Here is a 69,255-nt window from a genome sequence, read left to right as displayed (position 1 = left end):
AGTCACCCTGTGAGCTGAGTGTTATTTTTTTTATTATTATTTTTTAGTTTTAAGTAATTTCTTTATTGATTAAGGTATCACATATTTGTCCCCAACCCCCCATTCCAATCCCCCCACTCATGCTCCCACCTCCCTATTGTCCTTGACCACTGGTTAGGCTCATATGTGTGCACATAAGTCCTTTGGTTGATCTCTCCCTTTTATCCCCACCCTCCCTCTGAGGTCCATCAGTCTGACCCATGGCTCCTTGTCTCTGGGTCTGTTCTTGTTCCTCAGTCTATGTTGTCCCCCATCCCCCCAGATGAGTGAGATCATGTCCTACTGGAAATAAGCTTACGAGTGTTATTATTGCCTGAATTTCGCAAACGGGGCCCGAGGATCAAAGGGGATGAAATATTACATCTGACGCCCGATGGCGACCCGAGGTGGAGCCAGGATGCAGATTCACTCCAGAGCTACTCCCAGGGGAGGAGGGTGTGAGGAAGCAACTGCAAACGCCCTGACAATTGGTAACGAAATGGGGAGGAGCAGGAGAGAGGGGATAGGGAAATGGATGGACCACTGACTTCCCGACACCTAACGGACATACAAGGCAGCTGACAGACGGGCTGGGAGAGAGCCTGGCTCAAGCTAGCTCACGGGTTCGAGCGTGGGAGGCCCTCAGAAAGGGGGCATCGTAAGGAAAAGCAAGAACATAGGCTTGGGGAATAAAAACAAGCCCGGCTGGTGTGGCTCAGTGGTTGAGCGAGGACCTGTGAACCAGGAGGTCGTGGTTCGATTCCCGCACAGGGCACATACATGCCCGGGCTGCAGGCTTGATTTCCAGAGCGGGGTGTGCAAGAGGCAGCCAATCAATGTCCCTCTCTCATCATTGATGTTCCTATCTCTTTCTCTTCCCCTTCCTCTCTGAAATCAATAAAAATTTATTTTAAAAAAACAAAACATAGGAGGCAAAGTAAGTTAAAGGGATTCAAAATATGTTTAATTGGACATGTGGATGGCATTGTCACATACGTAGACCTATCTTGCTTTTGTTTTTACCTGGGAAAATCCTCTTATTCCTTGCACCCCGTTCCCCATTTATAATTTCTCATTTGTAAAATTACTTTAACATTTTCCTGGGGTGACATAGGCATCCTATAAAGTTGACCTTTTAACCCTGTTGAAGAGTCTGGCGGTTTTTCAACGAGCCTAAAGCCGACTCCTGGTTTCCCTTCCAGCGTCTGCGAGGAGCTTGTCCGCCATCACCGGATTCTCACCACAAGTCCAGAGCCAAACACCCTTCCCAGATTCGGCAGAAGAGGGCAGGTCACGGGCGACGTGCCGCCCTGGACGGGGGAGAGCAGACGCGCAGACACAGGCACAGCTTCCTGGAGCAGACACTCCTGCAGAGACCTCCGCAGACCCCGCCGCGCGGGAGGGAGACCTGGACACTGAGGGGCCGGCTGCTGGGCTCGGTGGTCAGGTGTCTGAGTTCCGGGGCTCAGCCGTCAGGTGTCTGAGTTCCAGGGGGTCCCCACGCTCCTCCTGAGCTGTGGCTCCCGAAGCTCTCACCTCCGTGCTCACCCAGATCATGCCTGCGGGCTGCCAGCAGGGGGAGGCGGGAGTGGCAGGTGAGGTATGCCAGAGCCTCTGCTCTTGGCCAGGCCTGTGTTCCTAAGCTGTCTCCCCAGAGCCTAACCTGGTGGGGTTTAGCGGAGCTCCGTCCACCTGGGGAAGGGGAATAGCCCACGGCAGTCCTTTCTAGCCATCCTTTCCCACTGAAGGAGAGAAATCGGAGAAGCGCTGGTGGAGGTCACAGCCCAGGGACACAGCCTCGCTGGAGGACGGAGCCCTGGCCGTAGGCCCGTGGGAGACTTCCCTCCCCCGACACCTCCCCACCACACCAGCACGGCCCCCTCACCAGGGCTCCTTTCCCAGGCCTGGCTTTCGCCAACAGTCACAAACACTTGCAGGGCACACCAAAGGCCAAAGTTAACGGTTTGAAGAGACAGAACAGGCGTGAGAACCAGACTCATGGTTGGCAGGGAATGTCGGGATTCTCAGACCAGGAATCTAAAACAACTGTGGTTAATATGCTAAGGGTGCTAACGGATAAAGTAGATAACATGCGAGAACAGATGGGAAATGTAAACAAAGACATGGAGAGTCTCAGAAGGGATTTTTTAAATGCTGCAGGTTAAGTGCACAGGAACGAGAGCAAGGCACGCTCTTGGTGGCTTTGTTCGTAGATTGGACGTGGCTGAGGAAAGACCTCTGAGATGGAGACTGTGTCACTAGAAACTTCCAACATTAAAAATCAAAGAGAAAGAAAGACTGGGGGAGGGGTGGGGGAGAGAACAGAATTCCCAAGAACTGTGGGACATCCTTAAAAGCGCCACATTTGCCTAATGTATGGAATACCGAATGAAGAAAGAGAGAAAAGAACAGAAGAAATATTTGAAGCAGTCATGACTGAGAACTTCCCCCGAATCAATGTCAGATGCCAAATCAAACCACTGATCCAGAAAGCTCAGGGAACACCGAGGAAGGTAAATGCCCCCAAACCCACACCTGAGCATATTGTATTCAAACTGCATACAAATCAAAGATGCAAAAAATCTTGCAAGAAGCCAGAGGGGGGGGGGGGGGGCGGGAAACAACCCTGTCTATAGAGGTCTAAAGGTAGGAATTAATTTGACTACTCAGAAACCATGCAAGCAAGAAGACAGTGGAGTGAAATATTTGAAGTGTTGAGAGAAAAACCCACCTTGAGTTCTGTACCTTGTGAAATGATCCTTCAAAAGTAAAGAAGAAAAAAAGACTTTCTCAGACAAAAATTGAGGATATCTGTTGCAGGTAGAATTGACTTGCAAGAAATGTTAAAAGAAGTTCTTCAGAGAGAAGTCAACTCTACATTTTAAAAAAGGCAGAGCATTGGAGAAGGAATAAGTAAAGGTAAAATGAAAACCTAATGGATCTAGCAGATAACAGTTTGTTCAAAAATAATAGCAATAATGTAATTGATTATGTATAAATATGTAATACATATACCTATAATATATATATATACACACACACATACACTGAGTGGCCAGATTATTATGATCTCTGAACACAATAATCTGGCCACTCTGTGTGTGTGTGTGTGTGTGTGTGAGAGAGAGAGAGAGAGGGAGAGAGAGAGAGAGAGACCTGGTGCATATATAACATATATGTTAGAGGCCCTGCGCATGAATTTGTGCATGGGTGGGGTCTGGCCAGCCTGTCCAGGGGGAGGGGACATGGGTGGTTGTCCAGCCTACCTGCTGGTCAAACTCCTGGTTGAGGGAACAATTTGCATATTAGCCTTCTGTTATATAGGATATACACTGAGTGGCCAGATTATTACGCATTCAGAGATCACAATAATCTGGACACTCAGTGTATATGTTTAGGTATGAGTGAAATGAATGACAGTAAAACTACGACAAACAAGAGGGAGAAATTGGGATATTTTGTTATGATCAGATACTTCCACTCCTTCTGCAGTGTATAGCGTTATGTGAAAGTGGACTTGGATTAGTTGTAAATGTGTATTGCAAATTCTAGGGCAACCACTATGAAAAGTTAAAAAAAAAAAAAAGTATAATTGCTATGCTAAGAAAGGAGAAAAGTGGAATATTATAAAACACTCCATTAAAATCACAGCAGCCAGCCCTGGCCAGTGTGACTCAGTCAGTAGGAGCGTTGTCCCATACACCAGAAGGTCCCAGGCCATCATTTGCCTCCTGCACTCCCCCTACAGGGGATCAAACCCAAAACTAGGGTTTGTCCTGACTGGGAATTGAGCCATCAACCATTTGATGCACCAGAGACGATGTGAGTCACACTGGCCAGGGCCGAGCTCTTTATATATATATTCCTGATACAAACCCTTTGTCGGACATGTGATTTGCAAATGTCTATAGCTTATCTTTCCATTCCTCATGTTTCCTTTACAGCAAAAGTTTTTAACTTTGATGAAGTACAATGTGCCCATATTTATCTTTCATGGATCATGTTTTTTTGGCCAAGTCTTAGAGCTCTTTGCCTAACCCAGATCATTAAGCTTATCTTCTATATTTTTCTCTAAAAGTCTTTCAGTTTTATGGTTTTTAAAATATCTTTTTAATTGATTTCAGAGAGGGAGAAGAGAGATAGAAACATCAATGATGAGAGAGAATCATTGATCGGCTGCCTCCTGCATGACTCCTACTAGGGATTGAGCCCACAACCTGGTCATGTGCCCTGACCGGGAATCAAACAGTGACCTGTGACCTCCTGGTTCATAGGTGGATGCTCAACCACAGTCTGTGTATTATCTACTAAAAATCTATTAAAGTTTTTATTTGAATTGAGTTCAATTTTTATCAATTTGTAGAGAAGCCTGCCTCCCCTCTATTGAGCCATGTAATCCATGAACATGGTATGTCTCTCCTTTTATTTACGAGTGTTCTCTCATCAGTGCTTTGTAGTTTTCATTTCTTCCATCAATGTTTTGTACTTTTCAACATAGAGTTTCTATGTATGTTTGAGGAGATTTATACCTAAATCTTCGTTTTTAAAGCTAATGTAAAGGATGTCTTTTTTTTTTTTAAATTCTGGTTTCCGATTTTTATTGCTAGTATATAGAAATATGACACATTTTTATGTGTTGGCCTTACATTCTGCCATCTTACTAAACTCACTTATTAGTTATAGGTGATATGTATGTGTGTGTGTGTGTGTGTGTGTGTGTGTGTATAAATGAATTGTTTGGGCTTCTCTGGGAATAGGGACAGTTTTATTTCCTCCTTTCGAATTCACATGCCTTTTTGTCTTGTATTATTTTTAAAATCATCGATGGCCCTGGCCAGGGTGGCTCAGTGGGTTGGGTGTTGTCTCATGCACCAAGAAGACGCCTTTTGATTTGTTTATGCTTCGTTCCGGAATCTAACATGCAGGCAGTGGTCATGTTCAGTGCAGCGATAACCAACTTCTGTAATGTCGCTATCTTATTGCCAATGATCAAAACGAGTCTTCCCCGTTGGCACACTCCCCGTGATTGCTGCAATCAATGTTGACGCTTCCCTGCAGCTGCCACCAACTCTATCTCTTTCTTCTTCTGTTTTGCAGCCACACCTAGAACCAGACAAAAATCTACCCACCCGCCGAGCTAGGGCATCTGTGCACTTCGGAACCATGTCCATGTCTAGGGGCTTCTCTGCCTCCCTCGCCTCTGCCTCCCTCACCTCCAGAAAGCGTCTCTGCCTCCCTCGCCTCCAGAAAGCCGTGAAGACAGGAGTCCCCCCAAATCTGTGGTTCCACTCTCTGTGGTTTCAGTTGGCTGCCGTCCACTGTGGTCCAAAAGCATTAAGGAAAATTCCAGGAAGTAAGTTTTACACGGCGTGCTGTTCCGAGTAACTGATGAAATCCCCTGCCCTCGGGCTCGGTCCTGCCGGCCATGATTCATCCCTCTGCGGGCAGTCACTCCGGAGCCGTCCCCACGGTCAGACCGACGGTCACAGTGTCCCCGTCTTGTTCCCGGTCACCCTTCCCTCCCTTCATAATGGCCCCGAAGGGGAAGAGTAGTGGTGCTTGCCCTAGCTGGTTTGGCTCAACGGATAGAGCATCAGCCTGCGGACCGAAGGGTCCCAGGTTCAATTCCAGCCAAGGGCACATGTCAGGGTTGTGGGCTTGATCCCCAGTAGGGAGCGTGCAGGAGGCAGCCAATCGGAGATTCTCCCTCTCTCCCTCTCCCTTCCTCTCTAAAATCAATACAATATATATATATATATATATATATATATATATATATATATATATTTAAAAAGAGTAGTGTTGCTGGCTCTGAATATGCCAAATTAAAGTAGAATTGGGCCCTCGCCAGTTTGGCTCAGTGGATAGAGCGGTGGCCTGCAGACCAAAGGTATTTTATTTTATTTTTTAAAACATATTTTATTGATTTTTTTACAGAGAGAAAGGGGGAGGGATAGAGAGTTAGAAACATCCATGAGAGAGAGAACATTGATCAGCTGCCTCCTGCACACTCCCTACTGGGGATGTGCCGGCAACCAAGGTACATGCCCTTGACTGGATTCAAACCATGGACCCTTCAGTCCGCAGGCCGACGCTCTGTCCACTGAGCCACACCGGCCGGGGCCTCAGATCTTGTCTCTGTCTGAATGGACTGCTCCATGTTTGGGAGAAGACTGGCTGGTGCTGCGAGGAAGAGCTGCCTTTTCAGCGGGTGAAGGGACGTCATCATGGCCATCCATCGCCCCGTCGCCATGCCGACCAGGCCTGTGCTCCGTGTTTGGGGCCTCCCCTCGCGCGGGAAGCGGACCAGGGGGCTCGCTCACCTCTGCTGGAGGTGGCAGGACAGCCCGATGGCGGAGCCAGCCAGATCTGGTTTTCTGGGCCGTGAATCCTTCAGGAAAGAATGTGAAGTATTTTCCCCACATCCTCCCAGAGGGGCGGCCAGAGCTGGGGCCCTGGGGGACTCAGAGGGGGGAGCTGGCTCTCCGAGGGGCTGCGGGGGGCAGCTCACCTGTGGGGCGTGGCTCCCGGGACCGCAGAAGAGGGGGGCTGCATGCATTGCAGAAGCGGAGGTCCCACTGGAATGCAAGCATCCGCCCACATCCCAGGTCCCAGGACGCCAGAGCCTGGCGGGGAGATGGCTGTGAGGAGAGGAAAAGCACCCCCCGGTGGCCAGTGCGGGGCGGGCCTGGAGGAGCGGTGCCCACACACAGGCAGGACCAGCATCTGCCCCGTGGCACAGGAGCAGCCATATCCCTGGCCACCTCCACCTCCCACAAGACCCCGCCCTCTGTGTGCTTCTCTGGGGACTTCTGGGCTTTGTTTTGTTTTTAAATATATATATCTGTATTGATTTCAGAGAGGAAGGGAGAGGGCAAGAGAGAGAGACACATGCATGAGGAGAGAGAATCGTGGATCGGCTGCCTCCCGCACAGTCCCTACTGGGGATCGAACCTGCAACCCGGGCCTGTGCCCTGACCGGGAATCGAACCGTGACCTCCTGGTTCCTAGGTTGATGCTCAACCCCTGAGCCACGCAGGTCAGGCTCTGGGGGTTTGGTTTGTTCGTGAAATTCAGTGAGCCGAAGGAGGAAGCTCTAATGATAGGAGCCTTCTCACCAGCTTGGAAAATGAGAGAATCCTGGCGTCTCTTCCCACAGAGCGCCACAGAGCTGTTCCTTCCTCAGACGCAGCCCCTCGGGGACCATGCGTGCGGCTCCGTGTCCCCCTCCTGGGCCGCTGTCTTCTGTGCCCTTCGGGCGGCAGGTTCCGCCGATCCGCCAGCTCCGTGGACCAGGGGCCTGACCCGGGCCAGGCAGAGAGGGCGGAGCCCGGGTTCTGGCCCTGAGTCCCGGCACCACGCATGCCCCGTGTGGCTCCCAGCGGGGGTCCTCCTCTCTCCGTGCCCCCTGTCCGGTCTGTCCGGCCTGGGGCCCTGCAGGCCTTTGCCCAGACAAAGCCACGGGCACGTTCAGGGACATGCCCACGGACACACCGAGGAGGCCAGCATCTCCCCGGGGGCACCCTCGGACCAGGCTGCCGGCGGCGTTCCCGAACCTGCCCGCCCCTCCACGGTTTTGCTCTCGCCGTTCCCCTCCACTGAGTGCCCCTCGATGCTGCCTCTTGACATCCTGATGGTCCTAAAGCTTCAGCAATCACCACCGTCCTCACAGCGGCCGCCCCTCCCCGGGGGCCGGCTCTCTCTCTTCTCCCACGGGAGGGAGGGAGGGCGGGTGGGCGGCACATGCCTTTGATGGAGGCAGCGATGAGGGGACACTTTTAAAAAATATATATGTATTTTATTGATTTTTTTACCGAGAGGAAGGGAGAGGAATAGAGAGTTAGAAACATCGATGAGAGAGAAACATCAATCAGCTGCCTCCTTCCTGCACACCCCCTACTGGGGATGTGCCTGCAACCAAGGTACATGCCCTTGACCGGAATCGAACCCAGGACCCTCCAGTCCGCAGGCCGACGCTCTATCCACCGAGCCAAACTGGTCAGGGCGATCAGGGGACACTTTGCAAGCTCCCTGGAGGCACCGCTGGGCCTCAGTCATCTCTGTGTCCCCCACGGGACCCAGCCCAGGATTCTGCAAGTTCACGTGCAGCCGAACTCGTGTTGCTGAAAGTGGGCCCTGGGCCTGGGCTGGGGTGGAGTCTCCTCAGACCCTGCAGCCTGTGGGGGTGGGAGGTGCGGGGAGTGCTGGGCCTGCGACCTCAGTGACGGGACTCTCTACCCTCCTCCTCCCCCTCTCCTTCCCTCCCTCCTCCTCCCTTCGGCCAGCCCCTCCAGGAGCAGGAGACACTGTGTCCTTGGGACTCTCTTCCATCAGACTTGGGCCCCTTAGGACCCTAGCCCCACCCACTCCGGTCCTGGTCCCTCCAAAGAGGGCAGAGGCCCAAGTGAAGGGTCAGAGGGGCCGTGGGGCGGGGCCAGCACCCCGGCTCCTGGTCTCTGGCTTGGCCCCCAGACTCCCACCTCCCTTCGCACTTGCTCTGGGTCTAAACCACAGGGCTGCCCTTGGCCGGGCTGTTGGGAGCGTGGACGGGGCGTGGGCTGCTGCTGAGGCTGAGCTGCCCTCACACTTCGGGCCGGGACAGCGCGGAGGGTGGGGACGAGGGAGCTTAACTCTTCCAGGGAGGCGGCCAGGCTGGGGCGGGGTCGGGCGCTGGGAGGCCTCAGCCCCCGCAGCTGCCAGGGCAGAAGCAGAAGGGCGGCCCCCAGGCCGGACTGGCAGGCAGCGGCCCGGCCTCCGGACCCCGGGGTGGCCACGGGGAGGCCGGGGAGGGTGAAATGGTTAACGGCTTGTTGAAAAACAAGGAGAGGCCCTCCTCCAGGGGCCCAGCTGGCTGCAGAGCCAGGAGCGGAGGCTCCAGGGGTGATGCAATGGACCCGCCCTGCACACCAGAGAGGGCGAGAGGCGCCCAGCCCGGCCGCCGCCGCACAGCCCCCGGCCGGCCACTGGCCTCCAGCCCCCACCCAGGCACAGGGCAGGCCTTCGGGGCAAAGTTGGCAACAGTCTGGGCACCCCAGACCAGGGAGGGTGCCCCGTCCCACTCCGTGTGGCCCTGGTGGCTTTGCCTCATCAGCGCAGCCAGCCCCTCCTCTGCCAGTTCCCGGACGGGTTCCAGCCGGGCAGGTGGCAGGTGGCAGGCAGGGGCGGAGAGGCTGGGCCTGTGAGAAGCAGACAGGCCTGGCAGCAGCCGATCCCGGCCACCTGGCACCTCCACCGGACCAGCCTTCTCTCCATGGTCTTGGCACAGGGTATCTGCCAGGATCGCAGAATTCCAGACCCTTCCAATGACTCTGGCCGTTCCAAGGATGGGCAGGCTGATCTGAACTCAAGATGGACTGGTGTCCGTGCCTCGGGCCTGGCACCGTCTCAGGGGCAGGGAGAGGGCGTCATGTGTTTCCGAGAAGGGCTTTGCAGGCTGGGACCTGGGGGGTGCGGGGGGAGGAGAGAGCCCTCTCTGAGAAGGCAGGAGGGGGCCCAGGTTTTGTAACCAAGTCCTGCTGCCGACTCCAAGCCCCAGGAGGACAGGCACACGCTCTCTCGCTGACCGCAGGCTCCCTGGCGCCCAGCACGGCTCCTGGCGAGAAGCCGGCGAGGGATAAGTAACGGACCCACAGAGAGCAGGCAGGGGAAGCCTGTCAGTTTTACAATTCCTGCAGCCTGTCACCTCCTCAACACACACTCACACACACACACACACACACAGGCACACACACAGGCGCGCACACACACACAGGCGCGCACACACGCAGACACACACACACTCACACACAGGCACACACTCACATATATACACACACACACTCACAGGCACACACACATATATACACACACAAACACACACACAGGCACACACACACATATACACACTCACACACTCACAGGCACACACACAGGCGCACACACACACAGGCACACACTCACATATATACACACACACACTCACAGGCACACACACATATACACACACAAACACACACACACTCACAGGCACACACACATATATACACACTCACGAACACACACAGGCACACACACACATATATACACACTCACAAACACACACACACTCACAGGCACACACACATATATACACACTCACACACACGCCCTCACACACACTCACACACTCACACTCACAGGCACAGAAAAATACACAAGCAGCACAAAGAATCACCAGAAGAAGGTTGCCTCGAACGTTGTTTACAGTTTCTGGATGCTTCTCAGCCTCCACTTGCCCGGGCTGCAGCGGATACAGGAGGTTTTGGGTGCAAACCAGCTAAAGCATGTGGGATGCTCCGGGGCTGCTGGGCGCCAAGAAGCAGCCAGACGGGGCTCGGCCAGGCTGGCTCACGCACTGGGCACGGCCGCCTCCTTCCCGCAGGGCAGTCCCGGCCTGAGCGAGCCCCCTCCCTCCCGCAGCCTGTCTTGTCCCCAGAGGATCACCCATCTCCTGGAAAGGGCGGGAGTGGCGGGGGCAGACGGGAGGGGCGGGGGTCTGGAAGTGGGGGTCGGGGAGCCGTGGAAGGAGGAGGCAGGCCCACCCAGGGGAGCAGCGCCAGAGCCGCAGGGTGCAGCCGGGAGCATCGCCCTGGGAGCCTGAGGCCGGGGCCAGAAGAGCGAGGCCGAGGGCGCCTCCCGGAGCTGAGCACCGTGGCGGTTCTGGGGCCCCTTGCCTCTCGGGGACCACCGCGGGGCCGGCCTGCAGGAGGGGCGGCCTGCGGAGAGAGCCTGGCCCCGCTCTGGGGTGCCAGCCTGCAGGGAGCGGGCGTGAACGGCGCCAACCGAGGCTCCCCTGGGGCCTGGGAACAGGGCCCTTCACAGACAGACATCCCCCGGGCGTCTCCGCAGACTCCTTATCTCCGCAGACTCCTTATCTCAGCGCCCTCACCCGGCCCTGCTCCCTCCCCTGCTCCCGTCCTAGCGGCTGGCACCACCACTCACCACTCACAGGCTTACCAGGCAGGGCCCTGGCTCCGCTCTCACTCTGCCCGTGCTGCACCCGCACGGAGAGCCACAGTTCCCGGCAGAGGCCACTGCTGCCCTGCTGCCCTGCCTCTTCCCGAGCTCTTCCTTCCGCCCAGAGCCCTCTGCCTGGGCCGGCTGCTCACCTGTCAAGAGTCCGCTTAAGCAGCACCGCCCTCTGCCAACCCTTTCTGCTCATCCCTCCTCCCCTCCCCGCCCCGCCCGCCCTCTGCGCCCAGGCAGACAGACACACCGCCTCACTGATGCCCGCAGCCCACAGCCAGCGCTGCTCCGAACAGCTTCCCCATTGGATGCATATTTCATGAAAAATAAATAATTAAAAAAAAAATGTGGCCCAGCCGGCCTGGCTCAGTGACTGAGCGTCGACCTATGAACCAGGAGGTCACGGTCCAATTCCTGGTCAAGACACACATCTGGGTAGCAGGCTCCATCCCCAGTAGGGGCCTGCAGCAGGCAGCCGATCAGCGATTCTCATCATTGATGTCTCTCTCTCTCTCTCTCTCTCTCTCTCTCTCTCTCTCTCCCTTCCCCTCTGAAATCAATAATAAATACTGTGAAGGGCATTTTTGGGGGAGACAAGGAGTGACTTTGATTAAGGAACCAAGCCCACAGGTGCCACCACATTCCTGGTGACATTTCCCAAGTCACCTCTGCCCTCAGCCTTCTCCTTCCTGGATCCCCTCTGGCCTTGAGGGCCTGCGGAGTGCCCCCACCACACACACACACACACACACACACACACAGGCACAAACGCACACACACATACACATACACACACGCACATGCGCGCACACGCACACATGCACACACAGACACACACGCACACATGCACACACAGACACACACACACAGGCACACACACACCACAGGCACACCGACCCTCTGACCCCGGGTCTCTGGTCCGTGTGCAGCCCCTTGGCGGGCCTTGCGGGGTCACCCGGGGCCGTGGCGGTGGCATGACCTGCTGCTCACGGTGTTATGTCATCCCGCCCTCGGGCTGGCCGAGCCCTTTGATCTCCGGCCGCTCATGGCAGCGGGGGCAGCCACCCATGTCCTCCGCACAGGCTGGTGTCCAGGAATGCCCTTGGCCCTGGCCTGTGCCCCGCCCGCCTTCCAGCGAGCGCACACCCCGTGCCCTCCGTCAGCGCCCAGCCGCCCCGTCTCTCCCCCAGCCAGGCACTCAGGAAAGTGGGGTCAAACCTGTTGGTCACCGTCTGAGCCAAGAAGGCGCTGCTTCCGCCAGGCTGGCCCTGTCTGGCTGTGGGCCTGGGGGTGGGGAAACCTGGGATTGGAGTTCAGGGGTAAAAGAGAGGCTGGATCTTGCTGTCCGAATGCTAACCTCTCTGACAATGGGAATTTCAAAAATATTTATCTATATTTTTTTTTACTGATTTCAGAGAGGAAGGGAGAGGGAGAGAGGGAAGAGAAACATCAGTGATGAGAGAGAATCACTCATTGATCTGCCGCCTCCTGCAGGCCCCCCACTGGGGTCTGAGCCCACAAACCCAGGCATGGGCCTTGACAGGGACTCAAACCCTGACCTCCTGGTTCACGGGTCGATGCTCCACCATTGAGCCACGCTGCCCTGGCGACAATGGGAATTTAATTAAAAAAATCAAATCCAAAGGGCAGGCTCACCGGTGCTTGTATTTATTTTTCGAAATAAGCTAACTTAAGCCACGTGCTTTCCTCTTCAGAGGATGTGGAGTTTTGCCTCTATTCCAACTGGCTCTGCCTCTGCTCTCCGGCCTCTGACGACCGTCCGGGCAAACGCACAGAAGGAAAGCTACCGCGGGCCGCACGCCAGCGTCCCGGGCGGGCAGGCGTGGCCGCTGGCCCCGGGGGAGGCGAGGGAAAGGTGCACAGATCTGGCACGCTGGTCCCCCACCCTGCTGTCCCCTCTGCTACGGGACGGCCCTGAGAGGGCCTTCGAGGGGCTCGAAAGAGCGGGCAGAGGGGAGAAGGCTCGCACAGAAGCACGCGCCCTCCCAGGCACGCACTTCCAGGGGCCGGGCCGCTTCAAACGGAGGCCTCCAGGGGCTGGGTGGTGGTGGGAACACGGGCTTCTCTGACTAAGACTTCTGGGGCCCGGAGGCAAGTATTTCACACTCTTCCCAACCTTGGACACGAACTAGTGGGCGAAGGGTCCTTCCCCCCACAACTGCTTTCTTGAATGAGAGACCCAGGGAGGTTCTGGATATAAAGAGGACCTGGGGGGCAGAGAGAGAGAGAGTGTGTGTGTGTGTGTGTCTGGTGCGGGGGATGGCGATTTAGGAAAAAAACAAAACAATGGGAAGACGTGAACTCTCAGCACAGGGGAGAGGAGTCAGGGGTGAGGTGGAGGGTCGGGAGCGTGTGCCGGGGGAAGCCAGGTGGGACTCGGCGGGCCAGGAAGCTTCGTGGCGTGGGGAGCCCAGGGAGAAATCCCAGGTGGCCGGGGAGCCAAAATAACTTTCCCGAACATTTCAGAAATGTGACTTTAAATCGTTTGCTGTGTGATGTCATCTCTCCCCTGTGGCCAACAAATTTTCATTAGAAGTTCTGCTCCATGTTACAGCACTATTTGTGTGGTTGTTTTGGAGTCGGGGTGGGGGCTGGAAGGAACAGGGGCTGCAGCATTCCCCGTGCGAACTGATGGCAGGAGCTGAAGAAACAGCCACGAGGCCGGAATCCTGAGCAAAGCTTCGACGAGGCAGAAAACCAGAACCAGAGGTGACCACAAACTCAGAGTCCCCCTCAGTAACTCGCAGAGATCCTGGGAGGGCATTGGACGTCCACGGACGTGGGAGTTCGAGCCAATGTCATCCGAATCTCAAAGGACACGCTACCTCAGCTGACATCAGGCTGCAAATAGGCTTTGCCTCTCCAGCTGGACTAAGCCTTGCAAAACATAGACTAAGTCTCCAGGGCCTTTGCTATCCAGGGCAAAAGAGTGGGGGCAGCACATAGTAGGGTCCAGTAAAGGCATGTGAATGGTCTGTGGATGCCCTGGGTGCGCCTCACTGGGAACTGGCAGAGTTTAATATTTGGGGGTCAGGGGGAATGGCACTGAAGCAGGAAAGCCATTCAGTCTGGAAACTTCTCCCCCTACCGCCATCATCTGACCCGTTAGCCAGCCCTATCCCCCTTGGCTAGATAACATCAGCTCTGTGGCCTGGAGGCCTGTAAACAGGCAAGGCCCAGGGGACACGGTGGAGGAGGAGGTCACAAAGGTTGTGCAGAAACCACACCGCTCTGCGTCTGCCCACCCTCATAGACCCAGGGAGGTAAACACTGCCCCTTGGTTCGGGGCTTCAGGTCCAAAGGTCCTGGGGCGGGGGCATTGAATGAGTGAGTTGTTTTGGGCTGCAGATGTTTCCTAGGACCAGCTGCAGGATGTGTCGCGTGGGGCTCTGGTCTCTGCATCCCGCTTACGCTGTTTTGAGGCCTTGTGCCTGGAACCCCACATCCCAAAGACCCCCCCCTCCCCCCCCCAAGTTCTGCAGCTTCCCTGCAGGAACCACACGCTGCTCGCAGGGCTGATGGCGCCACCTGGCGGCGCAGAGGGTCCGATGCACCCTGCGAGCTGGGAAGCCAACGGGGGAGTCTGCGGCGGCGGCCCCGCCCAGCGTGGTGACGTCACGGACGAGCGCCTCTCCGCCCCGCCCGGGAGCTGCCAGTACCTGACGTGGCGTCACCGCCCTCTACCCTTACTCTGCGTGCGTGCGTGTGTGCGTGCGGCGGAGGCGGCGGCGCGGGCCAGTCGGAGCTCCGCGCTGCTGCTCTCGGGGCTCCTGTCGCTGCCGCCGTCGCGGTCCCGCTGCCTCGGACGGCCCGGCGGACTCGGCGTCCGCCCAGCTCCTCGGCCGGCCCGGTCGCGGCCCCGCGCGGGCCCGCGGGAGGGTGGGCGAGCGCGTGCCGGAGGGCGCCGCGCGGGCGGGCGGGCGGGCGGGCGCTCGGGCGCGGGCGAGGCGGGGGCGGCGGGGCAGCAGCGGGCCCGGCCGGCCGGGGAATGTCGATGCCTGACGCGATGCCGCTGCCCGGGGTCGGCGAGGAGCGGAAGCAGGCCAAGGAGATCGAGGACGCCGAGAAGTACTCCTTCATGGCCACCGTCACCAAGGCGCCCAAGAAGGTGCGGGGGCTCGGGCGGCGGCGGGGCCCGGACCCGGCGGGGCCTCGCGGGAGGGGCGCGAGCGGGCCCCGCGCTCCAGCCGGCCCGCGGCGCCAGGGCCGAGGTCGGAGGGGGTCGCGGCGGGCCGAGAGGGTGGCGGGGTGGCGGGGGAACCGCCCCGGGCCCGTCCCGAGCTGGCCAGGCCGCCCCTGACCTCCCTTTCCTTTGTCCCTGGGCCCCGGTCCTCCGGGATCTCTCTGAAACGCGTCCCTGGCCTTGCCCGGAGGAAGGGCCTCGGAGACGGGAGCGCGAGGGCGGTGAGCCCCTGGCTGAGCCCCGGGCCCGGCCCCGGGGGGTGGGGGTGCGCAGGAAGCCCCCCGCAGGTGAGGGGTCAGCCAGGTAGCGCCGCGCCGGGAGCTCGGCTGCGTGCTCGCCGGGAGGCCCCAGCTCTGCTGTGCAGGTGAGAGCAGCGGGGGCGGCGCGGGGGGAGAGAACACTGTGATCTTCACTCTTTCGCTGCTCCACTTCCTCCACGCACGTGAGCACTGAGCCCTGGGAGGCGGGTGACAGCGGACGCCGTCTGGGGTACACGTTTGTCGTCGTCGAGTCACGCGAACAGCTGATCCCTGAGGCTTCCCTGGAGCAGGGGGCTGGGTGGGTCTGCCGGGTGGGTGGGTGGGAAGACAGGATGGCTCAGTTTCCTCTGTTGTGCTGCGGGCTGAGCCCAGAGGATGCCCTCCCAGCCCTCTTGCCGGGAAGGTTAACCGGCAGCCTTCGGAAGGGGCGCTCGGTCTCACCAGCTCCGGGAGCCGTGGCACCGGGATCCTGAGCGTTTGCTGCCAACAACATCCTGCCTTTGCACATACCTGGCGCTCGGGTAGCAGGAGACCGGAGAACCTTTGCAGGCCCCGGGGGAAGCCGGATAAACATCCCCCCGCCGGTGTCAACACAGAGTGGCCGAGGCCTGCAGCGTTCCCTGGGGCAGCGCTTGTGTAAGCAGACCGGCCTGGCTGGAAGGCTTGGCAGGAGCAGTTACAGCCCGGAGGCCCCTTCACCTGGACTGGTTACTGCTGTCATTCCTTTTGTTTTATCTTTTCTTTTTTTTGTAAGAAATTAATCTAACACTCCAGAAATCAAATGCAGGGTGGAAAAGACAGTTCATTGTTGTGTGCTTCATTCAGCTCCATTTCCCCCACGAACGTATGGTCTTACGATAGAATGCCTTTTAAAAGGTTGGGGAAGATCTTTTGATTCGAAAGGGCCCCAGGAGCCCTTTTAGTGCTCTGGGTTCGGCCGATTACGTGGCTGGGTCAGTAACCCGTAGTCATCTGTTTAGAGGCAGCCACAGCCGTGCTGGCAGAATGCTTAAGGATAGTACCTTCTAGGAGTGACGGGAAAAGCTGGTACCCTAACTCCCCCACTGCTTTCTCTCCCCGCCAACCTGTCTTGTTCTCCGCATTAGGCGCCTCTATTCCTACTGGCCTTTATGTTACCAAGCCTTTATTCTCGCAAATGCCACTACTAATGAGATAAAGTTTGTATCCTAGATCGAAGATCGTAAACTACAAAAAGGCAGGGACTCTTGTGCGCCATTGAACGCACTGTGCGTGGCTCTGTCCCTAGAGTCTGCAGTAGGTACTCAGTATTAATGGCCCACCTGGCTAGCTGGTACTCCAGATGTCTACATGGCCGCCTACCAGGAAGAGGTGCCCTCTCCCCCTTGCTTCCCTGGAGGAATAACGCTAATGTGTATTATTGTCAGGCCAAGTGCTAATGACTTGAAAGGCTCATTCCATTAGCTGACAGCAGGCCGGGGCCAGGAACGTGGGAAGACCCCGTGTGAATTTCCATTTGCTGGCAAATGTATCCCCGTGTTTCTTATTAATCTTGCTCTCTCTGAGCTTTATTGTGTGGCACTTACGCAGCATGATATTAAAGTGCTTTATGATAACTAATTACCCTCCTGCGAGTGACTATAAAAGGCATTTATTTAGTTCATGGGTTGGTTGCGGACTAGTCAAGGTCATGTAGCAGCAAGTCCCAGGTGATCGTTTTTCCAGAACGGCAGCGGAGTTGGACAGTATGACGTAACGCACTTTTGTGCCTCTGCCATGTGTGGCTACTGTGAGAAAGCATGAGGAAAGTAAAAGAAAAATGCAGTGTGGCGGTACTGAAGGGCCTCTTCACAGGGTGCTGTCCTTCACCTGTGAGGATTCCGACGTGGCTCCGGACCAAGTAATTCTGGATCATTCCGAGCCCCGAGGCCCCTTGGGAACTGAGGACATTTCTGATGCCAGAGGCTGTAGGTCACTTCAGGGTGACCTTGCTGGTCCTCAGCTCAGATTCCAGTGTAACTGGTGAAGTTTTTTCCCCTTATTGAGGAAGAGCGGATGTCCATCAATGGGAAGCATAGGTACTGAGATTCTTCTATAATCATTCAGTTTATATGCCTGGGGGCTCCCACGGTGCTTTGTAGATAATAGACTTGTTGGTTTGATTGTTGACCTGGGTGTCTACCACCTTAAGCAAGTGAGCTTCTGTGCCTCAGTTTCCTTATTGGCCTAGTAGGTGCTTTTTGTTTGCAGCAGGGGAAATAGGCACAGGTTGGAACCAAGCAAAAGTGTTTTTGTGTGTGTGTTTTTTTAAAGAAGTCTATTAGAGGGCAGGAGTGGGGTGGAGGGGGTCAGTGGGGAACAAAGGGGAACATTTGTAATACTTACAACAATAAAGACTTTTAAGACTCCCTCTTTTTTGTGAGCATTTGAGCTGCTTATAATACAGGACTCATACAGTACAGAGAGGAAGTCAAAACTATAGAAACTAGCAAAACTGTTATTAACCCTGAGGGCTCCAATGGTTGGTAAGGCTGATCATCACATGTAACTCGGAGCTTCCTAGGAGCCCGGGGGTAAAGGAATCCCAGAGTTACTTAGTCTTCCTAGCAGACACGGGAAAGAATACATACTGATTCCTGAGGAGGACAACTTGTGCTGACACTTAGTTCCAACGGCGGTTTCTGTAGGACGTGAGCAGCTATCGTATGATTGGGTAGTAAGGCTTGTTCACGGTGGTCACTGGTGATTTCAGATGGTATAACGGAGTTTTGGGTGAGAAAGCAGTCCTTTCCTTGTACTGAATGGTGTGAGGAAAAGGCCTTTTCAGAGGGTGCTGTCCTTAACCCCTGAGGATTCCCTGTGGCTCCGGACCAAGTGATTCGGATCATTCCAAGCCCTGAGGCCCCTGAGGAAATGAGATGTTTCTGGTGCCAGTCAGAGGCTGGAGGTCTCTTCAGGGTGACCTTGCTGGTCCTCAGCTCAGATTCTGGTGTAACCGGTGAAGTTTTAAACACTTTGGGAAAGGGGCTGTCCATCAAAAAGCACAGGTATAGAGATTCTTCAACAATAATCACAACGGTCACAACCAAAGAGGATCCCTGTTTGTGATTGGCGGTTAGGTTATTAGGTTATCAGGCACACGGAACAAGTCAGCTGGCTGCCCATCACCACTGGTGTTTATCCTTCTGTTTCTGCCACTTTGTGTTGAGAGAGAGGTAAGAGCAGTTCTTGGGCTTTTAGAAATGACATTGTATCAAGTCGACTTCCCCCCCATAGGTGAGCCCAAGTCTCCTGCTTGTTGATGGAACTGAAATAGACATGTTTCTCTGAAAGGCCAGCAGGAGCTCGCTCTTCTCTGCACTTCCGGACATTTGGAGGGACTCGGGGTGACACATGAGGCACTTGCCCTAGGAGTTTTGCAGTCAGACTACCAAACAGTGCAAGAGGGGCAAGAAGAGAGAGAGCACAGACGTTACTTTTGCTTGTAGGATATTCTTCTTTTGAATAAAGGAGTCAGCTGAACCTAGGAAACATACCAGCAGAACCCCAGTGAGTACTAGTTACCCATTTCGGTGGAATCTTAGTGTAGTTTTACAGCATTTACACCGGTACTTCGAGTCCCTGAGAAGAGATTTAATAGGCTGACTTCCCTCTTCTTCAAACATCATTAGTGTCTCTTGATTCTCTTTCCTGGCGGTCTCTGATCTGGCCTCAGAGGTGTAAGAAGATCCTATCTTGTGTAGATTTCTCCACAGAAATGGATCACCTCTCTTTCTTACTTGATTCTGTTTAGTTAGTGCAACACTAGTTTCCGTTATCACTTTGTTCTAAGTTCATTAAACTTTTAGCTTGTGGCAAGATTACAAATGTGGGCCATTTGTTTTATCAGGAGGATGTAGCTCGGATCCAATGTGTTATCCAATGTGATCTCTTCTGACGGTGTTTACAAGTTTTTTAATGTATTTTGATACATGCAGTGTAGATCTTTAGTTGCCTGTGACACCGAATAAGTTTACTTTGTTACCTCATGTATCAATAGTTAAGATCGGTAAACAAGTATTTTAGTGCTTTCTTGAACCTGACATATAAAGGAACTGGCCAGTAAAGGAGAATCATTTATACCAATCTGTTTCTCAAATTTGGGAATCTGAATATTAGAATTTTATTAAGAGCCACCCTTATTTTTCTGGGAATAATATTCAGAACATGTCCTAGTGAGGGGGGTCAGAAGCAGCCCCTCATGTATGAAGAACGACATATTTGCACTGACCAGTTTTTTCCCAACCTGAAATCTGAGAACCCAAACTTGAGGACAAATTCTTACCACAAGACTCTTATCAACACTGTGAGTGCCTTGCATATGGTAGCAGTTAAAATTTCACATAGAATTGTGGTCACTTTTTCTCTTCTGATCCCATACTTCCCTTTGACTCATTGAGGAAGTTTTCTTGCTCTCCCACTATTGCTTGCCTGCTACATGAAATGTGTTGAACTTTTCATTTTTGTTCCTAAAACTGAGTAGCAGTGCAATGTAAGTCAAGCACTCTACTTTCAGAGTCAGGTTTACCTTCAGTCTCTGCCATCTAATAGACTTGGAACTTTGGACCAGTGACTTAAGCTGTCTGAGCCTCATTTTCTTTCTGGAAATGACTTTATTTCACTCTCATTCTTGAGAGATAGTTTTGTTAAGTACACAATTTTAGGTTGACATTTATTTTTCTCAACACCTTGAAGATATGATTCCATTACCTCCTGGCCTAAATGATCACTAAATAAAAGTTGTCCTTCTAATTATTTATTTGCAGGGGATCTATCCCCTACATCATCCCTTTTTAAAGCTACTTTTAAGGTGTGTTTTTTACAACTGCATATGACTGTGGTCAAGGGCATGGACTTTGAGCCTCCATTTTTCTATCTGTAAAGTGGGGAATAGTGATAGCACTACAGCATTGTCAAGAGGAATAGCATTTAGTAAATCTCAGTGTATTTACTCTCTTATAACTAGGGTGACCATATATCCTGGTTTGCCTGGGACAGTTCTGGTTTATGCCTCTTATCCCAGCATGTTCTTCAATGAGTACCTTCTTCCATCTAGTTTATTTGAAATTTTCATATATGTATTACACACACACACACACACACACAAATATATATATATATCATTCATAGAAAGCTAAAACAAAGCTGTTTCTATTGGGACATCTTTTAAACAGGAAGAAGATTTTTCCTGACAAAATGTTTTTTTCTGTAGAGCTGACACCTATAGAGCACCAGAGTACTTGTTGATTTCCAGGAGGCGGATAGACAATGGGAGAACTCGGAGCTTGTGATGGAAGTGGGATCCGCGCTACCCAACCACCGCATAGAATGTGGGTGTCTGTCAGGCGATGGGCTAGCTGGGTCCAGGAGTCTGTTTCTTCAGTCTGCAATAGTAACTAGAATCCCAGAATTATGTGAAACCATTGCAAAGACTCCTCTGAGCTATGACTTTATCTTCTTATGTAATCACCTCAGATCGCATCTCTCTGCCTGCGCGGCCCTCCTCCAGGCTCTACTCCAGACGGCCTGCTCCTAACTGTGTGGACCCGAGTTTCTCCTGCAGAAGCGCGTGGCCTTTGCTCCACAGCAATTACAGAGCCAGGGCGGGACACGCTGGCCTTGGGTGACACCCAGACTCGTTTCATTTTTGTTCTTATCTCTGTTCATTTTTTCTGGAGAATTCAGCCCAGGGTCTAAATCTCAGAGTGTATGTAATGATTGGCTCTGGTTAACAGTATACCGTGGGCCTTAGTCACTTACTGCTCAAACAGGACACAAAGGAAAAAGCTCAATGAGCTGGTAAACGGTAGTATTTAGGGTCTGGGGTGGCGTGGAAAGAACCACACATCTAGGACTGTCCAAGCATGTTCCTGCTTTCTTTTTTTTAAAGTATAGGTGACATACAATGTTATATTAGTTTCAGCTGTACAACATAGTGATTTGACATTTATATACCTTTCAAAACGATCCCAAGTCTAGTAACCATCTGTCACTGTACAAAGTTATATTATTGACTGTTTTCTGTGTGCTGTACATGACATCCTTGTGACTTACTTATTTCATAACTGTACCTCTCCATCCCCTTCACCTTTCTTGTCCATCTCCCCCACCCCCGCCCCCTACTCCTACCTCACCCCCCTCTCCACCCCCAGCAACCATTAGTTCGTTCTCTGCATCTATGAATGTTTCTGTTTTTGATTCCATACATAAGGGTATCACACGCTATTTCTCTTTCTTGTCATGAAAGCCCCAGTGCCTTAGCTAATGTGTCTCCATGTTCAATCTGTAGGGCTGAATGGGCTTAGCATGTTCTCCTTGACCAGTTCACTTCTTATAAAATGGGCACCCGGTACTCAGCTGTGTGCTAGACTGAGGCTTCAACGGGAGGGCCTGGGACTGCTCATCCATGCTGCTCATCATATATGTACCGTCGCAGGTTTAGTTCTTGACAATCTGAAGAACCGCCCAGCCAGAGCAAGCCCTGTTGGTACAGTTCCCTTCTGACCCTGTGTGTGCAGTGGCGTGAGCAGGATCCCATGGGGCTGTGCGCTTGGGGCCAAGAGAAGGCCCGTGCTCCGCGTGGCGCACAGCTCTGAGCTGGACGGAGAATTGGAGAGCGGCAGGACCGAGGGGCTACGGCCTGGAGGGGATGAGTGTAACCACGTCTCATGTCGCTGTGCTTGGAGTACTGTCCGGATTTGGAGATGTTTAATAAATGTCTCCACTCTCCTCGTCTTTAATGGGTTGTATTAAGGTGGAACCTCTGGGACACAAGTTTCTGTGGACTTGATGGGAAGGACTTTTCCTCTTCCCACGGCACTGGCTTGACCTCAAGTCAGAGCTTTTGGGCTGTGACCTGTTCCCATTCATGATCTTGGGGTCCTGTACTCAAAAAGGGACCCTCAGGGAAGTTGGAGGACAGAGATTCTGGCTGCCCTCTTTGACCATACCTCACACATACGTGTAGTGTGCAGTGCCTGCACACGTACTGACAGTGCTTGTTTACTGAGGAGAACACTGTGACATGATTGTCCCCAGGAGAAAGTGCTGGACTTACTCGGTGGCTTTGGCTTAGTACTTTCCCCTTCAGTTGGCTGGGTTGTTTTCTTATTTAGACCTCCCACATGGACGATGATGGAGAACCAGGGGCTGCAGATGAGAAACTGATAGGAATTTTCAACATCTCAGTGGGTCCCTAGATCCTGCCAGAACTACTTTCACATGTGAGGTAGGAAAGAAGCTTGAGAATACGAGGCTCCAGCTTCTCAGCTCAGTAGCATGAGAACCACAGGCAGCAGGCCCGAAGCTTAGGGGTGCCCTTAGACACAATAGAAAAAGTAACTTGAAATTTCCATCAAGTGTAAGTCCTTAGCATTAGGGACTCTGCCCAAGTCTGATTTTCAGATGCTCCTGATTAAAGAATAGATGCTTACCCTTAGGGTGTTTGGGGTTTGGGGACCAGTGGCGAGTTGAACAGTTCCACTTTGGAATGTGCGTTGAGTCCTGGAAGTAACAAACCACAGCTCTGCCCGGCCGTGGTGAGCAAACTTCTGATCCTTCTCATTCTGCAGCCCGGCCGCCCTTCCGGGTTGAGCTGAGCGTTCACAGCTGTATGTGCCCTCGTCTTTGAAATACACCTTCCTCAGACCCGCACCCTGGGAGCTGGGCCAGTGCTTGTCCTGACCGGGAACCTAGACTCTAGTTGGCACCGAGGACTGTGCGTGTGACGTTTCCCCGGAGGATGTGGCCTCGGCAGGATTCGGGGGGAAGGGAGACCTTCGGGATTCTGCCGCTTTGGGAATAGAAGCAGGTGCTCCGTGGAGACGCGGTAACTGATTCAATGTCCTGTGGGTGGCCGGGTCTCCACCTTCCAGCCCAGCGCCTGAGTGTTCCGTGCCCAGACTTCTTAGGAGGCAAGACACGAAGGTTCCCAATGTTCCGTTCTTATGGCGAGCAGCCCAGCTGGCTTGTCGAGCTGGATTAGATGAATTGTGAATGCCAATTACACTGATCAATACAGTGGCCTTGGTAACAGACTTGTAGCTGCTCTAGAATCTGTTTACTTCACATTTGTAACAGAAAAGAGACCAGGCTGGCCGGGAACACGATGTTCTGAGAGTAATAAACTGTATTGTGAGCCCAAGGAAAACGCGTGCTGAGGGCACTGACCCTGTCGCTCCCCTTCCCCAGGACTTTCCAGAGGGACGCCCCGCTCTGGGGTGCTTCCGTTCTGATTTGCCAGATGAGGGTGAATTGAGGACAGCCAAGGCTTGGCTTTTAGTGAGATGGGGTTCCGAACCTTAAAGGCTAGAAGGGGAGCATCGGTGTTGGGAGCACCTCGGTTCTCTGCCTGGTTTGGAATTGGGAGTGGTGAGCTGATGAAACTCATCTCACCCCTTGCATTCAGGGGAAGGAGCCCCTCCTATCTGGGGAGTAGAGGTTCAGATTCTGCACATTCCTTTCTGGCTCCACAGGGAGGGGGTTAGCTGCGTGTGGGCATGCGTGGAATGAGAGCACCTTGCCAATTGTTACTGAGTTTGGACGAGGCCATTGTGAAAACAGTGCTCCCTCACACCAGCTCTGTCCTGCCCCTGAGCCTGCGGTCCCTCCAGTAGATGGTTCGTACCTGACAGGCGGAGGTGTTGCTAACGGCGGATTCTCTCCTTCCTTCGGCTTATTTTATCTCTGAGCGACATGTAGCTCCCCCTTTGTTCCCGGCATCCCTTGAGTCACTCTCTCAAGAGCCTGGTAAACTGGGGTGCCGGAGTTTGCTTTTTCAGGTCCTGCTGGGATGGGCCCAGATCAGTGCTTCTTGAGGAGTGGGAAGGAGTGGAAGCTATCAGTCATCTGGGGAACTTTTCCAAAATATGTGTGACCAGGGCCCTAACACAGACTTATCAGGATGGGGAGGGGTGGAGGGTGAGGGGCAGGTAGAGGATGTGTGAGGTATGCACATTTTAACAACTCAAACTTGAGGAGCCCAGATTTAGAACCCCTCTTTTAGATTATCTGACATTGGCAAGGCAGTCTAGCTACCACCTATCTTGGATGACTTTGGCCTTGAGGAAAAGTCTTGTCCCATGTGAGAGGTCCTGGAAATAACCTATATTTAATTGTTGTTCTTTCCAAGGTGTTCAGAGTGAGCTCTGACCAGAAGTCACGCTGCCCGGGTCCCGGCCTGTGACGGGCACTTAGAGTACATCAGTGAGCAGGACACTGATTCATATCCCGTGCGGCTCACCTTCCTCTGAGGTTGTTGTTTGGCTCCGTAAGTCAGTGTAGCGGTTATTCATCATTTGGGGTTTGGAGCTCTATCAGAGCTGTTTGCCTTCCAGAAACACGGACATCTATATGACACTAGAATGCTTGCCTGGGATTGAGAATGTGGTGCTTAGGACTGTTAGCGCCTAGCCAGACCAGCTCTTTTCACCTTACAGCCCAGGCATCTGCAAAGATCCTGGTGGTGTCTCTGGAAGAAGTAAGTAGGAGAATGGCTAGGCCTCCAGTAAACCAGTGGCATTCCTTGAGTCTGTGTCCTCTCTGAAATCCTAAGAATGATCTCTCCTGTCCCCATTCCCTACTTCTAGTTTCTGGTTGGCTAAGCTTTTTGGACTCAGTGGATTAAAAATCAGGTCAGAATATGAGGCTCTCCTTAACATGATGACTTATATTATGAATTCCTAGACTAATAAGGATAGTAAAACTATAAAGCTCAGCAGAGGGCATTTTAATGAAATTCTGGCTTCAAAACAGAAAGTCACAGAAGGAATTGACTGAGGTGCTGAGGAAACAGTCAAAGAGTGAAGATTAGAGAAGGATCGGGAAAAACGGAGGGCAGGGCCCAGGAAGCCAGCTGACTGAGCGGGTGAGACTGGTAGCCAGGAAGCAGGTTCCTTCTGAAACCAAAGTGAGTGGATTTGAGACCCAGGCCAAAAACAATTTTCTTTTTAGTCCCGTCACTGTTGCTTTATCATCAAATAAGGATAAAAAGGGGAGGGCTTTCTAGATGCCAATTTTAATGTCTCTCTTCGAGGAAAGTTTGGTGTTTGACCTGAACGAATGCCCAAACCCCGCGGCAGGGCTCAGACAGTGTGACGTGTGCTACAGAGGCAGGAATGAAATTCGGTTTGGGCGCTGTGAGACAGACCCGGCCAGGGTCGAGGTTGGAGCTCAGCAGGCATGCCGGGTCCGTGTTAGTTCTTCCTCACCTCCCAGGAATCGGACCTTCCCTATAAGGAGGTGGTTGGTCTTGGCAGGGCTCTTCCTGTTTCTCTGCCGCAGGTAAGGCGAGCTTTCCCGCCCCAGGGAGGGAGCCAGCGCAGTATTCACGGTCTTTCCCAGAGGACCAGACCAGGGTCTCCAGGAACTGCTCTCCAGCATCAACATACGGAAAGACGGTTCCACCAGGAAACTCCCAAGCTGCTGCTCCGTCAGGGCGTCCTTTGCTCCGTGGTGCCTTAGAGCCAAGGCTCCCTCATCCACGGGGAAGAAATCACAGCCCGCCATCTTTTCTCCTTTGTTTTTAAAGAAAGAAGCCCTTTAACTTGATCAAGCTTCTGATCAGCTTTAATTTACTGGTCGTTTTTACTTGTTATTTTTATGTCAAGATTTAAGCAAAAATGGTTTGAAGATATATAAATCAGTGCTGTTCCAGCAGTGTTCTTTATTGGTAAAAATTTGCCAGTACAAATTTTGATTTTGACTTTTGGTTTGCCATACAGCCTAAAGCAAGAGATACTTGTCCTTGGGTGTGCGCCCACTTTACTCATTAGGAAAATGGCTGTTCGGAAAGCTCTAGGTGAAGAAATTCATTCCGGGGCAAAAGGTAGCTCTTCTTTTTAAATAGCCTCAGAGTGGCATCAGCAGCTCCTCTCAGCCAGCTTGCTTCCAAGCTATCTAAGATCATGGTTTACTCCTGAGACTTTTTCCTAAAATGAACACGTACATCTCAACTGAGAAAGTCAGGAAAGATGGCAAAGACTGCCTCTCTGGAATGAAAAACACGGTTAGTGTTTGACGTGACTCGTTCTCTGACAGCTTCCTGTTCTTGACGATGTCTGTAGTCTCTCCTTTGGGGCTTTTTTGAGTTTTGTTTCATCTTGCTCCTTGGACTTGAAAACATCCAGAGTTGCTACAGAACGGACTCTGAAAGCTCCGTTCCACTCTCAGGGCCTGTTACTGCGGAGTTCCTATTTCACATTAAGTCTTTAAAGTCCAATGATTCTACTTAGTGTTGGGTTTTGATGGCTTCTTCCTCCCTGGAGCCTCTACTTTATGAGGCTCGGTGGATGCTGACCGAACAGCCATAAGCTTTCCATCTTGTTAACTTTACTGGTGTTAGTCTAGGGCTCAGGAAGCTGACCTGCACGGACTCGGTGACTGCTCGCTGGGAGCGGCCTTAGGCTGTTTGCACGGACTTGCATGTTCCCCTGAGTTAGGCACGGCCTTGCCAGGTGCTGCGCTGACTTGCAGGGGGGATGCCCTCCCTCGGGCAGACATGATGAGGTTTTGAATCTGTAAGACTAGCTGGCTTTCAGTTTCACTTAAGGTAGACCTCCAGGTCAGGAAAGAAGAATTACTCTTGCTCGCCTCTACTCTTGTTTCTCCTGCGGGGGCTAAGGCATCGCACACATGGCATGTACTCAGTCTGTGGCCACCTTCCCGGATGCCAGGGACACTCTGCCTGCCTTCTGGAGCTGTCCACTGTCGCTAGCTTTCGGAAAAGCAAATACATCTTTCCTCAGAAAAATGTATTTGAAGAGTACAGACTGACCCGTTTGTAAGCAGTTGACAAGTTTTCATCTTAAAGAATATGCCAGCATATCTTGCTAGTTGAACTTCCCTGTGAGAGACCAAGATTGTCAACATGAGAAAAGAGATACAAATAGGAAAAGTTAAAGTTAAGAAAAAAATGGTCATGTGAAATTTGAAATGGAAATATCCATACGAACTCAGGAGTAAAACGAGGTGGATTTCTCTCTCCGCGGAAAGAACTGGAAGCACTGACATTTCCGATGGCAATGAGCAACTTCCTACCCAGGTGCCAGCCTCAAAATGCCATTCCCCACCGGAGGAGGTCAGGGCTCCGGGAGAAGTGTCCGATCCACATCTGAAGCAGAGGAAGGACCAGGTAGGCCTGGCGGTCTTATGTCCAAAAGGAAGGAGGTGCTCAAATGGGGTCATGCCAAGAGGTCTGAAGGATCAGCTGGAAGGAGTCCCCCACCGGCCCAATTTGGTACAGTTACCCTGCTTGTGTAATTGAGTGTAACCTTGAATAAATACAAATATGAATGATGAGTTAAAAAGAAAACATGGGGGAGAAGAGAAGCTTTTCTTTACCAAAGAATGCCTGGTAATAATATATTTAGAAGGAATAATAGAAAAAAATATCATGATTCTGTAAGCCACCCGCCTCCCCCAATATAACCCGTTCAGGCAGGGATTATGAACAGATGGTAAAGTCACGAGGGAGCAGGATATTCGCAGGCTGACAAGTCTCATCCACACATGGACCTTGACTTGCAAAGGAGAAGATAGATGCGCCTTTCAAACACGACAGCCTCACTGTAACCAAGGCTTCTGCCGAGTGTCGCACTCAGTGGAACAACCCAATTCTGTGTGCCGAGATGATGCAAAGTGAGTTATACAATATCGTCTGTGAAATACCCCTGCCAACATTTTAACCTTTCTAACCAAACCTCAAAACTGAACTGCCCGATTACAGGAAGGAAACAGTTCAGAGAAAGAAACCTAATGTGGAAAATAGAAAGATTCAATTGAGGTGGAGGGCATATAAGGTTTCATTATACTACTTTTCAAAAAAAAAAATCTGTGTATTGAAAGTTATCATAATAAATTCAGAGAAATAAGTAGAACAACAGTGGTGGTGGTGAGCTGGGGGGAGGCAGGGGTTTATTGCTAAAGTTATAGGTATGTTCCAGGAACCTAGATTTCTTCAGTCACCTGCACAAAAAATGTTTTTAATTTTTGACAGTTCAGTGTCGGGCACAGAGAAGAATGGCTGACATGTTTTCATATAATATTGATGGTGGGTTGAGGATGAGGACAATACGGACAGGTCGCTAGCTGAATTGACATGGAAACCTGGTCCGGATGTGTGTGATGCTGCGTTGTAGGTTGTGGTTTTCAGAAGATTGGGAAGCCCTCCCCTGCCCCACCGTAGCCGGCAGCCTCTTTCTCCGCCTGCTGGCAGCTGGCAGCGCAGATCACTCCTTTCCACCCGATCACGTCGGGAGAGAAAGGAGCAGGGAGCTGTGTTGTCTGCGTGAGGAGATGGAGTGGCTGTGGGGGTGAAGCTGCTCCTTGACACAGGCTTTCAAGCTTTATGTTCTTTCCTCACCGCTGAGTGACTCAGCAGAGTGGGCCCCGTGCTGCCTCTCCCTTTCCTCCCCCGACGCCGATGAAGCATCAAGTTGAACCCCATTTGGAAGGAGTGTTCTTACTGGAACTGGATTCTAGCGGTGTGTGTTATGTCCTGTTCCTGTTGAGACACGGAGGCGGGAGGAGTGGGGGAGAGACATGTGTGCTGTGATTCGCTTGCCCATTCCCTGCTCCCCAGAAACTCAGGCCCCATCTGGGGTGACTGGGAACTTAGGAAACTTGAGACAGGACTGAGGACCTGGCCGCTCGGAGACTGGTTTCTGCTCTGGGAGTAGAAGTGACTGACGGGGCTGCAGATCACTCCGTGGCCTGATTCCCGTGATATGAAGTGTTTTCTAGGGATGTACCTGAACCTTGTCAGGAAGGGGGTGCCCTTTTTGGGGGGTCATTTCTTTTATCTAATTGGAAGTCTGAAAGATGTTTGGACTTCCGTAGTTCTTGTACCCAGAGTGGGTGTTTGTTGATTACTGTTCCTTTGGATCCACTTGAACTGGGAATCAGACCGATCACTGGTAATTCTTCCACCGGTGTAGGCTGGCAGCCATACGCTCTGCCTTCCCTGTGAGGAGAGAACCGGTAGACTCTGGAGAACGGGTAAGTGGGCCAGAGGATGTGAGAGAGGGCTTTCCGAGGATGCGCCGGGAATCGGGAGGAGCCATAGCACACTGCTCAGTAATTGGCCTTTCCAGCTTTCTAGCTTCTGGCAGTCACCTTTTTGCTCAGTTGCTAAGGGTTAGCTAAGAAATATACTGACTATAATTTTTAAACATAAAAATGTGCATGTTCCCAAAGAAGCAGTAAAATGCTGTGACCAACCCATTTGTGTTGTCATTAATCTCACTGTGGTCAGAGCACATCTACAGATTGGAAGGGACCATCTTTCCTTTCATCAGTCTTCCTGGAGTGGCACTGGGTACTTGGCGGGCGCCTACCAAACGTGCTGACAAAGAACATGCTCGGTGAGCATCGTGCTGCTCACCATCCCGTGGCCAGTGAGTCACAGTGGGATTTTGGTAGTTTTTCATTCTCATTCAAGAGCTAAAAGGCAAAATTGGGTGGGGCCTGGGAAGTGAGTATAGCTAAGCTATTGAACATCTGAGTAGCTCCATCCGGTGGTTGTGGAAGTAAACTTCTCAGTTCCTTATTGGCATCAACTGCACGAGTGGTAGCACCATCCGTCTTCTCTGGAGGCCTACAGCTCCTGGGGTGCCTGCGATTCCTTTTTCTGGGTGAGTTCTGCACAGCAGTTCTTACTGCTCACTGGGTATAGCACGTTACACGGCCTGCATGTGATTAGTTCTGAAGGCACAGCCAGTGACGGCTGTAGTTGGAGAATGGGTCAATCGGACCTTCTGTCTGGCCTGCCTCAGATGTGAAGTACTATTGTAGTAGTTCAAGAATGAATGCTGGTGTGCGAGGTGTGGTAAGGCTGTTTTATAGGGTGGTGAAACTGGATAGAAACCAGACACAAAATAGTTCCGTAGCAGGCCTTTCTGATTTTCAGCTACCTAGCTCCTTTTCCTGCACCACCACCACCACCACACACACACACACACACACCCCCCCCCCCCCCCCCCCGGCATTGCCCTCACGTCTGGGTTTGAAGAAACTGCAGGACACCAGTGAAGACTTCATGATCAGAAGAAATCGTGATAGTGAGAAGTAATGTGAGCAGAACAACGTTGCAGTCATCTTTGGCTTCGATGCAGGGAGGCCAACCCAGTTAGGAGCTGTTAGAGATCTGGTCCCAAAGCTGCTTTTGACAACAGTGTTTTTATTTACACTGTGAAGAGGAACAACACTCCGGAGGCACTGCGCCAAGAGAAAGACCGGGCTCCCGGCCGTGCAGCCACAGTTGGGACCCAGGTTCTCTGCAGCCTGGAGGTCTGGGGTGGGAGGGGAGCCGGGTCCTCATGCGTCTTTATAAGCCATGAACAGATCAAAAAGCTGCAAGACGGGACAGCCACCCAGGCCGTGTCGTGACTTGAGTTAGCATTCTCTGCGCTTGAAGGACGGGCCGTGTTTATCATCTAAGGGGTGGGGCTTGCACTGCTTCGCAAGCTGCTGGCCGCACAGTCTGGTCTTTTCAGTGGGAAGATTCGCTCAGCTTTAGGCGACGATGAACTCTAGCAATGCAAGGTGGACTGTGACTGCTCGGGTCCCAGGGCGCTGAAGAAACATCTGTCTTGCCACAGTTGCCCCTCCTTTTTATTAAAAAAAAAAAAAATAGCAAATGTTCCTACAGTTCCCTCCCTGGCCCCTGGTAGGTGGTGTCTGGGAACGTACCCGGAACCTTTTGAAAAAATGCGCACAGGAGAGGAAGCCTTACGTAACAGCCTGGCCGCCAGCAGCTTCCCAGAGAGGCTGTGAGGGAGGAGCAACAAGGCCGAGGGAGGACGGGCTGCCTTCTGGGAGTGTTCAGCACCCTGTGATGGTCTCCTGACTGTTTTTTTCCTGCCACCAGAATCAAGGGTGAAAGTCATTACCTTGGTCCTGGATTAGTTTCTTCAGTAGAACTAGCTCTGCTGACTGCAGTCACGTGACCATGCGATGGGAAATCCTGTGCAGAAAGAAGGCACACGCTGAGCTGTGGCCACTCAGTGAGGGGAGGTTTTGTATGTGTTTTTGTTTTAAGAAAGACAGTTGTGCTTTTGGCACTTAAACTATTGATAGTTAAAGTCCATTTAAATTTAACCGGGAGAGGAGAGCTTACCCTGGGAGAGCTTCCATTTCCAGAGATGTTTGCTGGAGACTTAGCTTAGTGGATTCTCCATGGTTTAGTCAGACTGGGAGGGAAATCCGACGCCTTCTCCTTTCCAGGAGCTGAAGTTCAAAGAAAGTGTTTATCAGGGTATGAATAGGACTTCAGGAGGAAGGTGTAAACCATTTATAGAATAAATTCATTCACTTGAGAAACACCCATTAATTTGCCTATAAATAATGTTAATTGTAAGCTATTTGCAGTTTATTAAAGCCGTTTTTTAAGTATCTTTAAACAGTGACCAAGTTCTGTTTTATTTCATTTAAGGAAGTTTTTAATGCAGCGTTTACCAAGTCATTATTGTCTCCTACCTTCAAATTAGTCCTAATTGGCTGGAATTGACTATGGTGTGTGAGTGTTTTAATTTCTCTCTCGTTAGAATAGTCTGGTATTTTACCAGATATGGAGGTCTGGGGTGTGACCTTGGCTTTGTGGAGGGTAGGTACATGGTTGGCCTCTGACTCCAGTGCTCATCGCCATCAAGCATCTTTGAGGTTCTCTCCAAAGAGAAGACCATGGCTAACTCAGGATAAGAATGTGTTACAAGAGAATATTCTGAGAACAAGAAAAAAAAAAAAGCAGAAGCAATATGAGATTATGCCTGTGTTTGTTTGTTTGTTTGTTTTAATTGAGTTAGGAGGGCAGGGTAAAGGGTTATAAGAGGAAAGAAAACTTCATGGAATACGGGAAGGAAAATTTGTGAAATTGGACAGAAACCAAAAGAAGTTGGGTCTTTAGCCACCCTTACCCCAAAACACAATTTCTGCTGAAGCAATGGGGCAGAGACAGTAATTGACCGTCAGGAAGTGTCAGAAGGCAGCCTCTGCCTGTCCTCACGTCTGGCGGGATGAGGGGAGCTGCTGGCTTGGCGGTGGGAGCCACCTGGTAGCAGCTTTTAGGGAGGACAGTGTGTGGCCTTAAAATGGGACCTCTCACAGAATCCTTCGTCTTCCTCTTATAGCAAATCCAGTTTGCCGATGACATGCAGGAGTTCACCAAGTTCCCCACCAAGACAGGCCGCCGCTCTCTGTCTCGGTCCATCTCTCAGTCCTCCACCGACAGCTACAGCTCAGGTAGGTGAGGCCTCGGGCACTGCTGTCTCCTGTTCCGAGCCGGAAGCAGTTCTCTCCCAGGGCGCTTATCCAGGATCTGCACACACCTCTGTCAGGGCTGCCGTCTCTGCTGGAAGCCGGTCATTAGTGGTTGGGCAATGGGACTGTTCCCAGCCAGCCTTGTCGCTGGGGACGCTTTTGTCATCTTGAGGCTTTCTTCCCAGCCTGTCTCCGTGTGTGGTCTGTGGCTGTGCCTGGCTGGTAGTTCTGGGAGGGTTCCCGCTCCCACGTTCGTCTGTTTACCCGCCCACATTACCCAACGAGAAAATCAATGGTGTTTTGGCTGACAAAACTGGCCTTGAAAAGAGGTGTACTTTGGTAATTTCTGAGCATAATTTCTGATCTTTATATAAAATAGTCCCTGCCTCCAAGAACTGCTTGAATTGTACCAGTAAAGATTAGTCTGTTCCGGCTCCCTTCATTTCCGGTGTTATCCTCTCTGCTAAAGTATCCTCCCCGTTAACCTCTGCAGTGGGGAAGACTATGTGGCTCCAGCTCTGTTTCTTCCTACTTCTTCCCTCCTGACTTAGCCCCATGGAGGTGGTCCTTTTTTAAAAAATATGAGGAAGGGAGAGTGACAAATAGAAACATTGATGAGTGAGTAACATCTGCCGGCTGCCTCCTGCACTCCCCCTTCTGGAGATTGAGCCCAAAACCCAGGCATGTGCCCTGACCAGGAACTGAACCAGTGACTTCTTAGTTCATGGATCAGTTCTCAACCACTGAGCCACACCAGCCAGGCTGTGGTCTTTTGTGCCCTTCTCACCTTTAGAGAGGTACCAGAAGGTTCACTGGGAAAAGATATAGAAGCTGAGGGTTTGTGTGCCGGAGATACACAGCACTGGACGGTGTGAGGGGCTCCTCATTCAGCCCCCTCCATCCCCCCCACCCCCCCTTTGCACAACTTAGTATAAAAGCCCTCGTAAGATTGTCTTTCCACTTTCCTCCATATTTGTGAATCTCAAAGTGTGGCCCTCCGAACAGCAGCAGCAGCAGCACTTGTTAGAAATGTCAGTTTTGGGTTCCGCCTGAGACCTTCTGAAGGGGTTTCTGGTGAACTGTGCTTTAACAAACCTTCCACGAGATTCTGACAGATGCTTTAGGTGCTTAAGTTTGAGACGGTTATCTACGGAAGTAGCATTCCTGTGTGCCCTAGCTTACTCTCCCATTCTGCCATGGCTAGTCCCATGCAGGTGGGAGCCAGGGAGCCGATGCTCTGGGACTCACTAGACCTGTGGCTCCTCGTCGCAGGCACTAAAGACGAGTGTCATTGGGGTGGTGACAGGGCCTCGGCCCTGAAAGGTCACAGCTTAGTGGATTCCCCCGTTTACCAGGCCCAGGGAGCAGGTCTGGGAGTGAGGACCACGTGGTGCAGTGAAGGGTGTTGGCCTAAGTGAAGTGAGAGTCCCTGGGGCCGCACTCGGTGGAGTTGGGGCCACTGAGGTTTCTCTGTTCTCCTTCCTGCTCTAGCGGCGTCCTACACAGACAGCTCTGATGATGAGGTCTCCCCGCGGGATAAGCAGCAAACCAACTCCAAGGGCAGCAGCAATTTCTGCGTGAAGAACATCAAGCAGGCGGAATTTGGACGCCGGGAGATTGAGATCGCAGAGCAAGGTAAAGGAAGGGAGCGGCAGGGACCAGAAGCAGCCACTCTGGTCATCGGACCACACAGCTTGAGGCTTGAGAGCTAACTTGAAAGTCTCGGGGGAAACCCAGCATCCTGGACTTCTGTACAGAGGCATCTCTGTGCGGGGCTTGAGCCTTAGGACTCTCGTCCTTGCCCTCCAGCTTCCTGTTCTCAGCATGTGGTCATAGACGGTAGTTTCTGTTCCCCCGCCCCCCTCTCCGTGGCACCAAGTCCAGAGATATGGCTGCAGCGTCAGCAAGTCTGGGCTCACTGCTGCGAGGTGGTTGGTTCTGCGGGATCTGCCCCAGCCTCGAGCTCTGGGCCCAGATTTCCCAGAAGCAGCACAGTGGGAGGGTTTTGGGCAGGATGTGGGGACCTAGGGCCTCAGTTGCTCTTAGTTCCTGAGCACCCTCTGCTGGAGCAAGAGTGGAAATGACTAACAGTCGGTCAAATCGTGGTTGCTGCGTCCCAGACCCAGGAAGGCCTCCTCACTCTTGTGTTGCTTTCCCCCTGAGCTGTACTGGCCTGGAGAGACTGAGATGGGTTAGACAGCATGGCACGACAGGAGCTCTGCGGGGGGCAGGCTTCTTCCTGGTGCGAGGGGCATATGCAGGAGCCCAGGGCCACTGCCACAACGGCTACCCTCTCTCCCAAGTGCATGGTGACACTCGCCCTCCCTCTGGTCAGTTTTGAGGATTTACTTCATTCTCTGCTCAGCCCTTTGCACAGAAGGCAGGAATGCCAAGTGATTGGATGACAACCCCCCACTGCTGTTTTGAAGTTGCCAGTTATCAGATCAGAACTCTGCTGAGTTTTTCTACCTCGTCTCGCCGCCTCTCGGCAGATCCAGACCCGCCCTCGCCGTCGCCGGGCAGGAGTTGTGAGCCTGCCAGTGCAGACCTAGCTCAAATCCTCTGTTCTTTCACAGACATGTCTGCTCTGATTTCACTCAGGAAACGCGCTCAGGGGGAGAAGCCCTTGGCTGGTGCTAAAATAGTGGGCTGTACACACATCACAGCCCAGACTGCGGTGAGTTGGTTGGGAGAAAACAGAGGGATTTCTGATGAGGGTGAGGGGGAAATAACTACTTTTTTTAAAACTTACTTTTCCTTCCCAACCTATCCAGCCTCCAAATGCTGTACTGTTAAGATGGTTACTGAATACGGGGCTTTCTACTGTGTATGGGTGCAGCCCACTTGTAACAACCTTGAGCTAGGGAGATCTAGTTTTGCAAAAACAGGATTGATATAAGTGTCACTAAGACTTTTAGGAACATAGCTTTTGGGCAGTGGTAGATACCAGTGTGCTGTCTCGCTGGATTTCACCCCGTGGCCCTGTCGCTGTGGAATCGCTGGGTAGGTTCTCTGACACACCCCGCCTGCCCCGTCCTCACCCTCTCCTGTGCGTCTTCGCAGGTGTTGATTGAGACGCTGTGTGCGCTGGGGGCCCAGTGCCGCTGGTCTGCCTGCAACATCTACTCCACGCAGAACGAAGTGGCTGCAGCGCTGGCTGAGGCGGGTAAGTCTCAACTTTTGTTGTTAGTTATTACCAGCTTTGCCTCAAGATAATTTTCCAAACATAACTTTCATGTATCACAATCGTCTCTACAGTGCCATGTCTGTCTCGGGGCTGTAAAATTTGGAGGACAATAAAAATATCAACAGGAAGAAAATGTATATTAAATTAAGGTTCATGTCCATGATGGAATATTACATAGCATTGACAGGGATCTTTGAAAAGACTAACACATGGGGAAGTGCCCGTTCTAATGTTACATGCACGAGGAAGAATGTTAACATGTACGAGCTCAGCGGGTCTCCTTCCACCAGGGTGCACCTCTTTTGGAGCACACGAGCAGTGCCTTCCACCCAATAGCACGTTAGCTGCGTTGGTCTCACTGTTACCGTGGGAATGTGTGACCTCTCAGGAGTTCAATTAACATAAGACCATGGTAATTGTCACATGTTCAAAAGAAAATCACTGCAAAGTTTCCTTAAGGCTCTCGCCTCTCCCTAGGATGCTCAGAAAGCAGCTTTATAAGACTTCCGTTTGTCTTATTTACTTTTCTCTGGTGTTTATCACAAAAAATTGAGGAGGTTCCAGAACAAAATAAAACACCATAATCCTGCTACCCAGAGACAGTTTGACCATTTAAAAAATGATGCCGAAACCGATTTGGCTCAATGGATAGAGCGTCGGCTTGGGGACTGAAAGGTCCCGGGTTCGATTCCGGTCAAGGGCATGTACCTTGGTTGCGGGCATATCCCCAGTAGGGGGTGTGCAAGAGGCAGCTGATCGATGACTCTCTCTCATCGATGTTTCTAACTCTCTCCCTTCCTCTCTGTACAAAATCAATAAAAATATATTTTAAAAAATAAATAAATAATGTTCTATTCACTTTACAGAGGTGACCTAACTCTCAGTATGTGTGCGATTTTATAACCCAACTGACATCATCAGAAGCGGTTCTCCGCGGCCCCGCGAGCTTGGGCAGCGCCGTTTGTCCTGCTCAGCCTCGTGGATGAGTGCTTTCACTTCAGAGGCGCTGCTGTGCCTTCTGCCCTCCCTCAGCTGTTGCCTCCAGCACAGTTTCTGTAGCCCTTCCAGGGAGCGGTGCTGGTAGGACACGCCCTGAGGAGGAAGAACTGACCCGTGTCCGTCTGTGCAGGAGTCGCCGTGTTCGCGTGGAAGGGCGAGTCTGAAGACGACTTCTGGTGGTGCATCGACCGCTGTGTGAACATGGACGGCTGGCAAGCCAACATGGTAATCATGCGCATCCATGCCGCACACGACCAGGCCGTTGTTTCTTTTCCTCCCTCGAAGCATGGTTCCCTGGCTATGTTTTGGAAATTCGGTCTGACGCACTTGCTTCGTTGCCGAAGTGTTTAGCCTGCTACCTGTTCAGAGTGGGTCTGAGCACCGGTCTGAGGACTGACGGAGCAGGTGGGGGCAGGGGAAGCCAGCCCGGCAGAAGGAGACGGCAGGAAGTGATGTGGTCCCTCTGCGGAGTAGAGTCTCCTTCCTTCCTGCCCCGACTCCTTTGGCACTGAAAGGGGCTGTATATTTCAAGACTCAGCTAAAAAGGAGTGTGTGAGTAGCCTAACACTCTTCACTAGAGTCCAGAGCAAAGTCAGGAATCCTTTTACCCATTTGACACCAACAAACTGTGCTGCTCACTGTCCCAGCCCGCTCCGGAGCTCGGAGCAGCGCTCCTCCAAACGCGCAGGGCTCTGTCACTAGCGCAGAAAGAGGCTCGCAGTTCCCCCCAGCTCTAGCAGCCTGAATGCCCATAGAAGTCTTCTGGCTGTTCTGTAGATCCTGGATGATGGGGGAGACTTAACCCACTGGGTTTATAAGAAGTATCCAAACGTGTTTAAGAAGATCCGAGGCATTGTGGAAGAGAGCGTGACTGGTGTGCACAGGTAACAGACGCTGGAGTAGCCGCCCCGTGTCCTTGCTCAGCGAGTTCCTCTGGGCTCTCTCAGGCTGTAGGGCGTGTTTCAGACCTGTAGGTGTTGAGTTGTTACTTTGAAAAACCCAGGAGACCCTAAAAGGAGGTTATTCCAGGTTCTAGCTCACGTTTTTCTCTCCCACTTACTCCACTGTGATTCTCAACCAGTGTTGGGAGGTAGGGAGTATGTCTTGAAAAACTGTATTCAATATTGTATTATAATTTTATACTTGAAATAGAAAAAAATCTATTGTGAAACTGACGTCAGATACGCTATAAAAAAGAAAACTGGGCAAAACATTCTCGGCTTGTCAGAGTACCTAAATGATGCTTGCAAAAGTGTTTCTCAGTTGGGGGCACGTGGCACGTTGCTCTCACGCGCAAGGAACCGAATCAGAATCCTTGATCATCTTTGTTTATGAGAAGTAGGCATGGTAAAGAGTGAGACGATGCTGGCCTAAGGAAACACATCCCCTTTTATGGAAGGGAAGTAAATTTCTTCAATTGAAAGGATATTTTTTTCCTTCCAAATGAAGGGAGGGGGCGGGAGTGACAAGGAAAGTGAGGAGGGATGACGAGGAGATCATCTTGTTTGCTAACATCCTTGGGCATGGCAGGGAGGGAGGGCAGCTGGAGCTTGGAGAGGGTTAGGCAGATGCTGCCACGCGTCCTGCTTAGCTGTTAACTGGTTTTGTTTTTGTGGCTTCTCCCTTTAGGCTGTATCAGCTCTCCAAAGCGGGGAAGCTCTGTGTTCCAGCCATGAACGTCAATGATTCTGTTACCAAACAGAAGTTTGATAACTTGTACTGCTGCCGAGAGTCCATTCTGGATGGGTAGGTTGAAGAGCAGGGGTATCAGGCTTCCGGGCGTGCACGTGGGCGGGTCGCAGTGCTCTGTCAGTCTTTCTCTGGGTCCGTTCTGGGTCCATTCCTTACGGAGCCCAGCCTCTCTGCCCCCTGTTCTCGTGGGCGTGCCCCCACTTTGAGTTCTGTGCGAGGGACTGGGTTGGAGCTAATAATGTGTGAACTGAGCCCTGTCTGTCTCCACAGCCTGAAGAGGACCACAGACGTGATGTTTGGGGGGAAGCAGGTGGTGGTGTGTGGCTACGGTGAGGTAACTAGCTGGGCCGCAGCGCCCATCTCTTCATGGACTTTCCAGAAATGTCACTGGAGGCTGCGCCCCAAGGGTGGCTGCACTGACGCAGGTTTAAAATACTCTCAGATAGTGGATCTCAAAACAAGAGCAAATGTCCTTTATTCAGATGTGAATAAAAACATGGAATGAATCAAGTTCAGGTTTTACCACTTTGTCTTATGAGTTGGGATGTTGGCATCATTTCCCTCTTTTTTATATATATATATATATATATATATTCATATTCTTTGATTTCAGAGAGGAAGGGAGAGGGAGAGAGAGACAGAAACATCAATGATGAGAGAGAACCATTGATCGGCTGCCTCCTGCACACCCCCACTGGGGATCAAGCCCACAATCCGGGCATGTGCCCTTGATCAGAATTGAACCCAGGACCCTTCATTCTGCAGGCTGATGCTCTATCTACTGAGACAAACCAGCTAGGACCATTTCCCTCATTTGTAAGCTTTTTCTGAGACTTAATTCAAGTTACTATGTCGCATTTTAGCCCCACAAGCGCCTGGCAGTGGAGTGAAGGGTGGAATCCAACGGGCACGCAGCTGCCTGTCTCTAGGCGAGGGTGGTGAAGGGATTGCGTTGTCAGCAGCGATGGCCCCACAAGTTCCGGTGCTGCTAGGCGTCCTTGAGTTTAATGCATCTCAATGAGGGTGGCCAGGTCTTTCTGGACTAGGAAACTAGAGTTACAGTTGTTCTTCTCGGCCTTGTTTCCCTACTGGCAGCACTTTTGTTCCCTTGATCTCATGTACTGTCCCAAGCCCCGCCCTGTATGCAATGGGGAATGTCTCACTAAGGCCGCAGCATAGTCTGGACCTGTCTCCGCTCTGCCTGGGCTGGAGCCTTCGTGCCAGGGCTCGTGAGGTGATTGGTGGCTTCAGGGAGTTAGTGCCCGCCTCCCACAGGGCCTCCCTGCCCGGTGCCCAGGCCCTGGCGGACCTGATGCCTGGCTTCTTTCCCGTGCTCTGCAGGTGGGGAAGGGCTGCTGTGCTGCTCTCAAGGCCCTCGGCGCCATCGTCTACATCACGGAGATCGACCCCATCTGTGCTCTGCAGGCCTGGTAAGCACGGCGTTCGTTCACCCCACGTGCTTTGTTTCTGAGAGTCCGTGATTGAGCGTTCGGACCATTGCAGAGCCCTCAGAGGAGGAGGCTGGGGGCGCCCTGTCCCTCCAGGGTAATCCCAGGGCCTCTTCGCTTCCAGGGTGCGATCTTGGGGAGTCTGAGGAGGCCAGTGGGTTGTTGAGCATAGTTGTCACTCACGGTCCCTGAGGGGTGGCCCTGGGTCTGACTCCGGAAAGGAACTTTTAGTCTCGTTTAGTGGCAGCTTCCGGCCCCTGCCCCTGGCTTTGCTCAGAGTGTCCTTCCTGTTCTTCCAGCATGGACGGGTTCAGGGTGGTAAAGCTCAGTGAAGTCATCCGGCAAGTGGACGTGGTGATCACCTGCACAGGTGAGTGTCGTGCTGTCTGCGGGGAGTCTCCCTCGGGCTGTCCCCAAGGGGGTCAGACTGACGTCACTTACTGAGCCCGCGCTCACTTGGTGACTCTGAACTGGAGGGAGCTCTCAGCCTGGGCACGTCCTCAGAACAGAGCTGTCCCCACGGCTCATGCACCGTACATCTTACACCAGTAGCGTCACCTGAAGAGCTGTTAGTTATGCAACATGCATGTCTGTCCTCATGTCCGTGCCCTGTAATGCCAGGAACCTCCTCTCCACGTTCTCACTGACAGCACCCGGCGCCTCCGTTCAGCACCTCTTCAGCCCTTCCTTTACTTTCAGGAAATAAGAACGTGGTGACACGGGAGCATCTGGACCGCATGAAAAACAGCTGTATCGTGTGCAACATGGGCCACTCCAACACGGAGATTGATGTGGTGAGGCTTCTCACACATTTCCCTCTAGGCCTTTGCCCTCTTCCTGTCCCATGAGCCAATCAGTCACCTGTGCTGTCTGCCTTTCAGACCAGCCTGCGCACCCCGGAGCTGACATGGGAGCGAGTCCGTTCTCAGGTGGACCATGTCATCTGGCCCGACGGCAAGCGTGTCGTCCTGCTGGCAGAGGTACGCACGGCAGGGCTGCGCCAAAGCCGAGCATGCGTGGATGGTAAACAGTGAGTCTGTTTCCCAGACCTCAGTGCATAGCAATATACACTGAGTGGCCAGATTATTATGATCTCTGGACTCAGAGTGTGTGTGTGTGTGTGTGTGTGTGTGTGTGTATATTAGAGGCCCGGTGCATGAATTCGTGCACGGGTGGGGTCCGGCCACCCTGGTCACGGGGAGGGACATGGGCAGTTGGTTGGCCAATCTGCCTGCTGGTCAAACTCCTAGTCGAGGAGACAATTTGCATATTAGCCTTTATTATATAGGATATACACTTAGTGGCCATATTATTATTCATTTAGAGATCATAATAATCTGGCCACTCGGTGTATTTCTCAAATGGTCTGGTTCCCAAAGTAGAATCACTTCCAGAACTATCTACTTTTGACTAAGTAACTTACTGCTTCCTGACTACAACTGAGGCTTCAGCTTCTCAGACTCAGGACTTGCAAAAAGCAAGACACACCTGGCCTGGAAGGGACTCTTCCCCCACCTGCTGAGCCCAGGCGGAAAGGGTCCCCTGCATTTGCGTGACCTGCTGCCTTTGGCACGTGAGATGGGACAGCACCCTCACCCAGGGCTCCCTTTTCCCTCCCCAGGGCCGCCTGCTCAACCTGAGCTGCTCCACAGTCCCCACCTTTGTCCTGTCCATCACGGCCACCACACAGGTACGTGACATCATGCCCCTTGGCCTGCGCTGAGGCAAGCGGACGGGCCCACAGCAGTGGTCCAGGGAGAGGGCCCTGCCGTGTCGCTGCCTGCGAAGTGTGTGTTTTCTGAGCCTCTCCTCCCACGTAGGCTTTGGCGCTGATAGAGCTCTACAATGCCCCCGAGGGACGCTACAAGCAAGACGTGTACTTGCTGCCCAAGAAAATGGGTGAGTTAAACCAGCAGAAACCCCTGTGGTCCCGGCCAGTTGCGTGGTTTGGTCAGATGAGCACCATAAAGGCATGGGAGTCAGGGCGGTTCTAGTCCCTGTTCTCACAGTGAGGCTTTGGGCTTCAGGACAAGTTCTAAGCTCCATGAGCTGCGGTTTGTTTTTTAATCAGTAAAGTGCGAGCGGTACTGCGTACATCGCAGAACTGTAGTGAGAGTTCCACTACTGAGTGAGAGTGCTCAGCACTCAGCGTGTGGGCAGGTGCCCTTCCTCCGCGCAGCGAGGAAGTCCGTCAGCTTCGCACTCTGCCGCCGAGTGCAGCTGGGACCACAGTGAGCAGCAGAGGACAAAGCAGCCTGGATCATGCTCTGTGTAGATGTGCAAACAGCTGTGCTGTGTTCGTGTGACATAGTACATCTCTCCAGTCCTTTACCTCCCTGAATTGTGGTGCCCATTCCCCACTATAACTGATCAGCCCAAATGATCAGTCCTTAAAGCTAAAAAACTTCGGGTCCTCCTCACCTCCAATAGCTTACCTGAGATCATTGTTGTTGTTTTTAATCATATTCATAAAAACGAAGCCCAGGAGGTTTATCATGGAAAAGTAACGTTTGTGCCAGCTGCCTTAGAAACCTGATCCTAAGATCAGAGGCCTGGTGGATCTGGCCCTAAGTGAATGTTGATGACACAGACCCCTTTGAGCGTCCCGGTGCCCACTGTGATTCATGGATTGACTAGTGCGGTTAGGGAAGCTGCTGCAGGAAGGGGAGAGAGGTTCATGCCGCTGGGGTGAGGCCAGAGCTTTGCCAGAGAAGGACGGGGCGGTCCAGGTCTTCCCATGCTGTCATCCTGGCAGGTGGCTCTCCAGACGCACTCTGGCTAGACTGGGATACGGTCCCTGCTTAGAAAGGCGGTCGAGGTTGTAAGCACATTTTCAAGTTATAGATTCTCCCAAAAGTATTCTATCCCTTGTCCGTAATCAAAAAGCTTCAGGTGGAAACAGGGAGAGCATATCCAGGAGGCATGTTTGAAACGGAGTCTGCTCCGCCACCTTGTTCTTCCTAGATGAGTACGTTGCCAGCTTGCACCTGCCATCATTTGATGCCCACCTGACAGAGCTGACAGATGACCAAGCAAAATACCTGGGACTCAACAAAAATGGGCCGTTCAAACCCAATTATTACAGGTACCTTGGGGGAAAGCAAGTGAAAAGGCTCTTTTCTCCAATATTAAACCAAGCCACTACCAGCTTTCTTAACTAAAGCTAATGTCATACCTGATTTGGAAGAGTTCAGGAAGTCTGCCGCACTAACAGGGTAGGCAGAGAAATGCTATATCTCTTAGCAAATGTAAAGAGCAAAGGTTTCCTAAAATTTTGGAGCTTGGGTCTCACCCCTAGAGATTCTGATACAGTCGCTCTGGGATGGGGCCAACTTGTTTTGTAAAAGCTCATAGATTATTCCAATGTGTAGTCAGTGTTGAACACACTGACTCCTGTGCCAGGGAGCAGGAGATGAGACCAGAGAGGGCATCGTCAGCAACCGGTGGAAGCGCAGGAAGCTTGATCCCTGGGGAGCGACTGCAGGGACCCCATCCTGGCTGGGGAGGGACCCAGCCTGGCCGGGAGGGACCCAGCCTGGCCGGGAGGGACCCAGCCTGGCCTGGGAGGGACCCAGCCTGGCTGGGGAGGGACCCGGGCATTGTGTTTGGCTCTGATTCTTCAGGCTCCCACGGGGAAGACAGTGCTAAGTCATCCATCTCTCTTTGCAGATACTAATGGACCATGTTACCAAGGACCAGTCCACGTGAACCATACAACTCTACAAGAAATCTTTTTTAAACATCTTTTAGTTTCTTCTTATTCCTTTCCTCTTGGTGTGTGTGTGTTTTTTTCTATAATTTCATTCTTGTTTTTTCATCTCATCATCCAAGTTCTGCAGACTACATAGGAACTTGCTTCATGGCTCTTTAGGTGAAACTGAGGTTCAGGGTCCTCACTCCAGGCAGTGAAGGAGGATTTCATCCTCCCAGCCCAGAAAGGGAGTCTTTCTTTACCATTTCTGGGGACTTTAGTCTTAATCGGGTACCTTGTTCACAGGAAATGTAAGGTACCTTCTAGGTGGAACAATCTGCAATGTCTAATTTGCCTTAAAAGAGCCCACTTCTTAGCTGCTGAAATCAGTGCTCTGTGACTTCTTCCGAGGAGCAGGGATGGGACCTACCAGCCAGGTAGGCCAGTTGCAGGTGGTGCATGCCAACCCCCCCCCCCAGGTGTTCCAGCCCTGTCTCCTGCGTGAAGGTGGTGTGTCTGGTTCAGATACGTGCACAGTGATCGTTGCTTGTTAAGATCCAATAGGCCCACGTGGATTAGAACAGCCCTTCCTCCAGACTTCCTCTTTTTTCACATCTTTAACCAGACTGCACTCTATTAAGTTGAGTTCTGTTCCCTAGCATTTGTTTCTGTTGTACCAAAAAAAAAAAAAAAAAAAAAAGTAAGACACATGGTTAGTGTTAACGCTGAGAAACTGCTTGGGTGGCTAGTTGGTATCAGTGTTTCTTTTAAAGCTTTGGCGCTAAGAGGGCAGAGTTGAGTCTAGAGCAATGTGGGTCTCCAACTCTGATAAATCCCTGTTTCTAGCCCACAGCTTACAGCTTCAGCGATCTGGGGCCATAACAGCCAACTCTCCCAGCTCTGCCCTACAGCTCATGCTGAAGGCAAATTTCTTGAACCGTTACTCAGTATAAAGCACTGAGCTCTATCTTTAGGATTTATCCCTCAAGAGCAAATTTCTGGCCAACTATGCTTATGCAGCCTAACATAATTAAAGGAGCTAGAGTGGGAGGAGGCAGGATACATCCACACTGGGCCACGGAGAGGGAAGGCCAGTCCCCATCTAGCATTAGTTTTGCAGCAGTGGTACCACTTTTGATGGACAAGTGTCACGCAAACTTGCTGAACTAAGATCGTAACGGGCAGTTTGTGTGGAGAGAGAGTGATCAGCCGGCCTGGCTTACGCTCTGGACTCCCCAGGGAGGCTCTCGCAGCCTCAGAGCTGCATCCCCGGCCGTGCATCTGCTCCAGCGTTTCTGCATGGTCACGTGAGCTTTAGGTCACGCGCTTTAAGTATATACGCCCCAGGACCCTGACTCCTCAGCTCGCTCTAGCCTGTGACCCTTCAAAACGGGGCCAGGATTAGTGCGAGGTGCTAGGAATTGCTGTCTCCCGCGCCACTGATCAGGGAGACAGACATTAAAACAGGAATATCATATCAGGGGACAATGGTCTTGCCAAACTTTTTCCTTTTTCTCTCCTGTTCCTTCCACTCCTTGCCCATGTGACCATGCTTGCTTCTCTGTAGATGCTAAGGGTTCCAGCCCTTCTCCCCGGGGCATGTAACCAGCCAATCAGAACACCACATCCTTTAGGGGAAGTAACCTGGCCAACAGGGGTGTCCAGCTCTGCTGGAGGGAGGGGCCCAGGTCCTGCTGCCCTCTGGCCGGCCCCTGCGCCCACATCTATTACTGTGTCCATAGGAACAATAGGTAAGGGCTCCGTCTCTGTCAAGCCATGTAACAAGGACACGGTGGGCAAAGGTCTGGCCCAGAGGGAGCATGTGGAAAGCAACTTGGGAGGAACAAGTTTATTTTGTATTGAATGATTTTTAATGAATGCAATATTAATCCTTGCAGATGAGCAATAATCATTAAAGTTAATTAAAACGATAAGACCACCTTGGAAGTCTGTCATTCTTGGTTGAACAGCACAGCTGCGTTAGAACCTGTTTTTAGACCGGGACCAGTCCTCTCATTGTTCTGGGTAGTGGGCCAGAGGGCCTTGGATTTGGGATCCTCTGATCTGTCTTACCCCTCCTCCTGCTGAGCTCTAACCAGGGCTCTCTGCTTCAGCCACCAGGTGGCAGATTTTCTCACATCTGGTTTGTCACACACGGTCTCTGGCCAACAAAAGATGATAAATTGTAAGTCCACAACCCCTTTTCTGAATCCCTGTGTTTTGAAATTGAGAGTGTTCCAGACTTTTAGGAAATATTCAAATATACAATATATTAGTCCCGATTTTTAACAATTTGTCCCACGTCCCGCGGCGTTTTAAAAAAGTCCCGACACCTTAAGTTAGACCAACAAGGAAGACAAGTGGATCAAGAACTCGAATGTGTGAGACCACCTTGAAAGATGCTCAGAAGCAGGTCTGGAACAGAGGAGCGTGGACGGGGAGGATGTGAGTTACGGGCTAGCATGGTGAGGAGGAGCGTCATGAAGACCCAGCTGCCCGGAAGAGGAAGGGAAGGCTGGCCAGGAGCGGGGTTGCGGTGGCAGACCTTCCAGACGCATACCACGTGCCGGAAGGGAAGGGTTCACAAAAGGCGAGGCTCGGTGATTCGGCATCTCTAGTCCACTCCCGAGGCCAGCGTACAAACACTGACTGCCATCTGTGACTCGGCTGTCTCTCGGTAGCAGCCAGCATGTCCACGGGGGAGTGTCTGATACCCAGCATCCAAGCAGCCCCTCTATGGCCATTTTTGGATCATTGCCTGAAATTTAATTCTCTCAGGATGGGGTTTCCTGACCCCTACACAAGGCTCAGCCTGACAGCTGGGTGCTTCCAGGCAAAAAGCTGAATTGTGACTGTCCTGCCCAGGATTTGTTAATTGAGCACACTTACTGAACACCTGTCCTGATGGTAGAAGTGTATGCTGAAAAGAGCCAGTCCCAAAAGTTGCCCCACATCTCACCCATCTGTTCATGAGTTATATATATATATATATATATATATATATATATATATATATATATTAATTTTTATTTATTTTTAATTTCAGAGAGGAAGGGAGAGGGAGAAAGAGAAACGTCAGTGGTGATAAGAGTGAATCATGGATTGGCTGCCTCCTGCACGCCCCACACTGGGATCGAGCCCTCAACCTGGGCATGTGTGCCAACCAGGAATCAAAACCTGACCTGTTTCATGGGTCAATGACCAACCATTGAGCCACGGTGGCTAGGCTCCTAAATGATTTTTGAAACTATGCCTACATGAAGTTTCACCTTTTGTGCAGTACAGTTTTATCTTTTTTTTTTTAAATATATTTTTTATTGATTTTGTACAGAGAGGAAGGAAGAGAGATAGAGTTAGAAACATCGATGAGAGAGAGTCATTGATCAGCTGCCTCTTGCACACCCCCTACTGGGGATATGCCCACAACCAAGGTACATGCCCTTGACCAGAATCGAACCCGGGACCTTTCAGCCCCCAAGCCGATGCTCTATCCACTGAGCCAAACCGGTCCCGGCCAGTTTTATCAGTTTTGAAGAAATGTAATAATAACGTATCCAACATTACAGAATCATATAGAACTTTATTGCCTGAAAATCCCCTCTGCTGCATTATTCATTTCTCTCTCCGAGCCCCTGGTCCAATGAGAGCGTGCTTTTTCCAATACCACCAAGCAAGTAGCTCAGTTCTGACACTATCTACTGGGAGATAGCATCAGTTCCCACAAGTGAAGGAAAGTCAACCAGCCCTACTAGACTGGCCCAATTCCCCCCACCTCCTGCCCCCTGCAACACACACCAATCGGAAGTCCAAGTTGTCACCTTTGCTTCTGAACAAGCTGCTATAGATATGAGGTTCCCATGACCCCCATCCTCAGTTTCATTTAATTTGCTAGAGAGGCTCACAGAACTCAAAGAAATACTTTACTTTCTAGGTCACTTTTATTATAAAAGCATCTAACTCTGCCCTGGCTGGTTTGGCTCAGTGGATAGAGCGTTGGCCTGAAGACTGAAGGGTCCCGGGTTCGATTCCAGTAAAGGGCACGTGCCCAGGTTGCAGGCTTGATCCCCAGTAGGGGGTGTGCAGGAGGCACCGGATCCATGATTCTCATCATTGATGTTTCCATCATCATCTCCCTTCCTCTGAAATCAATAAAACATATATATTTTTTTAAAAGAATATAACTCATGAACAGACAGATGGGTGAGATTCGTTGGGGCAAGGCCCAGAGCTTCCATGCCTTCTGGGGGTGCCACTCTTCCCACAGTTCCATGTAGCTACCCTACTAGATTAAGGTGACCAGACGTCCCGCTTTTGGCGGGACAGTCCCGATTTTTAACAATTTGTCCGGCATCCCACATCCCTCGGCATTTAAAAAAAAATCCCCATTTTTGGAAAGAATGCAGGACAAACTAGGGAATGGCGGGAGATCAAGAAGAGAATATATGGTTTTCGGCAGCCACATGGCTATTTAGCCCGGAAATGAGTTTTATATTATTTTTGTTAATTTTATAATGTTAAACTTTAATAATAACAAATAATTGTTGAGAACTGATTATCGAGAACTGCTTATCAAAGTTCGCATTGTTGATCAGTTGTTAGAATTCGACCATCATTGTTTGGACATAATGAACAATGGCATTTTTGGGGATTGGCAACAACGAAAACATTTTGTAACTGTCTCTCAGATGATACACATCGCACTGCCTGCTAGTAAGCTAGTTAAACAAGTGATGTCATTACAAATCAGCTATTCAGATAATTTAGGTAAGTTATTTATTTCATAAATACATAAATTTTCTTGAATTTAGCAGACAGTACTCGTATTATTTATATTTTATAGTGGCGGCAAAAATTCTAGCACAGGCCTTGAAAGTGACACGACTATACATAATTTTTTTAATTTACTATATTTGTAAACTGTACTTAAGTTGAAATTTAAAAAAAATAGCCAAAACCGGTTTGGCTCAGTGGTAGAGCATCGGTCTGCGGACTGAAAGGTCCCAGGTTCGATTCCGGTCAGGGGCATTGGTTGCAGGCACATCCCCAGTAGGGGGTGTGCAGGAGGCAGCTGGTCAATGTTTCTCATCGACGTTTCTAGCTCTCTCTCTCTCTCCCTCTCTGTAAAAAATCAATAAAAATATATATATATTGCAATACTATTTTTGCGTTCTATGAAAATTTTTGTTGCTCCATATAGACCAAATTTTTAATCAAGAAACCCCTCCCACCCACTCCTTTCAATGGTGTCCCGCTTTACCAATGTTAAAATCTGGTCACCTTACCCTAAGCGTTGATCAGGACTATTAAAGTGACAAATGCAAAGAAAGCCATGTTAAAGGAGGTTGGGGGGCAACTCAAATGACTGAAGGAACTAAGGGATAAAAAGACAAATAAACTGAGACTGAAACGAAGTGGAAACTGGAAGGACCCAAAAAAGATGTAAGACGTCAATCAAGCGGAGGAAATCTCGCGAGGCGTAGGGCAGCCAAGATGGCGGCGGCGCTTGCCGCCACACTTAATATGGCGGCCGGGGAGCGTTCCTGGAAGAAGAAATCTCGCGAGAGTGGCCTCGCGGCTCCTGCCTGTCCGGGAGTTGAGCTGGGGGTGTGGAACAGCCAAGATGGAGCCCGCAGCCGGCAGCCCCGGCCCGCTCATCTTGAACAACAAGCAGCCTCAGCCGCCGCCGCCGCCGCCGCCCGCCGCCGCCGCGCAGCCGCCGCCCGGAACACCGCGGGCCGGCGCGGGCCTCCTGCCGGCGGGCAAAGCCCGGGAGTTCAACCGCAACCAGCGCAAAGACTCGGAGGTCAGGGGCTCGGGGGGCGAGGCTGGCGGCGGCGGGGGGCGCGGGCCCGGCGGCTCTCGGGTCCTCGCCGGGGCTCCCGGAGGGCGCGGCGGACCCGGCGGCCGAGCTGTCATTTCACATGGGAAGGAAGGGCCCCCGCGGGGCGCTGGCGCCGCGGGTCGGGGGCGTGGAGCCGGGTCCGCGCCCCGAGCTCCGCCGCCGCCGGGGCGCTCGTCCGCTCCTCCCGCGCCGGAGCCGGGGCCGCGCCCTCGGAGCCCCCGGCTCGGGGCGAAGAGTCGGTGGCCCGCGTGCGCTCCGGGGGCTGGGGGACCGGGCGGCGGACCCGACCCCGGCTCTCTCCGCCCCTGGCCCCGGGCGCGCGGAGCCGGGAGGGGCCGTGACCTCCGGGGGTACCGCGGCGCCCGGAGGCTGCGGGAGGGGGGACCTTCCATCCGACCCGAGCCGGGCAGGTTCGACCTGGTGCGCCGGTGACTGGAGGCCGGGGTGCCCGGTGCGCCCCGTGCTGAACGGTGCAGGATCAGAAATGCCCACCATTAGACCCGAGTGAGGGCGCAGCGTCCCCCGCTCTCCGGCTGGTGGGCCGTGCCTCCCCTTCCGCGGGCACCGGAGCCTGGAGCGGACTGTCACCTCACCCCGAGCCGGGGGCCCTCCCCCTGCCGCCCGCGGTAGAATTCATGAATGGAGACTCTCCCGGCGCCGCCGAGCCCTGGGCTCCTGCCTGGCGCCTTCCCGGAGCCCTCTGTGCGGGAGGACCGCCTCACCTCCCCTCGGTCCCGGCGGCGTGTGCACCGCCTCTATGGGGTCCGAGGACACCATCCTGAGACGTGTGAAGGCAGAACGTGGTTTTTATGGGCTAGTGCAGACCTCTGGCACTAGTAAAACATGTCAAAACTTGGCAGGTCCAAAGCAGACATTCCCCTGAGTTCTCAGGGAATTATTTGCAAAAGCAGAGAAACCCACCTCTTCGGAGCCTTGTGCTGGGGGGCTGGCTGAGGGAGGGTGTGAGAGCGGTGGGGCGACCCTGCCTTCATCAGGAGAGGACTGCAGTTTCAAAGAGCTTTACATCTTCCGGAAGCAGCCGTCAATGGTCAAATAAATCCCCTCCAGCTCATTTAAATTCCTCTTTCTACCCTTTCGTTTCCATTTGGGCGAAACCCAAGGAAGGGCAGTCGGTGAACACGTTTGAGCTGAGAGACCTGTGTTCTTAGAGATTCGGATGGTGTGTGGGCTCGTTCTTGAGTCACAGTTGCCATCAGGGCTGGGAGCCAGGGCAGGGCCTGGAGGATGGGGGCTGGCCCTGCCAGGAGCCCGCCCTGTGCTACCTAATTTTGATGAGTGCTTGAAAGCCTTTCCGGTAGCCCTAGTCCATCTGGCTCAGCGGATAGAGCGTCGGCCTGGGTACTGAAAGGTCCCGAGTTTGATTCCCAGTCAGGGCAATGCCTTGGTTGCAGGGTCAATCCCCAGTGGGGGGCGTGCAGGAGACAGCCATTCAGTGATTCTCATCATTGATGTTTCTATCTCTCCCTCTATCCTCTCTGAAATTAAAAAAAAAAAAAAAAATTTTAAGGGTTCCGGGTTCGATTCTGGCAACCAATTGATGTCTCTCACATCAATGTTTCTCTGTCGCCCTCCCTTCCACTCTCTCCAAAAAATGACTGAAAAAATGTCCTCGAGTGAGGATTAACAACAAAACCCTTCCAGTAGGTGTGGGTCACCTCCCATTCGATAAAGGAAGACCTGAAGTCCAGCACCTTGCGCACGTGTGCCCTGTTGCCTCTGACTAGGAGTGGAGTTCTCCATGTCATTCCGTGTTTGTGGGCACGTTAAGTGGTTTCGTGGGTGGGCGGCCTTTGTCTTACCAAGGAGCTTGTGGTTAGGCTGAGGACTTCACTTGTTTTCCCACGTCTCCTCTTCCCAGAGGAGGCCTCAGTGGTCACCTATCCCAGCCATGAATTCTCTCCTGCGTGCAGGAGGGAAGCCATTCTGCTCAGCTGCTGCCCTCTCTGTCGGTGCTCACTGGAACCCGAAGGGAGGAAGGGCAGGGAGGCTGAGGGGGTCGGTAATCATGCTGTCCTGGCTGGTGACCGCCCGCTAGCCAGAGAGAACCCAGGCTGCCGGAACCTTGGCCCCATATGGAGTGAATGGTCATTCACTGCGTGGAATGCATAGAAGCTTTGTGCTCATTCATCCAGCAAGTGTTTATTTGAGTCAACTATTCACTCACTCACTCACTCACTCACTCCTGGCAAGCAGCGCTGGGCATTGTGGAATCAATGGTGAGCCAAATGGACAGCGTTCGCCTCTCAGGGAACTTGCAGAGCCAAGGAGGGTAGCACTTACCCATACGCCGGCCCCTGGATCGTGAGTGACAGGTGCGCTGAAGGAAGCGAGCGGGTGCTGGAGACCTGAGCGGCGGAGACTGATTGATAAAACGTGGGCCCAGGGGAGGCAGTGGCCCCTCACACAGCGGGGTCTCTGGAAGCACGTGCTTCTTCCTGTGGGAAGCAGCGACCATGTGTCCCCTCTCTCCTGTCTCTGCAGGGCTATTCCGAGTCTCCGGACCTGGAGTTTGAATATGCTGACACGGACAAGTGGGCGGCCGAGCTCTCAGGTAAAGAGGGACCCTTGTGTTGTTTGGGGTGTGTTTACCTTATTGGTCTTTAATAAAATTTAGAGTGAGTGCCATTTGGAGTCCGCTTCCCCCCCTAGCTAGTCTTAGTAATGATGCTTATAAGACAGGTTCATTACTGAATGCCGGCCTGAGTGTCCCTTAACTTTGGCCTGTCCTTTACTTCAATGACGCATCTCTGGGTGGTCGGCTCAGTTGGCTGTGGCCCAGTCCCAGTGTGGACAGAGGTGAGGAGTGCAAGCACGGGTGCCTGCACCTGCGCACATCTGTCGCTGCCACGCTGCCCTGTGTAATGTGAGGTTACCCTGAGCTGCTCCACAAGCCTCTTCAAAAGGTGGCACCCACTGAGAGACAGCTGCCGGCATGGCCTGCTGGGATCCACGTGCACCAGGCGGGGCGACCCCGCATCTAGGCTGCACTGGCATCCTGGGGCCGGCTGCAGGGGAAGCCAGCTTTCTCTCCGTCCTGTTCACCAGAACACTGGGACCAGTCCTTACAGCGCATAGGCCAGTGAAGATGGAGTGGGGCCTGGAAGCAGACACTCTGCCTTCTGTGCTGCGTGTGCACCCCGGTGTGGGATGTGGACACAGAGCTGATGAGACTTTGTTCTCGCAGAGCTTTACAGCTACACGGAGGGGCCAGAATTCCTGATGAACCGGAAATGCTTCGAGGAGGACTTCCGCGTCCATGGTGAGATGGTTCCCTCCACACCTCGGTTCCTTTCACCCGTGTCATGAGAGCTGGGGTTCCTCCCAGTCATCTCAGTGGCCTCAGTCACCCAGGAGTGGCCTGCTGAGCCATGGCCGGGCCAGGCCAGGCCAACTGTGCCATGCAGAGGGGCTTGTGAGTCCTCTGATGGTGGCTTTTCAAATCGTGAGTCTTAGGAAGAAAAGAAACTTTATCTGATTAAAACTGCACCAAAAACAGCATCATTTCAGTCTGGAAATGGAGGGTCCTCGGGCAGCAGGGGACCTGAGCCCCGATGGGGAGAGTGGCTGGCTCTCTGAGCTCTGTGCCGAGGCAGGCCTGCATTTGGTGGCTTAGCCGGTGCCGGGCCGTTGTGGGGCTGTCTGGCCTCAGGTGGAACTGGCCTCTTGCCCTGCAGTGACAGACAAGAAGTGGACCGAGCTGGACACCAACCAGCACCGGACCCACGCCATGAGGCTCCTGGACGGTCTGGAGGTCACTGCCCGGGAGAAGAGACTCAGGGTGGCCCGGGCAATCCTCTACGTCGCCCAAGGTACTGAGGGGACCCAGGGCGCGGCCTCCCGCAGCGCTGGCCGCTCAGGTTGGGAGGGCCCTGAGCTGTGCCTGTCCGCAGGCACCTTCGGGGAGTGCAGCTCCGAGGCGGACGTGCAGGCCTGGATGCGCTACAACATCTTCCTGCTCCTGGAGGTGGGCACGTTCCACGCGCTGGTGGAGCTTCTGAACATGGAAATAGAGTGAGTCCCGAGGGCAGGGCCGGGACGGGGGGCGGGGGAGGTTATGGCACTAGTCCTGAGAGTCTGGTCCAAAGCCTGAGTCTAAGCACGTGTCGTAGCGTTTTATCTCCGGGGGGGCAGTCCTTGTCCGGGGGCCTCTCCCTCCGGGGCAGCACTGACTCCGTTTCTCCTGCAGCAACAGCGCCGCCTGCAGCAGCGCGGTGCGGAAGCCGGCCATCTCCCTGGCTGACAGCACGGACCTCAGGTGAGGCCTGAGCCAGGCCAGGGCAGGGCTTGGGCGCCCTCGGTTTTCTCGGTGCGGCCATGTGCGCGTTCCTTCTCACGCTGACCTGTGGTGATGGGCTTGGTGGGATCATTCACCCTGCGGGGGCTCTAGCCGGGCTCAGGGTTGAGTCTCCCAGAGGAAATCATGTGATGGAACGCAGGGCTGTGAGAACAGGTGGCTTTCTAGCGGGTGGAGCACTGGGTCCACTCCTCACGCTCCCACCTTCTCATGCACAGCTGCCCCCGCCTACGGAGGGTCAGTCCTGGCGGTTCATGAGGCTCGTGGCTGCTCAAGAGCAAGAGCCCCTCCCCGAACTGTGAGGATTAGAACCTGTCCCTGTGCCTTTGGAAGTTTCCAGACTGGGTGCTGGTGGTGTCCTCGCTGTAGTTAGTGTCCCGGCATCACCCTGCTCGCTCCTGATTTGCTCTCTCGGTGGCAGACACATCCTGGTCTCGCCTCCACCCTGCCCTGCTGTGGTGGATTCCGCAGCTCTCCCACCGCGGGGTCTTTTTCACTCCAGGAAGCTCAGGGCAGCAAATGCCGTGGCCATTGTCCACGTGAGTCCGTTCAGCAGCCATTTGCCAAGCACCTGCTTTGAGTGAGCACTTTGCTAGACATGGAAATACAGGACAGATCTGGTCCCACCTTAGCACACGAGACAGAAGGGAGCCCATGTGCTCTGTGGGACGCTCAGTGTCCTGGAGGTTACAGCCCTCCCATCTGCCAGCCTTTGCACCCAGGCTTTCCTCGTGTCAGGGTGCTCCCTTGACCCCCCATTCCGCTCTGGTATCTCACCCCAGGGTGCTGCTCAACATCATGTACCTGATCGTGGAGACCGTTCACCAGGAGTGCGAGGGCGATAAGGCCGAGTGGAGAACCATGCGCCAGACCTTCCGGGCCGAGCTGGGTAGGACCCGGGTCTCCTGTCCGGAGGCCCCTCCTGGAGCGGAGGCCGGTGGGCTCGGGAGGGCACTGCTCCTGCGTGAGCTCCTGACGCCCTAGTCGCCTCCAGGTTCCCCGCTGTACAACAACGAGCCGTTCGCCATCATGCTGTTCGGGATGGTGACCAAATTCTGCAGTGGCCACGCCCCTCACTTCCCCATGAAGAAGGTTCTCCTGCTGCTCTGGAAGACAGTGCTGGTGCGCACCTCCCGGAGGGGAAGCCAGGGGACAGGGCCGGAGAGGGGCTTGGCCACTTCCCCCTGGGTCACCTCCCTTCCAGATGGGCCAGCTGTGGACTGGAAGGGGAGGCACTCCAGCCTGCCTCTTGTACTGAGGAGCATGGCGAACACACAGAGCTGAACGTGTCTGTGCACTGGGCTCGGTCGGCCCGTTTCTCCTCTCCCTCCCCAGCTTCACTGGACTCTCCTGGGGGTGGATAGAGCCCCTTGTTCAGAGGCCGAGAGGGTCTCCGTAAAGGGGTCCTGGTGCTCTCACGCCTGGCGAGCCTGTGGGCATGTTGACCCGGCCTGCTCCTCTGACACAGTGCACGCTGGGCGGCTTCGAGGAGCTGCAGAGCATGAAGGCGGAGAAGCGCACCCTGCTGGGCCTGCCCCCGCTGCCCGAGGACAGCATCAAGGTGATCCGCAACATGAGGGCCGCCTCGCCGCCCGCGTCCGCCTCCGACCTGATCGAGCAGCAGCAGAAGCGGGGCCGGCGGGAGCACAAGGTGAGCGACAGGTCCCTGCAGCTCCCCAGGTTCTCTGCACACAGTGGCCTGGTCCCTGGACAAGCTCGGCTGGGAATGGCCTCTGAACGCTGGTCAGAGGAAGGCCTCCAGGCAGGGACACTGTCCCCGGTGCAGGTCCCAGCTTACACTGGGCACTCCGGGAGGGACTAGAGCAAGCATGATTTGTCATCTGGTCCCAGCCGTGACTTCCTGTCTGGTTTCTCACTGCCCTTGCGGTGTCGCAGCCTCTGAGGCTTCCTCGGCCTTTCCTGGCTCCTCAGGGGCTCTCGTGTGCTCCCCCCGTCTCCAGGCGCTGATAAAGCAGGACAACCTGGACGCCTTCAACGAGCGGGACCCCTACAAAGCCGACGACGCTCGGGAAGAGGAAGAAGAGAACGACGACGACAACAGCCTGGAGGGCGAGACGTTCCCCCTCGAGCGGGACGAGGTGATGCCTCCCCCACTGCAGCACCCCCAGACCGACAGGCTTACCTGCCCAAAGGGGCTCCCCTGGGCGCCCAAGGTCAGGTGAGTCTCACACCTTCAGAAACCAGGGCCCTCGCACCCACCAGCCTGGCACCTGGCCTGGGTCACGTGAGGTCCTCTGCTGGGACAGCCTGGGCTCGGCTCTGGGAGGAGGCTCTCCAGGTCTTGGGGGCCGGCCTGGCACAAAGAGGCCCTTGTGTGGGGTGGTAATCGGAGCGGGCTCTTGGGTAGGCAGGATAACGAGTGAGGAAGGGGGTGGGAAAATGGGAACAAGGACATTTAAGTGACCTCATCTCCACCCCCTGGTGTTGTATGTGATTAACAGAAAAGATATAGATTGAGGAAGAGCTCCTTTAGAGCCGTAATTCGGGTATTGAGATGTATGTGATGAATCAGTGGGCAAAGGCACCTTGATCTATAGAAATGGCGTCTGTTTGAAATGGCTCCAACTTAAGAACTAGAAGGACATGTGAGAGGATCTAGAAGTCATTTTCTCCATCCCGGTGAAGCCCCAGTTTTTCGTGATCCAAGATGGGAATACACACAGGTCTTCAGAAAATGCAAGATACGCTGATTGTTTGACGGGAAAATGTGACTCATGAAAAAATCAGTAGCTTATAGCTCTCATTGTAAAAATTATAAATGCTCAAGGAGTTCTGTTGACAAAAGTCTTAATTTCTGAATATAGTATGCTTTTAATTCAATGTATCACTAATTTTACAAGTATCATAAACAAGTTACTAGTACACGTAACATAATTTCAGGTCATTGATTCAATGTTAAGAAGGACATTAAAATAGTCTGAAGGTTTTATTTTTTTCCATAAAGAAAAATAGTTGAGGGAGACATTTTCTTCTGTCTCCACAATTTCTGGATGTTCTGTATCTTATTAACCATTGATAACACTTTGAAATGACCTTTAGTAAAAGCCTTGCTCTCTCTCTTGGGCAGAGAGAAAGACATTGAGATGTTCCTCGAGTCCAGCCGCAGCAAATTCATAGGTTACACTCTGGGCAGGTGAGTGAGATCCGAGTTCCTTTGGAAGAAAGCGAACGAGAAATCCACTCGCTTGGCCTCTGGTGTTTGGGGACCCAGGCGGATTGATGTCCGGACTTAACACAGGCCTCCTTTATCCTCAGCGACACGAACACGGTGGTGGGGCTGCCCAGGCCAATCCACGAAAGCATCAAGACTCTGAAACAGGTAGGCGCTGTGGCTGGGCTTCTGGCCTAGTTTGGTCCCAGGTGAGCGAAGTGCGATCGGCCCGCTGGGAGAAGCCAGTCAGGCTGTTGTCGGCCTGACGGAGCCTGGGCTGAGGCGTGGGTGGACGGTGGCGGTACCTCTCAGCAGCTCTTCGTAAATTCTACTTATTCCAGCTGGGCTTTTGTTGGGTACTTAACTGGTGGCTCCTTCAAGATTATATTACCTGACAGTTGGAATTTTAAGGGCCCACTAAACAGCCCCCTTTCCGCTCACGTTCTAAGGCGATTGAGATAGAGGAGTAGGCAGGTGGAGATAGAAACCCCAGCCTTAAGGCTGGCAGCGAGAGTAGAGAATGAGGCGGAGGACACAGCAGCCATAGGTGTCCCAGCCCTGACTTCCCGAATGAGGCAGACTCACCCCCCCAGAGCCGACAGTGCTGGAGCCCGCCAGGCCTGCTTGGGAGCAGAGGAGTGCACAGGCTTTTGTCAAAGAGAACAGCGAAAGGGGTGGGCTCAGAATGTCCTGTTCCTCTGCCCAGCCAGCCCGGCGGGTGTGTGGGAGGGGCAGGGGTGTACTGCACACCCACATCCCTCCACGGGAAGGAACACCAAGAGGGGGAAAGAGGTGTCTCCCTAACAACCTATCTGGAGTGTCAATGTTTGTTTTTGGAATGTATTTCTGAAGTGTTTAGTGCTGAGTGGGCCCCATGCACCTCAGCTTTTTGAGTACTTGATCCTGAATACTTGGGTACTTGATTCTGCTTGGACTAATTTTTCTGTCACTATAGCTATCTGAAAGCCCCTTTCTCTCTCTTAATTTGCTTTTTTTTCTAATCTCTTGTGTGCTTTTTACAATGGTTTTAAGAGGCAAGTGCTGTCCAGCTGATGTGGCTCAGTGGTTGAGCATTGACCTATGAACCAGGAGGTCATAGCTCAATTCCCGGTCAAGGCACATGCCCGAGTTTTGGGCTTAGTCCTAGTAGGGGTGTGAGGAGGCAACCGATCAATGATTCTGTCACATCATTGGTGTTTCTATCTCTCCCCTACCCCTCTCTGAAATCAATAAAAAAAAAAATTTTTTTTAAAGGCAATTGCTCACTTAGAAAAGTATTTCGGGTTTGGGAGGTTAGTTAGGGGTCTTTGTGGAGATTCCCTCTTGGAGAAGATTGTTTGAAGAATTGCCCGGGTCTTTGCCAGGGTGTGGGCATGTAGCCAGAGAGTGGGAACTGTTCCCCAGCGCCTCTCCCCTTCTCCCCAGCACAAGTACACGTCGATCGCAGAGGTCCAGGCGCAGATGGAGGAGGAGTTCCTTCGCTCTCCTCTTTCAGGGGTGAGTTGGGGCCTTCCTCAGCCCACAGGGTCCCTCCGCTCTTCCCAGGCACATGCTGGGCCTAGACCTCGAAGCTGCCTGGTGCTGCCTGGTCCTGCCCTCAGAGCACCCCCCTTCCTACTCCCCCTGCAGGGGTGGCCTGTCTGGTGCAGGGGTTAAGAGCACAGACTCTGAGCCAGTCACCACCTCTGAATCGAATGCCTCCCCGGAGACTGCATGTCCTTGTGCTTCCGTTTCCTCACCTGGGAGGTGGCAGTAACAATCATACCCCTTCACAGAGCGTAGTGAGGACTGACTTGTTACAAGTCAAGTGCCTGCATGTCGTGTCAGTCAGGTCTGCTGTCACCTCAGCATCATTGTTCACATCAAGACTGACAGCTGCTCCTCCGGCCAGCGAGTCAGCTGGCCCAGGAGCCTGTCAGGACGGGCTGTAGCTCTGCCTTTGTGGTCGAAGGGAGAAGAGGAAGTCGAGCAGGTCCCTGCAGAGACACTCTACCAAGGCCTGCTCCCCAGCCTGCCCCAGTACATGGTGAGTGCCCTCCGGCTCCGCCCGCCCTGCCAGCGCCTCAGTCCCTCCTGACGCCCTGCCCGGAGCCCTGCGGGACCACCTCTCTGGGCTGAGGCTCACCTGGGCGCTCCTGTCCTCCCAGATCGCGCTGCTGAAGATCCTGCTGGCTGCGGCCCCCACCTCCAAAGCCAAAACCGACTCCATCAACATCCTGGCCGACGTCCTGCCTGAGGAGATGCCGTGAGTACCGTCCCCCCGGTGCGTGGAGCAGGTGGGGCAGTAGACGGGGTCCCCAGGTTTGGGAGGTTGCTTCCTTTTTTGACTCAACTTCTCTGCAGGTTGAGGGTATTCCTGGCTCAGAAGGAAGAAAAAAAAAGTACTTGGTTAAATGTCTCCATCTGCTGCTTGGGGAGAGGGTCAGCCCAGCTGACCTGGGTTCCAGTGTAGACTCTGCCCTGAGTGGTGCCTGAGTGACCGGAGAGTCCACCCGCTGCAGAGCGAGCCAGGCTGGGGCGACCTCTCCCAAAGCCCCCCGAGCTGTGCGGCTGGGCACAGGACACGGAGACACCTTGCCGGCCAGCGCTGAGCCTCCCTGGGTGCGGGTTCTTCCCGGTCACAGTCCCCGGCCTGTGGGCCTTTGTGAGAGTCTCAGGTGACACTCTCCCCTGGGCACTGACTGCCTCTGTTCTATGTGAGAGGACACACTGAGCCCGTGTTCTACTTTGAGAGGGACGTGGCCTTGACCTGGCCGCCTGCCCGCTCATCCCGCCCAGCTCCCTGGTGGCGGGGCTCCTTGAGTCTGGGGTGAAAGGCAGGTGAGGCTGGAGGCAGGGCTTGGCTAATACCAAAGGGGGTGTCAGAACACTGGGCCGTTGTGATGGTCCTTGGAAAGGGGGTTCCAGAGTCAAATACTGCACCTCTTACAGTGAGAAGTCCTGATCAGGAAACTGATTTAAGTGTCTAAGCACTGTTACACGCCTGGAATGAGTATAATATTGTGTCGAGTGTAACTGAAAAATAAAAAATAAATAAATAAATAAATAAATAGCAGCCAAAACTGGTTTGGCTCAGTGGATAGAGCGTCTGTCTGTGGACTGAAGGTCCCAGGTTCGATTCCGGTCAAGGGCATGTATCTTGGTTGCGGGCACATCCCCAGTAGGGGGTGTGCAGGAGGCAGCTGATCGATGTTTCTCTCTCATTGATGTTTCTAACTCTCTATCCCTCTCCCTTCCTCTCTGTAAAAAATCAATTAAAAATTTTTTAAAAAAAGGAAAGAAACTTATTTAACTCAATGCTTCCTAAGTTTCCCCCATAACATGAAGTGTGCCATGTGGTGGCATTCCACAGAGCATGCATGAGAACAGGTCCCTGTAGTGGCAGAAGCTTAGGGGATCTTGAGAAGTTCACTGTGGAGGAAAGGCAGGGAAAGAGGCTACGGGTGTGTTTGGACATCTCAGGACGAGAACTGTGCTGAGCTTGGGAGTGGGTGGGAGAGCTCGGGGCCTGGCTGAGATGTCCACGGTGGGTGGCGTGGGAGCCTTAGCCCAGAGGAGGCTCAGGAGTCCCGGCTCCTGGGAGCCCCGAGGAGGGCGCTGAGCAAGCTGCGGGCTCACCGGCCGTGTGTTTCAGCACCACGGTGCTGCAGAGCATGAAGCTGGGCGTGGATGTGAACCGCCACAAGGAGGTCATCGTGAAGGCCATCTCCGCCGTCCTGCTGCTGCTGCTCAAGCACTTCAAGCTGAACCACATCTACCAGGTACCTGCCAGGCCTGCCGTCTTCCTGCCCACTGGCCACGGCCTGGCATGCTGCCCCCAGCCCTGGAGAGCGGAGGCCTTGGCCTTCACACCCCCTGAGCTCTGCACAGACGCTCTGATCCGTCTTCCAGCTGAAGCTTCTGTCCTGGGAGGAAAGACGGAGAGACGGGCAGCCCCTGGGGGTGTGCTGATGTCTTCTGTTGTTTCAGTTTGAGTACATGGCCCAGCACCTGGTGTTTGCCAACTGCATCCCTTTGATTCTGAAGTTCTTCAATCAAAACATCATGTCCTACATCACTGCCAAGAACAGGTGACAGGGACCAGGGCTCAGGAGGGGGGCAGGGACAGATGGCAGGGCTCCCAGTGGGCTGCTCCCACTGAACCCACTCAGCACCCACAGGCTAGCACTGCCCCGCTTCTCAGAGATGAATGAAGCATGGCCCCTGCCCCTGGAAACACCAGTGTGTCCGATCTGAGTCTAGCTATCTGGTGACATGGGACTCAGTCTGTGCCTGGGTGGGAGGGGTCTCATCCTGGGCTCCAGTACAGCCCTTGCTGTCCCGGGCCTTTTAAATTTAATTAATTTATTTTGAGGAGGCCAGCCAGGCTGCCTGCTTTCTCTAGGGAGCTCAGCCATGTTCACTGTCACACGCTGACTCCTAGCCTCTGCCCCTCTCTCCTGTGCCACCTGTACTTGGCAGTGCCTGCTCCTCAGTGTGGTACATCCCAGGGCAAGTCATCAGCTGCCACTCCCGAGGGGCAGGGCACTCACTGCTTAAGAAGTCTCCCCCAGCCAGGAGCAGTGCTGCGGGGAGAGCAGGGTCCTCCCCTACACAATGGCGGGCTGGTCTCTGGCCAGAGGGACCCTACAGGTTCTCTGGGAGCAAGTGCTTTCCACCTTAGAGCTGGAAACAGGGCGGTGCAGGCAAGGTAGACTCCGCTTGCATCCCACCAAGTGAGAGGAGAGCAGAGCCAGACCCAGCCTTTGCTCATGGTGGGCCTGCCTGCCCCTGCCCTCACAGCATTTCCGTCCTGGATTACCCTCACTGCGTGGTGCACGAGCTGCCAGAGCTGACTGCCGAGAGTCTGGTGAGTGGCCAGCTCTACCGGCTGTCCCTTTGGTGGTGGTGGCGGCGGGGGGAGGGGGGGCAGAGCCTGGCTCCCCCACCGAGGGTGGTGGTGGCTTCACAGATGAGGTCCCTGTCGAGTGCCTGGCTTTTAAAGCACTAATTGCACACAAGGGTGGGGAGGGGCCTTGTAGGGCAGAAAGATACGGGGGGTAGGGATTCCCTTGTTGGGAGCATGGTCCTCAGGGGCTGGTGACCCAGAGCTCACCGGGCCGAGCTGCTTCTCTCCCCCTCGCTGGAACTCTGGGCACAGCTCTGAGGGATGGAGTTTCTGGGGGCTGAGGAGAGGAGAGGTGCCGGCACCGGCTGGGAGACCATGCCTGCGCCCGCCTTGGAAGCCGCTGAGCCCCTGCCCTGAGGGTCATGGTCCCTGGGCTTTCCCTGCAGGAAGCAGGCGACAATAACCAGTTTTGCTGGAGGAACCTCTTTTCTTGCATCAATCTCCTCCGGATCTTGAACAAGCTGACCAAGTGGAAGCACTCAAGAACGATGGTGAGTCAGCGCGGTCAGTGGGTCCGGGAGCTGCGGAGGCCCGCCCGTCCCCCGGAGCGGAGCAGGAGCAGGAGCAGGAGCAGGAGCAGGAGCAGGAGCAGGAGCGGAGCAGGAGCAGGAGCAGGAGCAGGAGCAGGAGCGGAGCAGGAGCAGGAGCAGGAGCGGAGCAGGAGCAGGAGCGGGGCAGGGGCAGGGGCAGGGGCAGGAGCGGGGCAGGGGCAGGGGCAGGGGCAGGGGCAGGGGCAGGGGCAGGGGCAGGGGCAGGAGCGGAGCAGGAGCAGAGCAGGAGCAGGAGCAGGAGCAGGGTCCGGGCGGGCTCGCTGCTGCGGCTGCATCCTTCTTCCTCCCTCCTCGCTTTCCTGCGGCCGCACCGTTGTGTTTTAAGGCCTGATTCCTGGTTCCTTGACACGTTGAGCTGGGGCCTGGCACCATTCCACTCGCAGGAGGGCCTCCTCTCCATCCGGGGCCTGGGAGTCCACCTTACCCCGAGCTCTGGGTGGGGAGGCCGGGAGCCCCCGGGAACTGCAGGGGCGTGCACACAGCAGTATTTCTGAAGGAATTCATGGCTTCAGATTCCAAAACAGCTCATGATGGGGGCCATGGTCCTGGTTTGCCTGGGACTTGGTGGTGGTAGCAGTGAGTCCCATGTCCCAGCAAACCCCTCAGGCTGGGGACAGCTGGGACAGTTGCTCGCCCCACCTGTGACCGCAAACGGGTGAGCAGCGCTGTGAGACAGCATTCTCTGTGCCCGCCGTGCCCTCCAGATGCTGGTGGTGTTCAAGTCGGCGCCCATCCTGAAGCGCGCCCTGAAGGTGAAGCAAGCCATGATGCAGCTGTACGTGCTGAAGCTGCTCAAGGTGCAGACCAAGTACCTGGGGCGCCAGTGGCGCAAGAGCAACATGAAGACCATGTCCGCCATCTACCAGAAGGTGCGGCACCGGCTCAACGACGACTGGGCCTACGGCAACGGTGAGCCCGCGGTGGGCGCGGCGGGGCCGGGCAGGTCACCTCCCCGCAGGCCGCCGAGGAATCCAGAGGGAGCAGAGGAAGGACGTGAGAAGCTGCCCTGACACGGTGTCTGACCATCCCCACTCTCCCTCCCTCGAAGCTCTGCCTTTTCCAGAAATTGTCATGCGTCTCTCTCCCGTCTTTCCTCTCCCCCCTGCCCACAAGTTCTCTCAGCTCTTCCTCAGCCTCAGACTGTGCTCCACTGATCTTTCTAGAGTGCGGTCTGCGGGCACTCTGAGGACAGGCCTTCACTGGCCTCCGATTGCCCTTGGACTTAGAGCCAAATGCTCAAACGTGGCATATGACGCCCCCATTCTCCCCTTCACCTTCCTTACCCCCCTCCTTCTTCTCTCCCTCCCTCCTCCTCCTCCTCTCTAACCAGAACCCAGCTTCTCTGCAGCCCAGCCCGTCACTCCGGGTCTCTGGGCACACGGGCACTCAAATCTGTGCACATAGCCTGTGCCCTCTTCAGTGCCTTCTCCTGGCAGGGTGCCTTCCCCGCACATAGACCTCCGCTGTCCTGTGTCCACGTGTTTCTTCCCCTCTGGGCAGCCGCCTCGGCCTCCTAAGCAGAGTGGGTTCTCCAGGTGTCCCCTGGCCCTGCTGCCGCATCGTTCAGTTCCTGGCCCAGCGCCTGTGCCTGTGCCTGTGCGCCTGGGCAGGGAATGGAGAGAACGAGCTCGTGAGGGGCCTGCACGCTCCTCCTCTGATCCGGAGAGCCAGGGACAAGGGGCTTTCAGAGCGTGTGCCACCCTGTGGCTCCTCGGTAGATCTGGCTTTTCTCCTCGCACCTGACTTTCCTTGTATCCAGGAAAGAAGTCCTGTCGGTGTTGCTGAGGGCACGTGGGGCTTGGAAGTTGACATTATGTCAAGTGGGGGAGTGGCATGGCCTTAGCTTGTGAATGCAAGGGGAGCTGCCGTGAGGCCTCTCCTGACCGTGGCTTCTGTTTGTCCCAGATCTGGATGCCCGGCCTTGGGACTTCCAAGCAGAGGAGTGTGCCCTCCGTGCCAACATTGAACGCTTCAACGCCCGGCGCTATGACCGGGCCCACAGCAACCCCGACTTCCTGCCTGTGGACAACTGCCTGCAGAGCGTCCTGGGCCAGCGGGTGGACCTCCCTGAGGACTTCCAGATGAACTATGACCTCTGGTTAGAAAGGGAGGTTTTCTCCAAGCCCATTTCCTGGGAAGAGCTGCTGCAGTGAGGCTCCTGCAGGAGGCCCAAGAGGAAGCGTGATGTGTCCAGGCGCCTAGGGCCCGTCCCGGTTCACTGCAGTGCGCCCAGCCCCCTCCAGGTGGCAGCACCTCCTCACTGTGCCCTCCCCAGACCGGGCTTGGCCTCTGGTTGATCCCAGCATCCTGCCTGGGAGCATCATCTCTTCTTGCCACCCTCTCTCCATTCCTTCTGCCCTCTGTCTCGGACATGGGTGGCTGCAGCTCATTTCTCATTCAGCCCAAGGCTGGGATAGGCTGGGATCCCATCACATCTGAATTTCGGGGCTCACGCTGACTCTTCTTGAGACATGCAGATTCTTGGCAGATCCAGCTTGCCTAGGAGGACACAGCATTGGGGCCGGGGCCAGAACGTCAGTCCTGGTTTTGCTTTGGGGGTTTCTGATGTCAGTCCAGCCTCCCGCTGAGTTTCCTCCAGAAGCAGCTGCAGAGGCCCCTGTGGCTCCCTCAGCTCTGGGCTTGGACAGGGTGCGGGGGAAGAGAAGCTTCCCTTAGCCAGAGGTGCTCTTTCCCTCTCGATCTGCAAGGTCTGTAAATACTATATATAAACCTGTATGTATCTCTGTGTCACGTTGGGGTTTTTAATGTGTGTGTGTATTCTGTTTACATTAAAAGGAAGTAAAAGCAATTCCAGCGGCCTTGTCTCCCCTGAGCATGTCCTCCAGGTCTAGAAAGGGGTTTCCTGCCAGCACGTCTCCTGCAGGCTGCCTGCCTTCCCACCCATGGGGCTCTCCAAAGTGCTCTCCCCGCCTCCATCTGGGGGTGCCGGCTCCAGGGCTCTGGGTTGCTGGGTGACACGTCCTGCACCCGTGGGTTTGATGTCATGTGGTAGGAGCTCCAGGCTTCTCAGGATCACAGTCCTGAGCTGGCCTCAGAGCCCTGGGCTGTCTGCCCCTCCTCACTCAGTCTGCGGCTCTGCTTCTGGCATCTCCCCCTTCTGTTGGCGATAAAGGAGCATTCTCTCCAGAACTGCGAGAAGCCCCCTCAGCTCTCCCATAGGCGGAGGTGGGAGTCAGTCCCCTCGCTCTCCCGCAGGCGGGGCTGGGAGGGTCAGTCTCTAAGGGCTCGGCTTCCCAAGGAAACGTATTCTGGGGGAGCTGCCTCTGTGTTGGTTCTTCCGTTCAGTGCCTGTCCTGCCCAGGTCCTGTGAGCCAAGCTGGGCTTCTGGGACAGGCCCTGATGTGGCAGCCAGCAGTATACGTAAGTCACACAGCCTCTGAGATGGGATGTCCCAGGGACTGACTGGCATTTTGCCCCAAAGTGGCTTGCACAGGACCAGGGAATCGGACACAGCTGTGTGTGCGTGATGGATTTTTGCCGTCTCCTGCCGGGACCTAGAGGCAGTGTTCTGTGAGGTTACAGTCTCTGTTAAATGGGTTTGCCCTTTCTTACTCCCCAGGCATCCTGGTCAGCCAGCCTGCCTGCGGCTTTGTTCTCCCTCGCTGATTTCCCCAGTCCCTCCTGTGGAGCTTCCTTGACCAGAGGTGCCATTTTCCCTCTTGGTTTTCCAAGGCTAGTAAATACCTGTATGTGTCTGTGCAAACAAGCACACGGGCTGGCAGAGCTTCGAGGGCCGCAGAGCCTGGGGAGGGGGCAGGGCCAGGGGCCTCCCGGGAGGGGAGCCTTGTCATAGCGGAGTGTGCTCGTGGCAGCGAGGCCATTTGGACCCAAGTCTTTGTACAGAAATATCTTTGGAGCCAGTGACCACCCGATCTCTGGCTTTGTACCTCATCTGGGCCATGAGGTGGCAGAGTCTGTGAAGGCCCCCATGTAAATGGCTGAGAAACGTAAAAGGATGATTATTGCTAGTCAGGCTCAGGGCCCAGTGCTCCTTCAATCCACTCAGGGATGAAGAACCCGTGGCCATATCACTGTGAGGAGGGGAACTTGTCAATCAAGAGTTCCACTTAGCCCAGCCGGCGTGGCTCAGTGTTTGAGTGTAGACCAGAAAGTCAGTGTTCGATTCCCGGTCAGGGCACATGCCCGGGTTGCAGGCTCGATCTTTGGTGGGGAGCGTGCAGGAGGCAGCTGATCAATGATTCTCTCTCATCATTGGTGTTCTTATCTCTCAACCTTCCTCTCTGAAATCAATATATATATATATATATATATATATATATATATATATATATATATATATATATATTTTTTTTTTTTTTATTTAAGTTAACCACTTAGGGGCGCCAGATAGGCAGGCAGGGCTGATATTGATGCTTCCAGCGATTGGCCCTGGTGCTCACTATGCGCCAGCCACTGCTCTGAGTTTCTGTCTGTAGCGGATTGTTTTTAATGCCTCTGAGAGGTAGTGTTACTGCAGAGCCTGTTTTACAGATGAAACTGGCACACAGCAGGTAAAGAACTTGCCCGAGGTCACAGAATAGCAAGAGCCCGAGCCTGGATGCAAATGTGTGGCTTCCACTCGCCCACCCTTCCCCTGCTCGTCACCGTTACCGGCACTTAACCCACAGAGCACCCGTGTGCTGAGTCATTCCCCTTAGTCAGCACTTGGCGTCTGCTCCGGCGTGAACCCTGGAGAGATTCTAGGGAGATGTCATTGATGGAGGCTCTGAGTGGCCACCCAAGCTTGACCTTGGCCCGGCCTCTGAGTGCCCCGAATGTGCCCCCACTCAGGGTAACTTGCTTATCGCTGCGACCTTGTCTTCTTTTCCGTCCGAGCCTGGAAGTCTTTCTCTCCGGGATCCCAGTGGGCTGTGCGGCTGCCTCTGCCGAGCCTGTTGGTTACCTCCCGGGAGGCCGGCTTCCTGTCTGCCCTCTGAGGAACGGGCTTCTCAGACAAGCAGGAGCTGGGCCGTTCCTTTGGCACTTGGCACCGTCGGCCTCACGCTGCCAGCAATGGCACAAGCACCCTCTGGGAGTCGGCAACCTCGAGGGGTAGCCGGGGTAGCCGCTGAGGGACCTGAACTCGGCAGGCTCAGCCCTGCTTGTCTCTCCGGACGAGCTGGTTTCATAGCAGCAGGTGGTATGAGGCCTGAGCAGTGGGTAGCCGACACCTACACACCGGCTGGCCAGAAGCAACAGATAAAAGGCAGCTATTCTCTTTTTTATTTTGATTAATCCTCACCCGAGGATATTTTCCCATTGATTTTTAGGTGGGGTGGAAGAGAGCAGGAAAGGCAGAGAGAAACATCGGTGTGAGAAAACCACATTGATTAGTTGCCTCCTGCACAAGCCCCAACCGGGGCCCAGGCCGGGAGGGGCCTGCAACCAAGGTACCTGCCCTTGACCGGAATCGAACCCGGGACCCTTTGGTTCGCAGACTGACCAGAGCTAGCAGCTATTCTTAATATTGCTAATCCTTCCAGCTCTGACCTTCTGTGAATTTGCATTCACTTCCTGTGCCCCCTGGAAAACAGACCGTGTCATAGGCCTTATATCCCTGACCCTTAGCTCGCTGCTCTGAATACAGAGACTCAAGAGTCAGCCGCTGATCCAGCAGCCCTGCCAGCGTGCCCTGAGGCCTGTTCTGGGGCCCAGGGGCCAGAACACTTTCCTCACCGAAGCACAGCTGAAAGGCAGCCATTAAAGCAGGTGAGAGCCATGGTGTGGCCAGGGCTAGCAGCTAATGCCAATTCACAGGAGGTTAGACTGGAAGGTCGTTGGCAATATTAAGGATAGCTGTAGCCCTGGCCCCAGCCGTGCGGCCTCCCGGAGAAGAGCTGGGCGGAGCCTGCAGAGGGTGATAGGGAGGGTGGGCCTGAGAGCACACCTTCCCCCGCCCTGGAGCCAACAGCCAGGAGGAGCCTGTGGCGGAGGCTGGGGCGGTGGTGAGGTGTGTTCTCCCTCTGCCCAATCCAGGGGATGCCCAGTTCCTGGCAGTGCCAGCCTCTGTTCCTGTCGGGCGGCAGGGGGCCTGTGCTTCGGGGTGTGACTCGGGTTGATGTGTAAGGACGGAAGTGGGAGGATGATGGAGGGCCTCTCAGAACCGTGTCTGGTGCTGATGCCGGACTGAGACTGGAAGCCTGGCCCGGGCCTGCGTGGTCCCCCCTCCCTCCGCCCCCTTTCTTCAGCTGGGTCCCCGGGCCCTGCCAGGACCAAGACAGGGCTCCTCCGGGAGGCCTCACTGGGCAGAGAGGAGCTTAGCAAAGGCTAGCAGCTCTCTCAGAGCTGGGATTCCAGGAGAGGCACTCCCCTTCCTTTACCAAGAGGCCACCAGAGGCTCAGCCTGGCCTTGGAGAGCGTGGGGGCTGGGCTGAGGGCCACGCTCACCTCCAGCAAGACTGGGCCATGGCATCTGGAGCCCCGGGGGCTGCGCCTTCGCGGTGAGACGCCGGGTGTGGAGGAGGGGCGGGGGATGCTAATGGGAAGCAGGTGGAAGGTGCCTGTGTCCCAGCCCGGGGACAGGCCGCGGGGATGGCCCCGCCAGCAGGAGAACCGTCAGCGCGCAGATAATCCCGGGAACAGGCTCCGAGATGCCCATTCATATTCATTATGTGTGAAGCGGGCGGTTGTAAAGTTCGCTTTCCCTTCATTTAGCTGTCACTGGACAGAAAAATATGAGCTGTGGGCAGATGCCCCTGGATGGGAGCCAGTAG

At 53.7% G+C, this 69,255-nt stretch overlaps 2 protein-coding genes across 3 annotated transcripts; both read left to right on the top strand.

The window, feature by feature from the left end:
- The first annotated feature begins 14,969 nt into the window (after positions 1–14,969).
- AHCYL1 (adenosylhomocysteinase like 1) lies at positions 14,970–45,692 on the top strand. Of its 2 annotated transcripts, none has more exons than XM_084866229.1 (17): positions 14,970–15,130; positions 32,607–32,718; positions 34,228–34,371; positions 35,313–35,413; positions 35,800–35,902; positions 37,053–37,147; positions 37,700–37,806; positions 38,552–38,668; positions 38,885–38,948; positions 39,956–40,044; positions 40,362–40,432; positions 40,762–40,856; positions 40,944–41,042; positions 41,684–41,752; positions 41,883–41,961; positions 43,027–43,147; positions 43,732–45,692. In XM_084866229.1, exons 1-17 carry the CDS (start codon positions 15,011–15,013, stop codon positions 43,736–43,738), a joined length of 1,593 nt encoding a protein of 530 aa, XP_084722355.1. In that variant the 5' UTR covers positions 14,970–15,010; the 3' UTR covers positions 43,739–45,692. The 2 variants fall into 2 exon arrangements, with proteins under 2 accessions (XP_084722355.1, XP_084722356.1); XM_084866230.1 differs by lacking the exon at positions 14,970–15,130 and adding an exon at positions 30,025–30,113.
- Positions 45,693–49,328: 3,636 nt separating this feature from the next.
- On the top strand, positions 49,329–65,338 carry STRIP1 (striatin interacting protein 1). Its single transcript, XM_084866191.1, has 21 exons — positions 49,329–49,556; positions 52,098–52,167; positions 52,801–52,875; positions 53,291–53,425; positions 53,507–53,627; positions 53,803–53,871; positions 54,693–54,799; positions 54,905–55,032; positions 55,379–55,561; positions 55,872–56,089; positions 56,999–57,064; positions 57,187–57,250; positions 58,508–58,579; positions 59,034–59,108; positions 59,230–59,327; positions 60,717–60,843; positions 61,052–61,152; positions 61,865–61,931; positions 62,357–62,461; positions 63,226–63,430; positions 64,427–65,338. Exons 1-21 carry the CDS (start codon positions 49,374–49,376, stop codon positions 64,672–64,674), a joined length of 2,517 nt encoding a protein of 838 aa, XP_084722317.1. The 5' UTR covers positions 49,329–49,373; the 3' UTR covers positions 64,675–65,338.
- Positions 65,339–69,255: the final 3,917 nt, after the last annotated feature.

The sequence above is a fragment of the Pipistrellus hanaki genome (assembly GCF_964339955.1).
Source record: "Pipistrellus hanaki genome assembly, chromosome: 18".
Classification (NCBI taxonomy): domain Eukaryota; kingdom Metazoa; phylum Chordata; class Mammalia; order Chiroptera; family Vespertilionidae; genus Pipistrellus; species Pipistrellus hanaki.
This window is presented reverse-complemented; position numbering and strand designations above follow the sequence as displayed.

Coding starts and splice junctions, on each gene's coding strand:
- AHCYL1 (XM_084866229.1), top strand. CDS start 15,011: ATGTCGATGCCTGACGCGATGCCGCTGCCCGGGGTCGGCGAGGAGCGG. Junction 34,372..35,312: donor GATTGAGATCGCAGAGCAAG/GTAAAGGAAGGG, acceptor GTTCTTTCACAG/ACATGTCTGCTCTGATTTCA. Junction 40,045..40,361: donor ATCTGTGCTCTGCAGGCCTG/GTAAGCACGGCG, acceptor CTGTTCTTCCAG/CATGGACGGGTTCAGGGTGG.
- STRIP1 (XM_084866191.1), top strand. CDS start 49,374: ATGGAGCCCGCAGCCGGCAGCCCCGGCCCGCTCATCTTGAACAACAAG. Junction 52,876..53,290: donor GGAGGACTTCCGCGTCCATG/GTGAGATGGTTC, acceptor CTTGCCCTGCAG/TGACAGACAAGAAGTGGACC. Junction 53,426..53,506: donor AATCCTCTACGTCGCCCAAG/GTACTGAGGGGA, acceptor GCCTGTCCGCAG/GCACCTTCGGGGAGTGCAGC.